This window comes from Chaetodon auriga, chromosome 21 (assembly GCF_051107435.1).
Source record: "Chaetodon auriga isolate fChaAug3 chromosome 21, fChaAug3.hap1, whole genome shotgun sequence".
Classification (NCBI taxonomy): Eukaryota; Metazoa; Chordata; class Actinopteri; order Chaetodontiformes; family Chaetodontidae; genus Chaetodon; species Chaetodon auriga.
Genome location: NC_135094.1, coordinates 10,424,879 through 10,485,826, shown reverse-complemented (window position 1 = coordinate 10,485,826; position 60,948 = coordinate 10,424,879). Strand labels below are relative to the sequence as shown.

The following is a 60,948-nucleotide window of genomic DNA, read 5'->3' as shown; positions in this document are numbered from 1 at the left end:
TTTTCTCCTCTCACAAATGAGCGCAGAAGAAAGAGGAGGGAGGTCTGTTTGAATTTGTGTAATGCTGACTGTTTTGTCTCTTTTCACGAATGATCTCATCTTCAGGGCAGAATTGCTTGAGCTTAATTAAGAAAAGTCCAAAACAGAGATGAGCTTTCTACTTTGATGTTAATATGATACTAATAAGAATAAGGTGTTTTCCAACATGTATAGGCAACAATGGGGAAGCTTATTAAGATACTGGCTAAATATTGCACCAAGGTGTTATGGGCCCTTGTAATATTGATACCACAGTCAACTGCTAATGTGTTAACCGCTAAGTCCACTTAAGTAGCCTTTTGGGGAAATGCACTGGGTTGAATGGTTTGCCGGTTGAAAAACATTAATAGATTGTGTTCATTTTGAGTTCAGTTTACTGACTGAGAGCAAAGTTACAGTAAGACTCAACATTAAAATCTAACATCTAACAAGTTACGGGGCTCTCTTTTGATGTTTATTTTCCAACCTTCATTCATTTTGCTCATGCTTGACTCATTTGTTATTTACTTGGGTTTTACATGTCCGCATTGTGTGTCATGCTGTGAACACACCAATGGGTGACAAATGTGCAGTAATATAGGGCTAACTATACAGTGGGTGTGTGTAGACATACATTGTCTGCATGTCAAGGTAAAACAGGTGGAGTAGGCGATATCACTCAACCTTGCTACCTTGTTCAGCTTGTTGTTTGCCTGCTGAAGTATTGTAGGTCCGCGGTCACGTTGAGGATGTTGGCCAACAGCGTTTCTGGCTCTAAGCATGGGAGATGGCATTGCACTGACATCCAATCCCCTGTCCCCTCTGCTAACTGGACTGTATATGTGTGTAAGTGTGTGTGTGTGTGTGTGTGTGTGTGTGTGTGTGTGTGCATGGTAACCTTGGATATTTACATTGACCAATTCATCAAGTCACTGGACGTGAAGCAATCCAGTGTACACAATTGATATATTCCATCACCATCACCGTCCAGTGGTGATATGATATCATTTTTTCATCTCACTCGTGTCCTTCAAGGTTACGCATATCGCACTTTAAAGATAATGCTAACTGCCGGAGATGTCAAGGCTTTTGATGGACTCTGGTGCATGCTTTCTGGAAGTGCCCCCTAATTTAAACCAGTCTATTTAAGAGGTCACCTGTGCTGATCTTGATTTCTGTCCTTGACAGTAGTGTCCCACAGTGATTGGCCACCACCAGTATCACGATACAGGAAGATGGAACATTTGGGACTGGGGACCAAGCCTGGATTACCAAGCAACAGATGTGCTGTATATCAACTGGTTTGTGCTCATTTAAGTGACAATTTGTTTGGGAAAGTGCACCACTGAAGCACAGTATCAACTAACATGATAAGTGGCTTAATGTGTCTTTTTTCCATGATCTTGAGGTCCTGTCTTGAAAAGAGCATCTTGAATCAAAATCTAGTTTTAAGTTTTAATACTGGTACATGTGTTGTGAGGCTGATGTGTTCATTTGTTTTTTTGTTAGGTCTGTCTTTTGGTCTGCTTGAGTGGTGCATGTCATGAGTTTTACACACGGTTATTTATAGCCCACCACTTCAATACACTTAGCCATCAGTAGAAGTCAATAGTGCTTTCCTGCCTCTGTAAATCTGTGACAGCAACTTAAGTGTTTTCTTTCTTACTTTTTTCCCCCCCTTTGGCTAACTACCTGCCCTTCTCCAGACTCTATTTTATATGGACTGCAGACTTGAGCTGGATCAAATATACAGTGTCTGGCACGAAAGGGTGCAGCTTTTGTCTTGCTTGGATTTGTGTATTGTGGCTTGTGGTGAGGGGCCTGTGTTTGTATATTTGTTTTATTTCCATTGTGGGATTGCTCCCAGAGTGTTATTTGTGATAGGTCTATGTTTATGTTGTGGTTGGATGATGTTGATGTATTGTGCTGTTCAGTGATGGTGAGTTAACATGCTTGTGCAAAGTGCATTTCAACATATGGCATTGGTTGATTATTCATAAAAATGTCTTTATAATCTCTACATAATGTATGTATAGATAACTGATTTTTTATCCCGTACCCTTTTTATCTTTGATCCTTCTATGCCACTGTTTTTGCCTATTGTTAAAACTTGCTGGCTGCAGCAACTTTTTTTCCCCTGGCATGGGATCAATAAAGTTTTTTCTTATCTTATCAAAGAATGCTTGCTTTGTCGTAAGTGACTGTGTCTGAATAATTCCACATGGAACATGAAAATAAAATAAACATTCATTTAGTCATTCATTCACCTAAGCCCACCTGGAGACAAAGACAAAATGCTGTTTGGACAAACCTTCAACTCTGGACACAATCAAGGTAAGCCCCATGTTTTCACGAGCCATAGCCCCTCTAGCCTCACGCTGAGCCGGGAAAAACCCTTGTAGACTGACTCCCAAAGTAGAAAAGGTCAACTGATCCACATTGTAAGGGGTCTAGTTACTTTAAAATATCTTAAGGTTAACATGATTCTCATTGCAAGTGTGTGGACTACAAACATCTGAGCCTTAATATGATTTCAGCAAACAGTGACCTGACTGATTTTTACTGCAATGAAAAATTTGACACGAGTCCTGCGCTTCCAAATCCCTGCTGGCAAGACAGGCTCAATGGATCCTGTCAGGAACCAAGACTTCCTTCCCTTCATCCATCATGCGGCATGCCAGGCGACCCTGTGCAGCCCAACACGCCCTCTACCCAGAACACAGGTCCAAGCCCTTGTCCAAAAGCGGAGTCATGATGAGAAGTATCAAAATGAGTTATTGCTGTCACCGTAAAGGAGAACCCCTGAGGACAGATGGTGGTCCTTGGATCATTGCACCCACATTAACCTTCCAGTAAAAGGATCAGGCATGAGCTTACTTTCACAAGGGAGTTGGGTCATTGTTCTAAGAATACCTTCTCTGGTTTTTGGAGGGCACAGACGGAGACCCACGTTCAGTAACCCCTGTGGCAGCGAAATCCTTCCGGACCTGGCAGATAGACAGAAAAGGAATGAAGCCCTCAAAAGAAATGACAGTCAGGCCTTTGGCAGCGATGGTAATGTTATCCCTCTGGTATTCTGTAACTCACACCTGGGGGAAAGGTTAGCACACAGCTCAACTCTATCCATTTGATTACCGTGACAGAGGCAGAGGTAATTAAGTTAATACAGTTTAATTATGTTGAGTAGGATTCGATGAATGTTTCATTGTGATCCCTTGTTACTGGCACCACAGAGCAGAATGATAGCCGTATCACCAACAAGTGTTGCCTGTTGGCGATTTGGACGTGGCTCCGGATATGAACACTTCCACAGCTGCCGTACTTAGTCATTTAACATGTGCAACCAAAAGTCACTTGGGGAGCATCACCCCTTCTCCGTCCATGTTAAGTCAAACACTCATTATGCAACAGCTTGATCCTGAGCATACACTCAAACTGTAGTTTCTGAATCCATCTCAACTCTATTTCATTCAGCTTCAAGGTTAGCGGTGTGTTTACTGTCCGTTGTTGAAATCCTATTGAGTGCTGTCTCTTTTAATGACTGCATTCATCAGTGGGAGCATTCAGTCATTTGAAATACAGCTTGACTGCGTTCTATGCAAGGTGTTTAATTGTGTGCTCTCTAAGTGCCCTCTTGGTATTTTATTGAACTAATTTATTTGGAATGGAAACCCTAGAGGGTATAAAGCCATCTGTTTGACATTGCCAGCTGGACCCTGTCCGATAAGAGACATTTTTACAGCGAAGTTAAGCTTCATGGCTTAAAAATACACAATGCAGTGATGCTGGTAAGCATGGACCTTCAGATTTGGAGGAGGTGTACAAGTGATTCCAAATGAAGCCCGAATGCACACTGATTAGATCATAAATTATGATCTCAATCTTGGTGTCCTAAACTAATGACAGGTTGTTTGGACAAATCAATAATCCGCAGAGTGCAGCAAGAGTTGCTTTTAAACAGTTGAGATAACAGCTGAACACCTGATAGAAAATAGAGACGAATTTGTGCAATGCCAATGAATAAATTAGTGTCTTTTTTTTAACTGCAAGGTCAGCTGTGTTGCTAGGCTTCTCCAGGGAAACCTCCGCCAACACATATGAGCTCACACGCCAACACACACACACACACACACACACACACACACACACACACACATACACAAATGCAGTCCCACACACTGGTCAATTGCGGGCTCTCCACCAACATGCATCTGCATCTTCTGCGAGCATGCACGTGCACTTGTAGCACACACTGCACATGCAGGCCACGTGCACCTGTGGAGGATGAGATGTATTTGTGTATAAAAACATGCATGCAGACTCCTCCTTTCTCAGAGCCCAGTGTGTTATAATGAGTTATACAAAGGTCACCTTTACAGTGGGTCTCTTGACCGGTGCATGTGGGAAGCGGTTTGCTGTGGGAGAGGAGGAGGTTCAAGGGTGAACACGGCTCTTAGCAAATACACTGAAATTACTGCACAGAGGATACAGCCAATAGAGTTTCAGGTGCAGAAACAAAAGGATTTTCCAGTGATGGCATCTCACAATCTTGCTGGCACAACATTTTTACTCTAATATACAACTTCAGTGAAATCCCACAGATTTGAAGGTGACATGTGGGGTAAGATGGGGAGATAGTGCAAGCCTGTGCGCGCCTCTATGTGCCTTACTGTATATATGAGCTCACATAAATATCCCCAAAATAAATCGGAAGGATGGAGGATGATTAAACTTTTTAGGATTATTTATTGTGTGCTGAGCAGACATCCTGGGAGTTATTTATTTGCGGACCATCAAAAACATTTATGAGTCTGTTTCAGCAGTATGCTCGCTACAAGAAGCCATAAATCTAGCAGTGTATCCTCACCCCCCTCCTCATCCTCCCCATTGAGCTGTCGACACATCGCTATCTCTCTCCCCACCTCTTCTTCCTCTCGTTTCTCATTTTTCAGTGGCGCTCATCACCTGAGAAGTGCCTGCACTCATAAAGATTTACCATCAATTTCAAATTCATCAGCCTTGATTGGATTTTTTTTTTTTTTTTTTTTTTGGGAGGGGTGGGGGTGGGAGGAGGGGGATTCTGTTTGATTTTGTGTTTCGGAGTCCTTGATACAGCAATTCTTGGAAAAGAAGTAGGATAGACTGTGGCCCAGAGGTAAAAAGGATTAATAAGAGGTGCCACAGTTTTCAGGATGATACTGCACTCCATAAGCATTTTCGTACATTTGTCAGATAAGCGTTTCCTCTCCAATTAAAAATGAAACAGCACTGCCTGTCTAAGCAGTGTGATGTTCCTGGATGGTCTGTCTAAACTACTGAAAGAGTTTGTCTCACTCCCTCAGCATGTGTGTTCCAGTCCGAAATCTGTGTTGTCTCCACAAGGTGGTGTCATGCTCATTAGCTAAATATTGCAGCTCATTTTTACAGCCAGTCTGACTCTTGTACACTTACATGATAACTCCATCTTTCCCACATGTAAATTACTAGCTGGGAGAAATAAAGTAGTCTGGGGCAGACCTGTAATTAACTCTGATTTAACAAAAAAGTCAAGAAGATTTGAATCAGTGTGCTTTTCAGTTCAAACTGACTGCAGACACTTGTTGTCCTGTAGTTTGAAGTCCCAAATGTGACTATGAAACAGTTCACAGCTGAGAGCAGTTCAGTGAAGTGAGACAGTGCAGCCAACCACTCGTTACCACAGTTTGGAAGGTATTGGTCTGTGGAGCTGGCTGTCTTGACCCGTCCATTGACCTTCAAAATAATGGTTGCAGTGGAGTGGAGACAGTTCATTACCCAGAATGCCTGTCAGTACACTAGCTCACACAGTCTCAATCACTAAATAAGGTCAAGAAAACAGGGCATCCTGGAGTGGTTTGAATCTCATGTCTCTCTCCTCTCTGTCATTTGTTCTATCCTCTCTGATTTCCAACTTAATCTCTTTCTCCCTCTCTCCCTGTAGTTCTCCCTCATTATCTTCTACACCTGACTTTGTAGAATAATCAGAAATCAGTCACTTACATATTTCACCACCTGTAATTCCTGGTTGTGTGCAAAAACAATGAGTGCTTATGCAATACAATTATAAGCAAACCGCTTTGGTCTCTTGTGACACATTGCCCTGGTGGTCAGCTCTGGTTGTGGCTGAGTGTACCCAGGCATAACCTCCATCGTGTCAGGGTTAACAAGCTTTGTCTTGTCCAAGCAAGTGGAACTAACCATGACTCATGATGGGCTAACAGATCCACAACCAGTTTGTCGCAGGACTGAGCTACTGAGTATTGTATGCAACCATATAAACTTTGCCAAAACTTAAGATGCTGCAAAAAGATAAAAGGTATTCCTTTAGCTCTCTGTCATACGCTTTAGTAAATAAAGTGGCACTATGATTCCTCAGCAAGAACTGATGGAAAATATGATTGAGACTCATGGTTTAATAAGTGTGAGCTGGTGGTGATTTATTGAGACAAGCCAGGAGCCGGTTGCACCACCTCCTAGTTCTAGTTTACATGTCACTAAATTCAAACGGGCTGCATCACACAAACAGTTATAAGAGATGAACTGTGACTAAATATTTACATGTAGTAAATGCCAGTCTTGCTCAGTTAGACATGCAACAGTTGGCTTATCCAATTAAGCAAACTGTGATAAGCTTATAAATAAACAAGCATGACCAAGAGATCATATGAAATGTAGTCACTGTATCCTCCATGACATCAGATGAAAATCTTGTGTAATAATGATGTAAGCTGTGAAGATCTTAAATGGATAGTTAGCCCTGAACTGCATGAACGATACTAATACTGAATCTTACATATTTCTGCAATATATACAGTAAAGGATATTTATACTGGTAGTAGTAGCAGCAGTAGCCTACAATAAATAACAACAACAGCAGCAGCAGCATCAATAATGACAATAATAATACTCAATCATCATCATCATCATCATAATGGATGTCTAGAGCCCTTGTCATGTCCTTGGGACATTGTCTTACATCCTGCTCAGACGTCCCTCAGTAACATCGCTGTAAAATAAAGGGAACCCGGCACAATGCCATTTTACAGAGTTTGGAGAAGATGTTTTATTGTTGGGGACATTTTTTTTCTTCACTATGTACCAACACTTACATATAGGACCTCATGTCACAGTTTGGTGATGGTACATTGATGGTACAGTGACTCCCACATAGTTCTGACTGTACCATGCTACTAAATGATACTTTGCAACTGATTTATATATTACTTTTCATTAAGTATTCACTAGCTAGTGTCTTTAACTTGAAGAACCTGAGACACTCTCTTAGGAATTAGTTAACGCAACTCAATCTAGGGCACCGTATTTTCGACAGTTACACTAAATAGAGTTTGCTTGTAATGCTGGTTATCTCAGAATTGAGCCTTACTTTTCTGCTGCTGACACTGTAAGCTGCAATGGATGGCAGGACCCACCAGGCCGGTGGCTGAAGAGTAAATTTAGTGTTAATGACTGGCACAGAGCCTGGCACTGACAGATGGAAGAATATTGTTAAAAGAGGATTAAGGTGGGCTCAGGGGAAGTGGTCCTCCAGGTATTTGAGCGGATGGAGCGGAGAGAAGCACATGAAGTGCCAGGATTGCTTCCTGGAAGCAGCTGCGACACACATCCTTCTCGTCCTCTGCTGTGTTCTTGCTGAGTTTTTGCTGATTTGCATGACTCGAGAATTGTTCTGGTGTCTTCAATTAAAAACAAATTTTTGACTTCGCTCATCATAAAGGATAATTTCAAAAAATTTAAGGAAGAAAAGAAAATTATGCTGTATATGAATATATTGCAAACATAGCTGCAATACATGAGACCAATGTGCAGCTGCAAACTGAACTATTAAAGCACAAAAAGTGCATAAAAATGCCCACAGTTTAAAGAAATTTGAGAAATTAAACTGGAATGATGCAAGCACGATGCTCCAGTAAGTGTATGAGGGCATGGCCTAACAAACTGAGCAGATGGTGTAGCTGGGATGGGATAGAAATGATACTGTCTCTGACCTGACAAGCAGCAGCAGCAGCATGATTGTTTTTCCAATTTGACCTGTGCGAATCCACACAGATAATCACAGGCATCGGGATCAAGGATTTATACCTCAGGGGGTTCCAGCAGTCATAACGCTCATGGTCATAGTCTCCAGACAATGCAGTTGAGCTCACCTCAGCTTAGCTCAGACCAGCTGGGGCTTGGATAGAAAAGAAAGAATAAAAAGGAAAGAGAGAGAGACAGAGTGATCCAAACAGTTTTAAGTCTCCAGGAGGAAGGGACCACCATTTAACAGCTCTTACATTCAATACAGCTCTGACTTCCCCGCCTGTTACGCACAAATTGTTTTAACATTATTGTGTTAAGCTGTCAGAAATAACATTTTGCACCACAAGGGAAACATTTCAAAGGATTAGGTTCAGAAATACCCTCTAAAGCAGCAACAGATAAGACCAGTACAATTCCCACCCTTGAAACACTGTCAATTAGTCACATTTGCCCATGTTAATTGGTTTGGGACAACTCATGGTTTGCTTGTAGGAGGCAAAAAGCTAAATTTAAGAGCAAACAATTATTTTCTTTTTACCTAACAGCTGTTTTCTGTCAAAAGAACAACTGTTGAATCTTTCATGTTTTTTTCATGTTATTTTTCCTGTTCATGGAGGATAATTACCGGGGAAACCAACATTCTAAAACAAGGACATCTATTTTCTCCAAAACACAGTTACGCGTGGGGCCATTTCTCTCATTTACATTGTCATCCCTAGGCCCCCATACCCATATGATTAATGTGTAAAGAGGTCTTATAAACATTTCATAAGTTTGCAGCAAGCAAAACAATAACAAGCCCAATAAAAAGTGCTGCTTCACACTGGACTTGACAGAATAAAAATCTGAATGGGGGAAGTCAAAGACTGACACGCTTGCAAATTCTGCACTGAAAATGACGTTAAGGCGGAGCAAAAAATGATTGTTATGAATAAGTTATTCATTACGGTGTTGACTTAGGCGATAGATACAGCTAAATCGTAACATGAACACTGTGCAAAGGATGTTTCCAGGTGTGCGATACCATCCCTGCTGGGTGCTGCCTTTCTTGAGCAGGCACATTAACATCACAAACATTTAGAATTCATTCTGTGTCGTGCTGAACAGTCTGAAGAATGATAATTTCACCTTTGTACTATTATTATTAACAGCAGCCTTTCAGAGCATTTTGACTGCCCTTTGGGTATACGCAGAGAAATACAAGCATCATACATGTGATCTTTTCAAATGAGCAAAGCAGTCAAGTGTGTTTCTTTGGAATAACGCCATATCTCTGTAAAGCCTTAAAATCATGCCTTTGAGCTCTTGATTATATACTAAGAAAGAATATAATCCCCAGTATGACTGAACAGATTGCCTATGAAAACATTATGTTATATTATAAATTTGCTTCCTCCTTTGCATCCCAGTAATTTGCAGCGTCTGACAGGCTCGTCATTGTCAGGCAGGAAAATCACTAAAAACGAGCTTAATGGTTATAGAAAGTTATGTGTGGGTATGTCGGTTTAATGGACGGGAAAGTGACTTTTTGTTTGATTAGAATTCAAAGATGATAAATGTGAAAAGTCAAACATGCTGAGTGCGTTTTCAGCGGGGGACAAATAGAGTGTCAAAAAGCAGTCTGGCAGCCGGACCTGCAGCACAGTCCCCAAGGACAGGGCCACTCTTAAGAGGTAACCTCATTTATAAGTGATGGAACACCAACGCAGTGCCACATGTTACCACGAGCCCCCACCCACATGCACACACACAAAAACACCACTTAGGCCATAGAGAACTTCAGATTGACAGCTCTGCCGGTTAGGCAGTCTGCATATTGCTGGTCTCAGCCACTTCTGTGTACAGTGACGCATTAACCTGTCCTTTTTACACTTGTAAACCGATAAGAGCCTTTTCTACTGCTTAGATAGCTCTTATGAATGATATGCGTCATAAGTTTTCCTCAATGTTGCATGAGGATGTTGCCAAAAAAACACTCAATATGTAAATCAGGGCAAACGTGTAAAACTGGAAATAAAGTTTTTATGTGCATTATTAATAGTGGCATCAAACGCATAGGTGAGCATATGGGAAAGCATGTAAGAACTGACATTTTTTATGCAGTGGGGATTTTCACAGTGTGCAGTATGCCCTCTGCATAACGGCATGAATGTATAATTTAGTCCCCAGTAGCCCTTCCAGGACCAGAGCTCAGTAACGACTCGTCAGCAGTTGAGTCATCGTTCGACAGGTGCAGTGAGGCGTCCTGCTTCGCTGTTAAACACACATACCCTCCGTTTGAACGACCGAATGTTCAACTCACATTGTCATTACTTAGCCATTACGCACATGAACACTCATAAAGGCAACCTCTGCAGCAAATTTAGTCAAAACACACAAACGCGTACATCACTTGGTCTTCCTCACCCTCTCTTCCATCTCCGCCTCTGTGCATTAAATTACTACTTACTGCAAATTAAGACAAACACAGCCATACTGTTCTGCAGGCACTACATATTTATCTAACACAACGTGATCCGGGCAATTCATCACGCTCAGCTAGAGAGATAATACTGTCTTTGTGCCACTGCCTTCTGCTGCATGTGTGGCTTTTCCGCAAATATTGCTTGGACAACAGCACATCTCAAAGATAGCCTAGGAGAACAATAACCGGGTAAATATTAGTTTTGAGCTTTTAGATCTATGCTAGGTCTGGACTCTGGATCTGAACAAAGTATACATGGTGACATTTAGTATGACGCATAGTTTTGTATTGTATTTTTTTTTTTTTTGGCAAATCGAACTTAAAGATCTTTAATAAAGTTAGAAAATTATTATGTTGTTTGCTGAGCTGTTGGCTCGTTAATTCTATTTTTCATAATTATTATAATTATAACACAGTTGCTCGCTTCTAAATCAGACTTGTGTCAGTAGGTGCAATTCATTTTTAGTCTTTCAGTTCAGAGGTTTAATCAGATAGACTGTGTTGTCACTTATCAGCCAAAAAAGAGTACAGCCATGCTAACATGCTAGCAGCTCTGTGAGGCTGTACCCATGTGCACAGCAGTGTTTTGAGCTAAATGCTAACACCAGCGTGTTAACAATGACAATGCTAACATACTGATGTTTAGTAGGAACATTGTCAACCATGTTCACACTCTTTAATTTTTTGTTGACCATTTTAGCATGTTAACATGCTAGCATTTGCTAATCAGCAGTTAAATCAAAGCACAGCTGAGGCTGATGAATGTTAGTTTTGCACATATAGATGAAAAAGGCAGGGGACCATCAAAGTGATTACAGGGAACACAAATATCTGTATAAAATTTCATAGCAATCCAGCTGTCGAGACATTTGACTAAAATCCAGAAATGTCAGCCTCAAGGTTGTGCTAGAAAGTTAGGAGATTGCCAAAATCATTTCAATCAATCAATCATCAAGGATGTATCCTCAGGCGCCCATTAACCTCTATTCAAATATTCATTGCATCCAGTAGTTGTTTTAGCCACCGTCATGACCAAATAAATGTTAAAAGTGAACTTCTCAGACTGAGTGGCTCATCCATTTGAAGTAATATTCTAAGCACAGTATTAACTTGCTTTTAAAATATCGTTTATTTATTCATGCCTCCATGGCAGCTGGAATAAATGTTTTCTGTATTCAAAGACCAGGATACAACCTACTTAGTGTATTCCCTTGATGATAATGCCGGTAGGAATAGCAGTATAATCCTTAGTTAATGATATACCTTCTCTGATAATCCTGCCCGATAAAGATTCCCTGAGGAATATTCCTTAAACCCCCCCCATCAACACGGAGGTCTTAGAGGTCGCCTTCATCGTCTCTTGTCGAGAGTGACTCGCTTAAAGAGAAAAAGCAGCAGGACAGGCCTCGTCCGCAAACATGTGCAGGAAAAGATATAGTTTTCTTCTACAGAGTAACGCTTTGATAAATGGTAGTTTATGCTGCTGGGGCAGGGACAAGTTTCTGCTTTGGTTTGTAGAAAATGTCAGAGAGCCTTACCTTTACAATAATACACAAAATAATAAGGTCAGCCCCTCAAACTTGAAATGATGACAAATGCTGTTTTGGACAAGAACACATGTTCTGGTTGCTCTGGTGAAATGAAAGTGTCTAGTTTGTAAACAGCCACAAAATGAAAGATGCTTTTTAATCAAATCACACTTTACATAGCGGTTAAATTCTTTTATCTTAGCATCCTTTCACATTAACATTATTGTGAGGGAGACAGCAGTATCATGTGTGCTGCTTAATGCATTCATGCCAGCCAAATTTCCTATCGCATTACAACATGGGCTTGCCTTCTTCTCTGTGAAAACAGAGTCATTTGGTCACAAGGGGCAGCGTCTTGCCTGCATTAGGAAACAGACTGGGTAATAGCTCGTCTGTCCACACTATTTAAAAGCCCTATTGCAGTGGTGAGGAGAACATCCTGAGCTCAACACTGGCATCACACCGACGCAGTAAGTACATGACGCCTTCAACCTCTTCTGAATGTTTGAACTTTATTTATCAGAGAGGGTAAATATTAGGGATATCTTGGATTCTAACAAATGGTTTCATTGTAGAAAGTATTTCTCAGTTTAAAGTTTTAGCCGGTGTTTCACTTGAAACGTCGACTTCTCTAAATATCTTTGATGCAGCTAGATTAGAAGCAGTTCTTGTGCAGAGTTACATCCAACAAGTGTCCACATTGGCACAGCAATAAATTTTTCTCATTAAATATGCTCTTTATAGCGGTGGAAGAAGTGTTCAGATCCTTTACTTACTCTTTTAGTACCAATCTAAGACTAATCCATTACAAGGAAAACTACTAATTTCCTCCCTGTGACTGATATGTATGATAACTGATAATACTGATGGTGTACTGTGTGTACTGTAAGTAGCGTAGTAATGATATTAATTACGATGAGAATAGATATAATTATAGATTGTAGCTTCTCGAGGTGGGACTAGTTTTAGCCCAGGGGACAGGCGCCTCCAGAGGGTCATGAAATCATAAATTCATCCCTTTTTGGATGGAATTTTATCTTTGTTTTGGGGAAATGATAGATAAAGTTATTTAAATAACAGCATGAGAGGGGAGTTTTCTCTTTGGCAGAACTCACAACTCAGACTTCTGAAATGTGACCTGCTTTTTTTTTTTTTTTTTTTGGAGTGGTCACAAGTGAAGTAACAGAAAATAGAAACACACTCCTTCCATCCTTCCACTATTTTATTTTTCATTTATTTATCAAAACTTACATGAAGTTTTATGATTTTGTTTTAAAGTTTCATGATCATAATCTAATAGTCTAGTGTGCCACTTTTTTTTTTTTTTTTTTTTTTTTTTTTTTTGACTGTGGTTGTTTTGCCGCAAAAGAAATCTATTTCTAAACGACTGGTCATTGTAGGCAATTTAAGATAAGTGAGATTTTTTATCAGTTTTTTAATTAAATTCAGTCAGCAAACATCTATGCCTTGTGTGTCTGTACTATCACTGTACACTGAATATAAACAATGGAAGACCAAACTTTCAAAGCAAGGACGTCATTGTTAAATGCTATTCTATCTACCACCTGTTTTTCAGCTGTGTGGGAAATGTGTTTACCAGTGGCCATTAGTGCGCTTCCTGTATACTGTGTTCAGATGAGTGGCAGACTCAATTATAACAGCAGTGGCAATTATTTACCGCTGCTGCTCGGAAGTGATTGGGAGGGTGATATGCAAAGGGTCATTATCAATTCTGCCAAATTAGGAGAAATTGAGGCTGCGTTATTTGTTTTTTTTTGTTTCTTTTTTTTTTTTTTTAATCTAGACTGCAGAGGAGTCACCATGTTAAATTGCACTGTGGTCCAGACTTAAGTGCGAGCCTGATCAAAGTATACCCAGTCCTGAAATATTGACGGCTCATAAAGGAAACATTTTCTCTGGTGGAAATGTTTTGTACACCGTACTGTATTTCTGGGTCATCTGTAACCTGTGTAACAATAGTGTATAAGCGTAAGTACTTCAAACTGTAATTGGTGCCAACAAGGTAAATCCTTGTGAAGTCCCCTGAAGCAAAGACCACATGTTCCAGCGAGAGCAACACTTCTTCTTTACGATTCTATTCCTTTATTTACCGATCAGAAGAATCCATTGCTGATCTGCAGTGCTGCCTGAAGGGAAGTGAATTAAATTGATTGGCTATAGCTCACAGAGGTCAGAGTTGATTATTGATCTCGCACGTGGAGATCGTCATTCTGCTCACCTTAAAGGAGCCGGCCCTCTTAGAACCTCCATCCAGGCGATCCAACTCAATATTGCTTAAATGTTCGAAATTCACTGTAAAACGAGTGACCAGTAGAAACTATAATTTCCACAAAATGTCTTCCGCGCAGGGTGAAACTGCTGTGTTGACACGGGAAACAGCTTTGATCAGTCACAGTTGACGCCAAAGGAGCGAGGCGGAGGAGATTCCCACTGAGACTTCTCCATAATTTGCTCACCACAAATGTCATTTGCTGTTTGGCCTTTTGATGTGACTGAGGGCTTCATACAATACAATTACAAGGTCTTTCTCAATCTCGCACACTCAGGATCACCCAAGGACACGTGGGACTGACTCAAACAAGCTGCCCCCCAACTGTGAAGGAGATAATTGCTTTCTTCAACAGAAGGGTTCAACCTCCAAACACTCGGCGGAGCTGAATGCCCTTCCGGGTAAAGACAAAGTCATCTGTGCCCGTATCCCCTCATGGCAGGAGGAGCCTATGGCTTAAGGCATTATCTGCCCTCTCAGTCACATAACACTATGTTCTCCTGGCTTGTAAAGCACGCTTTATATACTCAGTTATATGACTTGATTAAAACTATTGTTCTCTATTTCAGTATTTTGTTGTTGCCTGTATACAGATGTGCTCCCCTGTGTGTCTGTGCTTATTGCCTAGACACGTGCCGTCACCCTTCATGCGGGCACCCAAGGTTTGTCTCCAGTGAGTTGAGTGATGAACTTCGGCAGGGAGGTGGCCCGACAGACCAGTTGTTATACATATGTGATAGAGGATGAGGATCCAGCCCTGGCGAGCCTTAGCATATTTGAGGTGAGGCTGTCACCAAACTGTGTGAAAAATGAGCAAATGTGCGTAAAAATCAACAAATATGAAACCACAAATGTCTAAAAAAAAAAAAAAAAAACAGTTTAAGATGTGGTTTCTCTCTTTTACATGTATTTACAATATGAGGAGTGTTTATGTAACATCCCATCAGTAATCCCAACTCTGTGTAATCTTAAAGAAAAACACTGTGAAGAGCTGAGTACAGGGCAGATGACAGCTCTAGTATTGTATAATAATGTTACGTGAGTTGCAGTATTTGAACTTAGATTAGTGGTCTTTAAACTGAACAATAGACATTATATCATACATACATGTCCTCGTACTTAAACAACTGATGAGGTCGACCGCTAATGATTGCCAAAATAGCTGTTACCAAACTGACATATATGACTGTTGGAGAGTACCAGCGATAGGTATACTGGACTGATTGTCATGTGGTTGAGAAATGGTCTCAGGTTGAGACACCAGAGCTATTTGGTTAGGTTTAGGTTTGCATACATATTATTGCAACAGAAACACTGCTAGCTGTTCATGCCTATAAAAATTCCCACTGTGAAAACACCGACATGGCTAACAGATTCTTCTCTTATCTTCACTCTCCGTACATAATATCACATTCTTTATTACCACCTAGTTGGCTGAGAAGGGTGACCTGGCTCTCCTGGACAACCTGGTCAAGAAGAGCCCAGAGGTCCTGAGTGAGAAAGATGAATGTGGAGCCAGTCCCCTTCATCACGCTGCCGCAGGGGGCTACATCACCCTTATCCAATTCATCACCAGTGTCATAGACTCACAGGGTAGGCACGCCTCAGTCATTGATCATAAGTTGCACTCCAGAATAGGTAAAAATATGCATATTGTGCATCACCATAATTCAGATTGAAGCTACTGTAGAAAGGAATAAGTCACATTATGGAGTGCTGTGTCTGGCACTGATAAGAGTTTCCTGGATCTACATGCATATTTATGTAATTGCATTTGCGTCTGTGTGTATTTGCATGTGCTCTCGTATCACCTCCCAGAGCTGAACAGCTGTGATGACCAGGGTAATGTGCCCCTCCACTGGGCTGTGGAGAGGAACAAGGCAGAGAGCTGCAAGGCTCTTCTGGACCTGGGGGCCGACCCCAACATCCTCAACACGGCCCTCCTGTCCCCTCTGCATCTGGCCGTGAGCCTCGGACACAACAGCCTGGTGGAGGTGAGGAAGTCAACGGCGCCCAGCTGAAATAACAGTCTATGTGAAGTGCTCCCTTGTTTTTGCGTTATCTCATTGATGACCAGATGATTGCAGAGGCACTGTATTTATTTAGGAAAAAACAGCACGTCCCATACTAAGTAGAAGTGCCTAGTACACTTACACAAAAAAGTCCAGTCTACAGAATGAGTTCTGTTATTCTTGACATTTAGAGCATGTTACAGTTTACACACATGCAAGCCATTCATCACAGCTGTTGACTGTGCCCAGCATGGTGCCTGTAATAATAATTTTATCATTTTATGTTGCAACAAATATACTATTTTGAGGTATTGTTTTTTTCTAAGTCAGTTGTTTTAATAAAATATTCAAACCAATAATATACTTTTCAAACCAAGATTTAGTTGCTCTGATACACCCATTATGCCAACAGGAAGTCCAGTGTAAGACCGCATCTCTACATAACAAAAAGACTGCAGGTTCACAAACTTTTTAAAGGGAAGAAAACTGTATAGTAGACAATCATATCATCACATCACACACTTCACAGCACATGAACTCATCACTTAGAGCAGCCACTGCACCCTAAAGTCAACTGAAAACTATCTGACAAAACCTGACTCGACTGTCTACTTGGAAAGACCTTGTCCTGTCCTCCCTGTAGCGTTTGGCTGTTGTCCACAAACTGACACAGTTGCCGTATGCTGGAGGAGAAAGGACGCGAGTGCATAAGTAGAGAGTCGAGGACAGGAACGGGATGGAGCTCATGTTAGGTTCTTATCTCTGCCCCCTGCAGCTGCTGCTGTCCTACTGTGCTACAGACAGCAATCTACAGGGAGATCTTGGGAACACCCCCCTGATACTGGCCTGTTCAACGAATAACTGTGAGGCTCTCAGCATGTTGGTATGTACAAGAGAAAACGATGCATTCAAGCTCATGTCTACCTGCACCAGCCTGTAAAGGATAACTGTCCAGCTGTACAGAACAGATTATGTAGCAGTTCTTTATACTGACTGTCAGCCCACTGCGGCTTTGTCTCTGACAAAGAATTCTCTGTTTGTCTCTCTCTCCATCCATTCGCCTCTCTGTCAAAGATAAAGAATAGAGCGATGCTTTGCCAACAGAACAAGCTGGGCCATTTCCCCATCCATGCAGCTGCCTTCGCAGGTGCAAAGACGGCCATGGAGGTGATCCTGAAGTCCGGTACGACAAAAGGAACAGCCCATCATCAAAAACAGAGTGCTGACAATAAGAAAAAGTTTTTCCAGGGCCAAACAGCGCATTAAATCGATAGATAACACGAGGGTTCAACTCAGCCCCCAGGGATGTTTAGCAGAAAAATGCTTGTGCTACTTTGTACAGAGGCCAGATGCTGCAGACTGACAGTGTGTTTATCCACTGTGGGAGGTCTGTTTGGTAAATTGTGAGTTGTTGGAGGAAGGTTTAGTCAGATCACAAAATATTTTTAAATATTTATGATATATCTGTGATTGCTCGGCAAGGGAATTAATGTGTGTTCACATTTTGCAATGTTTGGGAAATCACACAGATAGCCCACCGTGAACGGACACAATTACCCGTTATTTCCCCTTCCCTTAAAAAACAAACAGCCGAAATAAGGAAGGTACAAGATAGAGGTCCTGTGATTGAAATTCCCTTGAAAGCTTATCAGCAATGAAAACAAACAAGCTTACACCAACAAGCCTCGAGTAAGAATCCTTCATCATGAGCCTTGTATGTACTCAGTGTGTAATTCACAATTATGAAACAGTTTAATTTCCTGCTGGCAGGAGAGGAGATGGGCTACCCCATTCAATCACACATCAACTATTTAGACAAGTCCAATAGCAGTCCCCTCCATCTGGCTGTACGCGGCGGGAATATGGACGCCATCCGTCTCTGCCTCACATATGGCGCCAAAGTTGAACAGCAACAGGTACTGACACTGAGTGCTTTCCTACCTCTCTCCACTGCACTGTGATAAACACTTAAACATCTGGGGGCGGCTAATTGCAGATATTGATGTTCACGTTCCATCTGTCTCTTGCATGCTTTATCAGGTTTGCAGTATTTTTGAAACTAGATCTTATTTGCGTACACCTGTGAAGCTGGCAAAGGGGCTCAGTCTCTACTGTTCAAGCATGTCAGTCTTATAATGCCCATCTGGGAGTGATCATTATGTGTAGCCCTGGGGTAGTGGCCGGAGCTGCAGCAGGAATAGTGACTACAGTAATAGCCTCGGTTGGCTAAATTGATACAAATTACCTCCACTTACTCGGCGAAGCTGAGTGGAGCTATCACTGGCCTCCTCTTGCCAGTTCTGGTTATCTCATTAAAGGCTTGTGTTACAGACGCCTGGGTTCAGCCAGTAAGTCTGAGAGATGCTTTGCTGATGTTACACTGCAGAAGTGGACATTGTATGTGTGTAAGCGAGCACATGTGAGAGCCTGGGACCATGCTAATTCCTGTGTGCGTGTGTGTGTTGTGCTCTCTCTAGCTCAGTATGTCACGGCTTCTCTGAATGGCGCAGACATAAATCGAGCTTGAAGAGCTCGTGAATATTCATTGTATTTATTCATTATTCATCGCTCATAATGTTATTGTGTTTTGTTGCTGTCCAGAATGACAGGTCCACGCCGCTACATTTGGCCTGCACCCAGGGTGCTACTGAGGTAGTCAAGCTGATGCTGTCCTCTTTTGACCAAGTGGACGACATTATCAACCTAACTGATGGGGCAAATCAGACCCCTCTACACAGGTGGGCTTATTCTATCCCTCCACCCTGAACTGAGTAAAAACAAATTCTCTAATTTGAAAATACCCCCTTCCATTGATTGCATGTATTGATAATGCCAATGCGTGTGGCTATGGAGGTCTGTAGATACATTCATTGAGTTTCAATAAGATGCTAATTTTGCTCCATCATGGCCTCTTAGCAGCTATTTATCTGCCCGTTTGACTTGATATTATACACTGTGATGATGTTCTTTAGCTGCTCTTTACAGTTAAGCTTGGAGCATTTAAGGCACATGACACCACATTCCTCATCATATAGCAGTCTGTATGCTAAGCTAAGCTAAGCTAAGTAGCAGCTGGCTTTAGCATCATATTTCTATATATCCAGACTACATTTATGACACAAAAAATTAGCACTCAAGTTAGTTCTTGTCAATGGAGTTGTGAGAATTGCAGAGTCTATGTAAATGTGCACAATGCTTTTGTGTAGAGTTCAACCGTGGAGCATTTCAGGATGCGACTTTGCACTTTTAACCATCTTGACAGGGCTGACCTTTGAGGGAACGGAGAGATCCTGAGAGTCCATAATGGAGAGAGCTATCTTATTAGTTCTCTTCATCCAATTTAATCTGAGTCTCCACAAAAGGATGAACTTCTTCACAAAGGAGATGAGCCATGCTTCGCAGCTATTGAGAGTGGATGGTCAAATATGGTCCCTCAAATTCACTTACAGGCCAGTTAGAGACTAAGAGCAGGAAAAGTCACGTCACCAAGCTTCCAGCATAATCTTTTTCAGTTTTCGCACATGTTCAGAAATACTTTTAATTAATCATTTTTTGAATAGATATTGTTTTAATTAAACTATTCAGAGATAAAAACCCTTTCAAAGGCACATGAATGCATTTATGTTGATGTGTAGTATCTGCAGTTAATATCCCAACTGCTTGCTCATGCTCTGTAAAGATCAATCCATCTCTGTAATAAACACTGTGACAAACAAGAAGAACAAAGATATAAAATCCTTGGGCATGGCCAGCAGAATAATGAGCTTTTAATTGGGGACAATAATAAAGATATGAGTACATAATAAAGATATGCTCCCCACATTGATTTTATCTTAAAGCTATTTGTGTTGGCACAGGCAGCAGCAGAGTAAGACCAGATTCAAGGACAGAGGGAGGGGGGATGGATCTGTGTAACCCTTTTTATCCTCTTTTTAACATCAAAAAAGTCCTTAGCTGACATTTTTATTCTTACTCTGATATAACTGCTGTAGTGTGTTGTAAAATACCCACATTAAACTTATAGCTGATTTGGTTCAATAAATCTAACCCATGACCTCTAACACACAACAGCCGTGCTCCCGTCTCCCCCCAAGCCATAGCATCATCTGTGGATTTTAGACTTTGAGATTTTCAAGTCTGTGAAGAACGTCACTCAGTGGCGGAAATCATCTTACCTCTACTTAAGTCTCTCTCTTGATGCAGAATGTCACCGGAATACCAGGAATTAGTGCATCATCGAAGTGAGCCATTACAATCCTGGAGATAAAACATGTAACCACAAAGGAAAATCTGGTTGTTATATCATGCTTTGACAAAGAAGAATTAGAATCAGATTGTCCTTATTCGACATCTGACAATAATGGTCAGATCTTGACTCACAAATCACGTGTTGTATGGCTGGCTTTACAATAAGTGTGTTTGCTTTTCCAGGGCTACAATATTTGACCACGCAGAGCTGGCCGAGTACCTAATTTCTTTGGTAAATAAAAACACACATACACATACACACACACACACACACCACAGATGTTATGCACAGGACATTCCCACCTTTAACATCAGGGGGTGTGTTAGAAATTGCTTGCATTAAGTGCAAGAAACTGCATTAAAGAGAGGAAAACTGCATTTTTTTTCTGCAGTAAATACTTCAGTTGAGCAAATGAAATGGCAAATCAACAATGTATGTATCAATGCTGCTCATTCAGTGATTGGGTAACATGTGTGTTCATATTGCCATCACTAAACAATATTTGCAATTTTACACACACCTCTTGGTGTAGTAAATGCTAAAGGTGCAGCCCCGTTGCCTGCGGGCCATCTGTCACCATCTGTTGCACTTGCTTTAACGGAATTGTGTTGCTAAGAAAAAGCAGGGGGTCCAAGTTTATCTCCTGTCAACTCATTCTGTCAGCAAACACTGCAATAGGAGACAAACTCTGCATGCTGTGCATGTTTATCTCACAAAGAGTGACATTGCTTGGCACCACAGACCAGCTAATTGCAGTGAATACATCTGCTTTTCAGCTGCAATTTTGACTGGGCTTTTGGTTTTAATGCTAACAAATCAGGCCATGAGGTGGTTAGTGGCACTTCAAAAGGAGGAGTGTCGTGTTTTAATTGCTTTTGAAAAGATAGTGCTGCCCCTTCTCTCCTGTGTGGTCTTTTTATAGGTCTGATTTGTGTCGCTAACAGGATATAAGTGTCTATTTTTTGGCTCAAAGGATTGACATTTCGTCAAGCCCTTCTGTCCCCTCAGTCACTGTTGCTAGACCTTTCTGCTCTTGCATGCAACTTTTACAGTTTAAGAAAATGGTGGCAAATTTGACACGTTTATTTGTGTCCTTTAGTATTTAACTAAACATTATATAATGGCAAACGTTTCAAGGATGATGACTAAAGATGTCTTCACCAAACATAGTGGTATCTAAGGTGACATTAGCAGGGGGTTGCTAAAGTGTAGACGTCACAGTTGGGCCAGGGATTGGACCCAAATGCAGACAACTGAGGCAGAGTGATGCATTTCAATGATAACATAGAGGTACAAAGGCTTACAGGATGGTGAGGCCAGCAAGGGTCAAAACCAGAGAAGGAAGTCCAAATAGGCAATCAAGTCCAACAAGGAGCAGGCAAGAACTGAAAGTGTGATGAACAGGCAAGGTCCAAAGCAGACAGGTAATGGGTCTCAGGTACAACAGATTACCAGGATACAGGCTAGAGAGCAAGTCATGGAGCACATGGCCACATAGCAAAACGATTGGTTGATTAGGGAATGAGGTGCAGGTGGGGAAATGGGTGTGGGGCAGATGAGAAGTGGGAACAGGTGTGTGGATGGGTGGGGCAGTCAGGTGATGAGGAAAAGCAGGGACATTTGGTCGACAGCTTGAGGATGGCAGGCCTGGAGGGAGAGTGAAAAGGAGAGTGAAAGTATATGGCCTGGGAGAAGTGAGCAGACCTGAGAGCAATTTGTAGAAAAAGGGGAAGTGAGGAGCAGATTGTGACTGTAAACTTCCCCAAACCCAATATTTTTGAGCAGAATAGAGCTGCTAACATTAGCCTAAATGTCTATATTATCTAGCACTGGCTTCCACACAGTAGACTAGGTGATATGCTGTCTTGGAAGTAATGCTGTTGCTAGCTAGTAAGCTGTTCCATACATATTGGCTCTTGTATTTCTGTCATGCCTTGTGGCTGCTAAGCTTAAAATCCTTCAGACTTTAAATCTAGAATTAATTTATTTGCCCATTTCATTACTCATGTGCCACACTACATACCTCACATACACACATTTGATCTGAGAACCTCAAGCCTGACATTAGCATAGATGTTGCTAATGTTCCCATGGTCTCATTTGTTTGCCATGATTTCATCAATGTGTGTTAAAATTAATGAGGTGCACCGTGCATTCTCTCATCAGGGCGCAGACCTTAATGGCATCGATTGTAAAGGAAACTCTCCCTTGCTGCTGGCTACGAGCTGTGGAGCATGGAAAACTGTGGCTCTGCTGCTGTCAAAAGGTGAGCTACTGCACTGTATTTCACCACCAGCAATGCCCATATTGTTTTGTAAAATGCTTGATAATGCAGGTTGTGCCCGCTCATGCATGTGTTTATGTCTTTTAGGGGCAAATGTGAATGTGAGGGACAGATGCGGTTGTAACTTCCTTCACCTGGCCATTCTGCAGCCTAAAGGTCTGAAAAACCTCCCAGAAGAAGTCCTGCAGGTACTCCTCAATCAACGCTGCCTCTTTTTAACTCATCACATGTACTGTAATGCCGCTCAAACAAAGATGTCACTAAGATTGGAAATCATTCTGTCAATTTCCATTGAGCCTAGCTTCACGCATTCAAGGCCAGTTGATGAAGTTCATTATACTCTCACTAAGCCAGATGATCCTTGAAAACATTGTAAGCTTTACCTAAAGCTACAGTGACACCTTCAAAATGAGCCACAGAGGAAGGCTGATATTTACACTGGGAATGGGATCTCTCCATATCTGTGCTCAAATATTATTACACTTCACTATTATGCATCTAATCTCAGCATGTGTGTGCGTGGGTGCGTATGCATGTGTATAAATGTAGTCATGGTCGAAGTTATATAATATGTGCCCTTTATGCTACATGATTTGAAGTTGTTCTTTGTTTAAAGCACATTTTACTGTCTATTTTAAAGTATGAATACATAAATGTGTTTTTGACTTGTCTAACTGTAGCACAGCAGTGTGAAGGAATTGCTGAGCTGCGAGGATAATGAGGGCTGCACCCCGCTCCACTACGCTTGCAGACTGGGCATCCATGACTCGGTGAAGAACATGCTGGGCCTCTCGGGGCAGGTCGGCCTCGCATGCAAGTCCAAGGACAAGAAGTCTGCCCTGCACTTTGCTGCTCAGTGAGTTCAATTGGTCCCTGAGGAAATGACTTTCCGTAACATCAAACTAAGCAACACTGATTTGGCCTGAATTTCACTCAAAGTCGCTCAAATTTGATCAAAGTACTGCCAGCAATGTCACGGCTGTTGACATTAGCCAGTGTGGGATGCAGGGAATATATCCTTTTTATATTGTTTTTGTTGTTATTTTAAAGCTGCTGTACACTGAATTACTGTTAAAACTCTGGAGCAATTACTTTCTACACAGAATTTCCTTGTCTTAAAACGTCTGGCTTCACAGGCAGCTAAAGATCACATTCTGACATTGTTCCTCTAGTTACTCTCTAACAAGTGTTATGTATTGATCAATGATACCCCAAGAGTATAAAACATTAATCAAAAATGGCTCTTCGGAGGGTTTTGACTTATGATCCTCCAAAAGCCAAGACTTTTAGCTCTGTAATTCAACAGTGGTCAGATGAAAAATGAAAGAATGTGCCTACATTTAATACAGCTACCTCACTGCTGTTTTAATCCGGTGAGCAATTTCTGCACTCAGGTGTCTTTTGATGATTCATTGCTGTGACATACCTATTATACAGTGACCCAAAGGAATTATTACAAGAATAGAATTCAATTAGCGAGGCACATGTGAAGAAATGTCACAGTGCTAACAGTGTGAAATGAGCGGACATTCAACATTATTGTTATTGATTTTTCTATCATGTACCCTCTATTTCATCAGAGCTGGAGGCCAAATGAAGGCCATGCTATGATATCATACCTTAACCACTGTGGGCACCTCATTTCCTTTCACACCAGTCTCACTGCACTAACACAAAGTGCTGCTGACCTTCTTAAAAGGTTCGGAGACAAAGAAAGATCATAGCGCAAGTCAGTCTGTCACTTCTGTTTATGTCTTCTCGCGGTTTGCCGAACCATTAGTCATTAACGCTCCCCGGCACTTTTTAACTATGTTTTCCCTGCAGATTCAAGCCCTGCAACTGCAATCTTAAGTGTCTTTGAGCAAGATACTCACTTGCCAAGATGAACTGTGCTGTATGTGCCTGCGGCCTCTGGCCACAGCACAGCAAAGCGTGTCCACTTCAGAGATTGACAGATCATAATAATGAAAAAAGTTCTTCCACAACCTCATGCTTCTCCTCATTCCTTTCTCCTTTAAGGTATGGGCGCATCAATACATGTCACCGATTGCTGGAAACAATCACAGACTCTCGTATGCTGAATGAGGGTGATGAGCGAGGCCTGACACCACTCCATTTAGCTTCAAGAGAGGGCCACACCAAGGTGGTACAGCTGTTGTTACGCAAAGGAGCTCTCTTTCACTGGTAAACGGAAACACAGACAAAAAATCTTCTTGTACAAATATAAAAAGTATATGCAAAACACTATATCATCATCTATGGCCTTGTCCACACATGCATGGGTATTTTCACATATGTATGTTTTTCAATGTATTTTGGTCCTTCCTCTACTTACAAATGCATTTTTAGGTCACTGAAAATGGAGCTTTTGGAGAACTCCTTCCAGGGTGGAGATATATATATATACAGGGATTTTTTGGTTTGTGACTACATGAGGTGATTTTGTGCATTGGCAGACGTGGCCAAAGTAGTGTTGGTGCTACATGTCTATGCATAAATATACAGTTACTCTTAGATTTTTTTTTTTTTTTTGAGGCACAGCAGTGTCACAGTGAGGTCGCTGCTACGTAATCCAACACTCCTACGACACAGACCTAGCCAGCAACACGCTGTGTTTCATTAGCGGCTCCACTTTCACTCATTCTCTTGCCCTCAGCCCTCGGTATTACAAAACGGCATACGTTGCACAGAGCATACTTGGAGAGCAGAGGGGGAGTGGGTGGGGGATTTAAACGGAGCACACATGTCTTTGTATACTTTAAGTCCACACTGTCATGGATCAACTGCCGAATCATGAGAAATACCTGCAGACTCATTTCAATGAGGCAAAGGTGGCGAATAACTGCTGAACGTCAATGCTTCATAATTAGCTGCATCAGTGATGTAGAAGTTTCTATTTGCAATCTGTATCATGATTATCATAACTGTTATTTATGATATCTTACAAAACAGAACATTTTCCATGCGTTCGACAGATAATGTTGGGAATAAAGAAATCACAGCTGAGCAGTGCAACAGTTTAAGTAAACATTACCTCCCATTAGTTCTGGTTCTAGATGTGTCCCGGTACTAGCTTTTTTTCAGGCCTCTGATTGGCCAACGTGGCTTTAGGTCATATTACCACCTGTTGGCTTGGAATGCTCATTTGCATTTTCATATGGACAGCTGTTTTCCAAAATAGCCATGCAGGTGTGAACTAGGGCTATGTACTGTTGCAGTTTACAGTATACAGAACTGTATACAATTTTTATTCTTGTCACCAATTCCCGTTCATTGAGCATGTCTTGTTTACAGTGACTACAAGGGTTGGACTTGTCTGCACCACGCTGCGTCTGCAGGATACACACACACTATGGACATCCTCCTGTCAGCCAATCCCAAGTTACTGGATAAAACAGATGAGGATGGGGTATGAGCTAGTATTGTTTCAGAAAGTCCAACCAAAACTTATTTCTGCAGTTCATGAATTGTTGCATAAAAACACTGGCACCCTAATAACGACCAACACTGAATAATAGAGATGTCCCTGTTCTATAATTAATGCAGAGTACTGTCTCCTGTTATGTATTATATATACTGTATATGCCAGAACACTGCGCTCCACGTCGCAGCGAGAGAGGGACATGTGGCTGCAGTCAGGCTCATGCTGTCTCGGGGAGCAGGCCTCATCTTAAACAAGAATGACACGTCGTTCCTCCATGAAGCTCTGCAAAACGGGAGAAAAGATGTGGTCAACGCTATAATTGACAGTGACAGGTATATTACTCATACAACTGCAGAGAAAAAGCTCAGCTCAAAGCACCATTTGTAAACCATACATTTATCCAGTGTTTCAGTTTTGTCCTGAGAAAACCATGTACCTCCAAAACTTTTCTGTAGTTACAAGAAAGACAGGCCTGTTTTCAGCATTGTAACCAATAATCTGATTGGTATTAAAATCTATCTTGAGAAGATTTAAAAACCACTAAAGCTATGGCTTCAAAGCAGGTTTTATGTGACCGTGTTATCTTTTTGGAAAACTACCACTGGGTAGCGCCAAAGCCCAAAATGTTTACTCCACACTTTTTGCAGTGGCTCTGTGATTTATTTGTTTTTCTTCTTCCAGATGTGCTGATTCTTTGACGCTGTTCATACCCGGCTCCAGCCAGCGATGTCCCATACTAGACATGATTGAGTTTCTTCCTGAGACCTACAAGGTTGCCAGTAGCAAAGAAATATAACATGTGTATCATAAAGCTGGTCGTATTTTCAGCAGTTCGCTGTTTTATAAACTGCTCTAATTGAGCACTGCTTATATATCACATGTAAAGCCCTCAGATCTTCTATCACTGTTTTTCTGCTTTCTTCAATAGCACCTATTGGACAACTGTGTGAAGGAATCTGACCATGATCGCAACAGTTCTGACTACCATGTAACTCAGCTTCAAGTTGCACAGAACATCGTGATCTAATATTGTACTAAACAATCAGATTAAACTTTTCTTTATGTTTTGTAGATTGAATACAACTTCACATGGCTCCAAGCTCCCCTTGCAACAGTGAAGTCAGCTGACGAGAACCTGAGGGTTAGGCCACTGGCTGCACTCAATGTAAGCAACTTTTGATTTTAATTGACAAAAATGAACAAATCTGCAAATAATCTACTTTACAGTCACACATGCCCTCTACTGAGGCTCTGCAGGCTCAACTATTCTCCTTCATGTATCTGTGGGCTCAAATTTTGCACATACAGGCTCATTCGATCACCCCGCCGCTATGTTACACCTAGCTGAGAGATGACGCCTTGCTTTGTTGCTTTTTCAAAACAAAATTCTTACCTCAGTGTGTCCCCCAATTTTTATTCCTCTTGCTTTTATGCCATCTGCCCTCTATCTTCGCCTCCAGGGAGGGAGACCCAGGAGGTGCAGGTTTCTGCCTGGCCTCCTGGACCCCCATGAGGGGCTGGTTGGGGAAAAAGCTGTGAGGTCAGGCTGCTGCTTTCCTCCTGTTAACACTACCATGTGTTGGTTCTAGATGCTTATGAACAAGCTGATAAATGTGCCGTGAGTGCCACCTATTTCTCCTGTTGCTGTTTGCCGCCTTAGAGGTCAGCACCTCTTAAAGTGCATTGTGTTGACTGCAATTGCATGTGCCATTTTGATTTTTTTCCGGTTGGAAAACTAGCAGAGGAAGAGGCAAAGGTGTAAGCCATGATCCTGCCAAAAGCTCCACAGAGCTCATCTGCCTGTGAATATATTCTCATTTTGCAATTAAGTTCAAAATGGGTTCAATCTGCATGCAGATGTTCATAAATATGCTTTGGTGAGTGGCCAAGTCTGCAGGGCTCTATTAAACGGCTCTGTCAGGGCATTGAACCAGAGGTATACTGTGTAATCTTTGTTAAATAGCCATTTACACAGCAACGACTATTCTTTTACTACACAGTGACATTTCATTTATTACAAAAACACAATCTCATCTACCATCAAACGTTAGAGACACTCATAGCGTGGTTCTGCCTGCTGAAGTCATCTTGCATACCTGTGGATGTCAATAAGGTACATACACTTTGAAATCTTTTTGGCTGCAGCTGTCAGGCTGTTCTTTATTGCTAGCAGATAACGTGCCATTAACAGCGAGCTATTTTTCTGTTGCTCTTTGCGCAGGCCATGGTGCATTACAACCGCATTGAACTCCTCAACCACCCCGTCTGCAAAAAGTACCTTGCAATGAAGTGGTGCGTATTTGTGATTTAACCCCCAAGAGTGACATTTCTCACTCTGATGTGTTGCGACTGCTGATCAGATTGCGAGAAGATTTATTGTGCTGAATGCACCAAATACCACTGCACCATTTACTTTGAATGTCATTCTTCTCATGTTGAAATTACTCTGTTTCCTTTGTTCTAATCCACAGGACTGCTTATGGGAGCAAGGCTCATTTGCTCAACATATTTTTTTACCTGTTAGGCCTGCTGCCCCTGACTCACCTGATAGTGACTCTGAGGCCCTCTATGAACACCACGAGCACGGGCGAGCACAAGATCACCATGGTGCCAGTATCTTTCTCAGAGGTACTAATGACAGTAATGATCCATATGTGTTTAATATCGAAATAAGTTCAATGCGTAACAGAGTGGCTGCTAACACCTGGTTTCCGCTGTGTTCTCAGTACAGCATCTGAGAGTTGTCTTGTTTTGCCATGTTTACACTGTGCAACAGTGGAGGCTTTAAAGGAACGTATTTTTGGTGTTGACCATGGGAGATTCTGCTTTGATTCACCTCTTTGTGAATATACTTTTTCACTCTCCAGATACACACATAGTACACAAGCAGAGTACATGTGATGAAGGATGACAGTAATCAACATTTGTCATTGTGATGCAGGCATTAAAATGCCAATGCTCTTCACTTCACAGCAAAGCGTCTTCTTGTCCTTCTGCATGGTGATGGTCTTGGTCATGAACATCTACGCCATAGGGAAGGAAGTGGTGCAGATATCACAACAGGTACTGTTATGCACGTGTTGTCGCCTTGCACGAAGCATGTGCTCATAAATCTGTTCGGCACCAGGTCTCGCCAGCAATCGGGTGTGATGGATGAGCACACTCTGATTTAGATGTGCGGGATCACAGAACGACCACAGTCAGAATGTTCCCTCTGTACTTTATCTGAGGATTCAGGAATATACATTTACAGTGTTGTCGTGCATTTAATGAAATACTGTACCTGAATGTTGCTTATATCTGCAAGGTTGTTGATTTTTGCTGATTTTTCTTTTCTTCTCTTGAAAGCGCTGGAATTACTTCAGGGATTATTCCAACCAGTCTGACTGGATATCAGCCATCGTCTGTCTCCTGTTCATCATTCCCGTAATGCTAAATGCAGAAGGTTCTTTACACTGGCAAGCAGGGGCCATAGCAGTTTTAAACTGCTGGATTGGATTCCTCTTGTATCTCCAGAGGTACTTCTCACTCTGACTTAACTGTACTGTGTCTACATTATGTCTTCTTGTATGGTGTAGAGGCCATTAACTGGTAATCTGCTTCTCCAGGTTTGAAGGTGTTGGCATCTATGTTGTGATGTTTTGGGAGATCATGAGAACACTGGTCCGCATCGTAATGCTGTTCTTTTACCTGATGTTAGCATTCAGCTTGGCGTTCTATGCTCTGATGCTCAACCAGGTAAGAGAAAAAAAGAAATAGTCAAAACTATGTAAAACTAAATGTTTTAAGCCTTTTGAGTGGGTCCAATAGGCTCCGGTGTTTCCTACAACTCACAAAGTAACAGAATGAATAACATACTAATGATTATTCTGTTGTCAGTGGTGGAGCTAAGATGGAGTTTGGGTAATACCAAAGGCGTTTTATTTATGAATGCAATGCAAAAGTCATGGTAAACCTTTAATTTTCAAGATGGTGTCACTGGTAGTCTTTGAGTTAAGCTAAGCTAACTGGTGCTGGATGGTCGCTTCATACAGATAAGAGTGGTACTCACCTTGTCATGTAACTCTCTGCAAGACACTGAATGAGCCTATGTCCCTAAACAGACAACAGGCAAGAAGGTCACAAAATCATCATCTGTGGAGGACGAATATCAATACCAAATGTTACAGTAATTGGGCCAGTGGTCAAGTTATCTTGGCCGGGACCACCTTTAGGCCTCGCTGTGACAGGTTAAAAACATTTGGCATGTTTTGTCCCCACTGAGAGCACGTCACTTTGTCGTTCTATTAATGGATTGTTTTGAAGAAGTGCTCCAGTATTTAACTCTGATAGATGAAATTTGCCTTCTTTTTTGTTAACCCTCAGAAAGAGTTTGACAGCGTGCCGCTCTCAGTGATACAAACCTTCGTGATGATGGTTGGGGAGTTGAACTACCAAAACAACTTCCTGGATGCTTACCTGAAGCAGGAGCTACCTTTTGGTATCCTGACTTATTTAATCTTTGTGAACTTTGTTCTGCTCATGCCAATACTGCTGGTGAACCTGATGGTAAGTATGCAGTGTCCCTTTTCATCGCCTCCTTATAGACATCTAGTTCTCACATAACAGCAGCTAGTTTATATTTTTAAACTACTGAATAGATGATGTGGTTCTAATTTGTTTTTGTTTGTTGTTTTAGATTGGTTTAGCAGTTGGAGACATTGCTGAAGTGCAAAGAAATGCTGCGCTAAAAAGAATAGCCATGCAGGTATGTGTGGAAATAGCTCGTCTGTTACTACATTTCTCTTACGTATACAGCATTTCCAAAGCACAGGAGTCATTACATCTTTTATCCTGCTTGCTCCGTGCACTCCCAGCCTCTCATGCCTGTCCTGGACAAATAAAGCAGACAAGTATAAAAAAACACACACACACACAGTAGATGATACTGTGGTGTTTTGTTCTTGAAGCCAAGTAGACTTGGAACATAGACATGTAAAATGTGATACTTGTCCAAAAATGTTGGATTATTGGCAGGAGACTATGTACTGTAGATGACTGTTTAGACTTTAATACAAATGAAGAAGTGATAGATGTAGTTTAGAATATTAGTAAAGATATTTGTCTATCTTAAGCATGTACAACCCCCTCTGACTGAAAGTCTGAATTTTATGACCTCAGATTGAGCTCCACACCGCTCTGGAAGACAAGCTGCCTTATTGGTTTATGAAGAGAGTCGACAAGAACTCCATCACTGTCTACCCCAATCACAAGTGCTCCAAGGTATGTGCAACACTTAAAAACCAGATACCGTCCAACATATCGATTTGTCTCCGTACCTGTGTCGGTTCCCTTTCTTAATTTGCACCACTTTTGTCAACAGCACTATATAAGGCAATTAATCACAGGTGATGATGACACAAATGAACTCTGGACTCGTCTGCGTGCCAATTCACAGAAGTGCCCACTGTTGGAGACCGAGCTGAAAAAGCAGAAGGGCAGGTAAAGCACACAAGGGTGCACATAATAATCACATCAGTCAGTTTTCAGTCAGGCTTCGAGTAGGCTTAGTACTGTGATGATGGAGAGTACATTGTTATCATTAATTCAAATATAATAAGCTGCCCTAAGGAATGCATAAACTGTGGTCTTTCAAGCAACTTAACAGCAGTTGTTGATGCATGAGCAGCCCCTAGTGGTGACAAATCAATAAAGCCTGGGACCAGGTGACCGAAAGATGCTTTCTTTCTATAATAAGCAAATTGGATCACTCAGCAGTATCGCCCACAAAAAGCCTGATTTTAAACCTGCTCAAGTTCAAATGAAGCCTCTCACTGAACCACATGAGCTGATGTTTTCCTCATCAGGATGAAGGAGATGTCGAGCACGCTGGAGAAACAGCACAACCTTCTGAAGCTCATCATCCAGAAGATGGAGATCACCTCAGAGGCTGACGAGTACGACGGCCCCATGAACGTTAGGACCAGGATGTGGCCAAGCCTGAGTCAGGCTAAACCAAGAGGACAGCGTGTGTCCCGGTGGGTCCCACTGATGAAGGCCATCGAGTCCAAGAGAAAATGAGAGGGCATCTTAACACGGCAACAACTACTGAATTATAGCTACATCATAAATCTCTGGGTATAACTTGCATAATTATATGACAAATGCACAGCGTAATTCATTGTATTACAGTTTTTCTCAGTCACTTTGGTACATTTCTCAAATCATCCTTAACATTTGCAAAACAGTGCATTTCTCAAAACAGTTCTTACAAACAGCTCCACATAATGGATCGTCTGCAAGAGCCCGTAACTTGCTCAGAATGCTTAGTTTATCTTTCTAAAGAGCTATTATATCAACAAGCATGCCATTACAATCAGAATGACAACTTCTCGTGTCATCAAGTAGTCAATCTAACAGTGTTTTCTGCACTCTCTCTGGATGGCATATATCAGTTTCAGCAGAACAAAGCAGCCATCACTACTCGTATTGTCATTTGTCGACAGGCAGTGTCATTGATACAGAAAAGAAAAAGACAGTGTTTTACAGCACAAAGCAAAAAAAAAAGAGACAAAATTAGGAATGTAAACACAGGAAATAAGGCTAAAGCAGAACTGTGCATGCAGAACTGTATGAGGAATTACAGTGCAGGCTATCTACGCCTCCTGTCTGTCAGGCAACAGATCTCCCTTTGTAATGCAGAAAGAATCTTCTGGAGTGTCTTGTTCAGCCTCTCATCAGGCTTTGTAACACTGTCTTGTGCTCTGTGTGTACACTGTATGCATGCCAATTTGACGGTTCATGAGATGCACCTGTGAGCTCTTTTGGAGAACCGACTGATCATTGGTGGATCTGACTCTTCACTCACATCCTTTCATTAATGAGTCATTAGAAAAACATTTACAAAAAGAAAATAAAGTCTGAGAGAAATTTACAGAAAACTGGTTCAGTCACTTTGCGTGTTGTGACTTACAATAAACTAATGTCCAAATGTTAAGACTGTTTAATCAGCGTGACGTAAAAAGAAATGCACCAAAGTGAATAAAAATGATAAGATTTAGCCCTTATATCCACTGTATCCATCCTGTATAGTGTAACAGTTAATTTAATTAAGTGCTCTTGAGTCGTCTTAACTGTTGTGTGGTTCAATATTGAATATTGCTGCATACTGAGCTTAAACCTATTGTATTAGTGATATCATTAACATTTTTCTCTGTAGGCTGAGACCGTAATGTTTCTTGTCCACTGTGGCACTGCTAAGTTACACTGGTGACCCACTGATAATGTTGAATGTTAAAGTCTTTGTGTGGCGTGTGCGCAGCATTGTCATACTTAACTACTACTGCTTCTGTAATGCTGTAATGTGTCTTTCTGGGAAATATGTACTCTCAAATATGATGTCTCAATCCATTATTAAACATGTCAACATGTAAAAGGAATTTTTTTTTTTGTCTTTTGTTTTTCACTATTTAAATATATCAGGTTTTATTGAATTGTAAGTTTGTTGGGTGAGACGCAGGCAGAATTTAAAGCTGCAGTAGGAGCCGAGAGGACACCTCCCTCGTGTGCATGAATTACTGTGGCATGTCAATTCAGGCAAGGATTTCCCTTGAACCTCACAGCAAAATTATGTATTTCCTCAGTGCATGTGAGATCCATACGAATGCATCAGTTACACAAAGATCTTTTTTTTGCAAGACAGATACTAAATACTTCATCCAACATACAGAAGCAAAATCTAAAACTATGAATTTTGTTGTGCACATGAAAATCTGATTATATTTATTCCTGGACTCTTTGTAGAATTGTTTGAAAATGTCCAGATCTGGTTCATATTAACGTGTGGAGTCTTGTAAGCCCTCGCAGGCTGGGCATGGTCTCTTCTATGACACAATGATAGAAAACCTTCCAAGTCCTCTCAGTGGTTGAGGGACTATTGCCTCTGATTTGTGCCCTTCAGCAGATTGGTGCACTTGAGCTGCCTCAGCGACGGTCCTGGGAGAGAAACAGAGAAAGGCCTCTGACATCATAAGCCTGCACCTGTCCCTCTGCTTCTCCAGCACAGGGCCCCGATAGAGGTCACAACCCCTGAAAGTCTTCGCTGATAGACAAATGCTAGCTCTCCCTTCAAGTCAACTTTTAAGTAATATTTATTACTGTTGGCCCTGAATTTAATTATTCCCAGGGCAAATGCAATAACCATGTAACCATCAATTACACTGATGTTTTGGACAATATTTTTTCATTTACTTGAGGAACTACATCTACAGAATGACTAATGAGCGACCTTGTTTTACCTCAACCTGCTTCTTGTTGACAGTGAATGAAGCAGCTGGTTGAAATATGTGTCCAATAGTCAATACCTTTTCGTGTTATGTAAAAAAAAAAAAAAAAAAAGATGACAGCTGATGAAATGGGGAGTAAATCCAACAGCAGAATCCCTTAGCTTGCTCCTTCAAGTGTGTCAGTCAGGCCGTCCACCTCGCTGACGGATGCAGTGACGGGATGAGATGGCAGCCTGCCTGAAGCTCAGACTGTCTTACCAGCACAAGTGGAACTTAATATCTCAACCTCATGACACATCCAAGGATAAGCTAAGATCCCTCCAAGGTTCCAGCTGATGTCAGGTCTTCTCGTGAAAACGTGCATGGAGGAGCGGGATTGTGGGAAGCATGTGAATGTGTCCTTGGATTAGGGAGCATTCTTGCCGTGTGAATGGGAAATCTGAGCGATGGAAAACCGCAGAACACTTGAAAATCATGATGACTTGCATTTTGATACAGAAAAATTGCATCAGAACAATATTACAAACAGCTAATGAACAAGAATAACAAGCTTTGAGAGAATGCGTGTTTTAAAAGTTTAATAAAGGGAGATTTGAGGCAGCATGTTGGAGTAGAGTACACCAAACAGCACAGTGCAGAGTACAGTAGTTCCCCTTTTGTGACCCTGGCATGGCCAGCCACCAAAATCAAGCGTGCATCTCAGCTGCAGTTAGGTAATTCTTGGCAGTCTTGCTATTGTCATAAAAAAATCTTAATTTCACACATATTATGTGGAGTAATAGCTGTCGGGGACCTGGGATTTTCTATCTTGAAAAAGTAAAGGGGGGTTTCTGTAAGTGCTGTATGGAAACATAACCTTCCAGTTATTCAAAGCTCCCACATCTCCAGGCTCCTCACAGCTTTCCCCAAAGTCGTCTTCTTTTTAACACAGTCTGCTCGCTTTACTCTCCGAAACTCTCCGATGCTTGCAAATCTCACAACAGATAATATTCTGTCTGAAGAGTAGAGTTTGGTACTTATTTCTCAAAACCTTTCCAGGCAGTGTGTTACCTCAGCAAACAATATTTCAGAGGCCTGCAGCAATTCTCTTTTCCCCCTTCTGTTAGCTCTTGATCTCAGTCCACATTAAAAATCTGCTACCCCGTCTGATCTCCATGGATTGAAAGTTTGGAGGATACAAAACCAATGCGAAAATGCTGAGAAATGTTTGTGCTACTATGGGAATGGAGATGGTGCCTCCTCGCCTCCTGCCACACCCTTGTCATGCCAACGCTCCAGATGTCATGGGAACCGATAGCAGCTGGGGCTGGTGCACGCAGGCTGCGTGTGAAAGGCTGCTCCATCTGCAGAAACCCAATCCCTCTGTGAAAACAGCAAAGGATTATGCACTTTTGATAAGGTCCTCAAGACATTTCTATTACCAAAACACATCTGTGGAACCGACAAACTTAGGAAATGTTTACCATATATGTGCATTTATAAACGTTGCAACAGGTTGCACATATTACTATCAGGGAAGTTATGGCCCCGTAATACAACGTATTAGAAGGATTATGTCTCTGCTTGGAAAAATCAATCCTTCCACAGTCATTTTGCAGTTTTATTCCACCTCCCACTAGATAGACCATTAATAAGCCATTCATTTACAAGGATTAATGTAATCATCAAGTTGCAGATGAACAACTTAAGCCTTTTACAGTTTACACAAGGAGATAGACTTGTGGTCTAACTGAGGTCATGGTGGTTTGGAGAGGAAGGGGGAGGAGAAATGCTCAGAAAAAACTGTACAGATGCCAAGTCCTGGACACTTAAATTAGAGGGGTAGCTAAGCAAGGAGGCATGTTTCAGTTTTAGAGAGAGCTGCAATTTTCAGCCTTGACCTCAAGCAGTGGGAACCGTAGCATTGTCAAGTGGTGACATTTCAGGGCGAAAGAAGTTGTAGGGTTACCAAATGGGAAGTTAAAAGTGGTGGGAGTCTGCTGACTTGCAAGCTGGTGTCGTTTCCGAAACAACTTATCGAGCTGAGAGTCTAGATATCCAGTCACTGCTGTCACCAAAGTGCCTCTCGTGTCCGCCTCCGAGGCACAGGTGGAGCAGCCATGTCCACTGGCTCTGCTGCAAGTGATGCTGAGGACTACGAGACGTGTCACAGAAGGACTGCCACCGTACGGAAGACTACCTGCTACAATCCCCGCCGCTATTCTGACGAGGAGTTGGAAGATGACGGTGTGGAGGAGAGGATCCAGCATGAGCGCAGACTCTCCAAGGCGCACCAGAAGGAAGCGCGCCAGTCACAGAGGAACGCGGCCAACGCCAGGGAGAGGGCGCGGATGAGAGTGCTGAGCAAAGCTTTCTCCAGGCTAAAAACCAGCCTGCCCTGGGTACCAGCGGACACCAAGCTGTCCAAACTGGACACGCTTCGACTCGCCTCGAGCTACATCTCTCACCTGAGACAGCTCCTGCAGGATGACCGCTTCGAGAACCGCTTTGCGCACCCAGTCAATCTGGTATGAAGTTCTAACTTTCCAAACAACCGAAAATAAGCTTTAAAGTGAAAGGTCTCAGAATGTACTTTTAATAAATTGCATCAACAAAATGCAAAACAACTTTGAAATTTTAGAGATTTGACTTATATATAGTGACCTTATAATGTAATTAGTCACTATAACATTCTCATAATATCACTGTTATTTCTGCAGACTCATTCTAAAAATGGGGGATCTCTTCATTAAAGACTAACAGTTAAAGTGTTGGATGTGGTCCTTGACTGTTAAACCTGTTGTGTTTTGCTTTAACAGACCTGGCCGTTTATGATGACAGGCCGATCAGAGGACAGCCAAGACATCTCATCCACTGTCAGACTATGTGGAGCAACAGCATAGGACTCCCTTCTTCATACACCACCTTTGGTTCTCGTGGAGCCTGCAGACAATATGAAACGATGACTCCTGCTGTCCGGTGCCTATCTTTGGAAAACTGTCTGCGTACCTGTGCTTCAGTCTCTCTGTGTGTGTCCTGAACTCAACCTTTAACACACCCTGGATTGTGTATTTCAGAGCATGTCAGTTAGAACAATAAAGACAGTAATCCACGTTTGTTTTCAGATATATTTTCTTGTGTGCATGTTTGCTGTAATTACTGTAGTATTATGGCATGTTTACACTGTGTGTAAGATCATTTATATTGGATTTAAAGTCTGGATTGTACAAACTTCAGCCCCATTTATGCCATTTTATCGACAATTGAGCAGTGTAACAAATATTACAGATGATCACAAACCTTACTGATGTTACAGTTTGGGGAGCTCTGCGAAGTTTACAGCAGCAGTCAGTTTAGTGTTATTATCTGTATAGATTCAGGTGCTTTTGACAGGTTTAAGAGTGCATTTCACAAAATCGACTCACAGCTCCAAACACTGTCTGTTTTGTTACTTTGACTTGACTGCATTGCAATCACCAAACTAAAATGTGTAGCAGGATTCTACTACAGTTTAGATCTACAGTATTTATTGTGTATGTGATTTGTGATGATTGTATTTGTCCTTTAATATTTTTGCATTTCAGATAAAATTTTACTAAGAACAGTTGTCTTCTCTCCTTGTGTTGCATCAAAAAAATGATAATATCTGACATATAACAGCATCTCATTGTGTGTTTATTTCATGTATTGAAACTCGGTGTTGAGACACGGAGCACAAGCTGTCATGTGACCTGCACAGTAAATGCAAATCCATGAATCCTGATGGTTTAAATGATATGTCTGTAGCAGATGAATCTATAGTGGTGGTCAGCAGCTGCGGCACTCTTAAGCTGTGAGAAGCAGATGTTTGCTACTTCTGCTATTTATGCATGTAACCAAACTCCAAGTGCATTTAAGATAGTCATGAAAACTGTTCACAGAACGATATTTTATTTGAAAAAATGGGTTTGGTTTGGTTGTATTCTGTCACAGTCAATCAACACATAGCACACTTGTCCAAACATTCGCAAAAACAATGAACATATGTTGTGTTTCTTTAGACTTTTAGACATCTTTTATTCATTTTCCTTGCTGGAAAAAGGAAATTTGATACAATGCAGATGCAACTGTACCCACCATAAAGCTTGTTCACTGGACAGTGCTCTTCCCACCACACATCATGTATTCAGAACACAACTCGTATCTGCCAGCAGGACTCCAGAGATCTTGAGCCAGGTCATCAGGCAGAATGCAGTTGTTCATACTGCAGTCAAAACAAAAAGAAAAAACCTTCACAAAGCATTGGTCAAAAGTTCAGGGAGAAGCAGACGTTCACATGCTCATGCACATCCACACTTAGTCGACAGAGATAGAATGGATGACGCTGATCTCTTAATCTACGGGGCCTTCAATATGCAGTTAAAACCCAAAATGATGTGAGTACAGATGGATGGAGATCCAGGGCCCGGGCATTCTGGTGGGACAGAATGACACAAGATGAAGAGAGAAATAGAGAGAGAGGAGAAAGAGGAAGAGTTTTCATCAGGTTCATGCAGAATCGCAGCTGTTGGCGTGTTGGTGAGTTTCCCAGAATTCTGAACTGCTCCCCTGGGAGAAACCAGCCACTCTTGCTGGACCCGCACAGCTAATGAGCTGCCTTCTCACACTCAGTCTGCCTCTGTTCTTGCACCATCAACTTCAAATGTGGCACCAAGGGAAAGCCACTTGTAAATGTCCGACGTGCATCTTGACTGCACTGAAAATGAGGCGCCATTAATCAAAGCATGGCATGTCAACAAAATGAGGATGTTTGCACCCGACCATCCTGCGGCGAGCTGATCTCAGCTCTGTGGGAGTGAGGCTCTTATGTTTCACAAATAAAACTACTAAATGTTTGTCTTGATTTATGGCAATGCTGGCTGGACTGACAACGGCACCGCTGCTGAGATGAAAATGTGTTGCTGTGGCAAGTTTCGTTGCAGCTCGTGCAGTTTGTGATGTTACATGAGTGGCATCTAGTGGTCACATTCAGCTGAGCAGAACAAGAAACCTGAAGTCATGATCATGTACTCACTTTGCAGAGTATGGCCCTTAATGGAGAGATTGATAATGAAAAATCACTTCCTTTATTTCTGAGTTACACCTACAGTCCTATCTGTGCAGTACTTAGTGTATATCTGCAAATCAGCATTATTGTTTATGAAACTTAGCCAGTAGTGGAAGAAGTCTTGACATCATGGACTTCAGTTAAAGTACTAATACCACACTGTGAATAGACCAGTATAGGTAAAGGTCCTGCATTCAAAACCATTCAAAAAGTAGGAATTGAAGTAAAAAATGTAATCTGCAAAGTAAGTAAAGCTGTCAGACAAGTGCAGTGGAGGAAAAAGTACAAGATTTGCATCTAGGAGTAAAAGTATAAAGCTGCATAAAATGGAAAATGTACCTCAAATTTGTGCTTAAGTACAGTACTTGAGTAAATGTGCTTAGTTACATTCCACCACTGGAATAGTGGACTTAGCAGACGGTTAAGCCCATAAACAGAAAGCAGCTGTCCAAAAAAATCGTTGTAATTATCACTTAAATAATAATTTTGCCTTAAACAAGTAACAAAAGTCCACAAACTGACTGAAATGACACTTTTTTCACTAAAACTCGAATCGTTTTACGATTTCTCTTTGAAAGCTACGTTAGCAATCAGTGGAGTAATCTTACACTGCTGGCAGAATATTGACTTATTTAAAAAAAAAAAAAGTACAAGTTTAGATATTAGACAGCGTAAATAGTAACATGAGCTACTAAACAGAGGCATCAGAGGACATTTTGTCACAGTAGGAAAAGCACAGGTGAAAATAACTATAAATCAGACAAAATGAACGATGCCTGAATTCCATTTAGCTGCTTCAGTTCCAGTTGGTGTTGTTTATGCCAGCTCACTGTCACACTGTCACGTCTCGATGTGACACCTGAACAGAACAGAGTCATCGTTAATGTTATTAGTAACACATGTGCTTTATTACAAGTCAGAATGCCGGCTGTTAAAACCGCACTGAGTAAAAAACTGTTGAGGTTTATAACAGGATGAACACAATGGAAAGATTTTGTTTAAAGGTAAAGTAAATTTGAGACACGTGAACAGATGTGCACAAAGATTTCCTGATTCTGAACCGTCCTCGTGCAATAAAATGTCTCTCTTTGCTGGCTCAAGCAAGTTTAAAGGACTCCAAAGGTTTAAAGACAAATGTAGTGCTGGAGGAGAAAGGACAGTATCTTCACTTTGAAAAACCATGAGTCTTTATGTCCAGCAGAGGTCAGCATATGTTCATGATGGTCGAGACAAACTGTGACATTTCTTTGCATTGAACAGTATATTTGGATTTGGGAAGCCTCAGCATTAAGTTCCTTTTTCTTGATGTTATCCTCCATATCTGACCATCAAACATCACTTTAGACAGAAACTTTTATATAAAACAAATACAAACAATAACAGCGCACTCGCCCTTCTGCTCCTTGTGCGCTTTCCATACAGAAATGCTGTCTGACTTAATTATCATTCTTCTTTTTCTATCTTTTTTTTGAACCAGATATTAATTCAGTTCAGGCGGAGCGCATTGCTTTGATAAAACTGCATCGTCAGCCATCAAGACTCGCCATAGTCGAACTTTTTGGTGCGACTGAAACATTTTTTAGGAAAATTTCCATGAACAGGAAGGAACTATAGGTCCAAAGCCAACATCGGGGGTTCAGCGAGGCTGCCTTTGTAGCTGCCCCAAAAGCACTAAGTTTAGGCCTTGCAGCCTGCAGGAATCCAGCCTGGACGCTTTGAGCTTTCCAAACCCACTTTCAGCATGTTTGTTATTTAATATCCAGTCACTCAATACCACTAATGACAAAAGGGATATGTAAATCCCAAACTATTTCAATCACGTTTGCCTAATGTACACACTTTCCCATGGGGGGATCAGTTCCTCCGCTGTGTCCAGGCTTTGTTTAGAAAATACATTCTTTCCAGGTATGAAAATGTTGACCCCCGAACCTACAGCCATCATCCTAGAACAGATATTTAAGATAACAGTTGGGCTATTGCTTTTCTAAAAATTGCTGTAATTATGATTATTGAAGTGGGCTTGTGGTACAACATGGATGCGGATGTTGTTTTATGATAACCAGCTCTATCCAGACTGGATGGAACATCTCCGGGAATGTGCCCATGAACTGAGGAACCAGACGTTTAAAGAGACTTGCAACAGATCCAGATCCAGAGCTGGACTTGGACTGAAGGAAGTGGTGGTTTGTCTTCTGAAGGTCACCGAATGATACTGAGACATTTCTGTGCGTGTGCATCTGTGTAAGCATTTAAACACATTTTGTTTTTTCATTTCATCTTCTCAAGCAGATACAAAGCTCTGCGAAATCTCTGAATCACTGCAGTATAAATATTTGAACATTTTGCTGTTATACAACAAAACACACTCTTTTATTCAGATTCAGGAAAAAACTTTATTTGTCCCCACAGTGAAATTGCTTTGTTGCAGTACTAGCTGTTCACACACAGTTAAAAAGACGGATAAATGTACTTAAAAAGGTAAAAAACTACTAAGTAGTACAAAGGGTAATGCAAATGTGCAAATGTTAAATAAGATAATAATGCATTTTAAGAGTAATGATTAAAAAAAATGTATAATACAGTAAAAATAATGCTGATAATAGTAATACAAGCAAAGCTGGAGCAACTGCAACAGGCTGCAGGCACAGTTGCGCATGCACACTTATCCATTATATTAATGAAATTAGTATTCTGACTGATACAGTTTACTAAATGATGTGATTTAAAAGATAAGGCCAATCCCATTAAAAGACCAAAACCCACTGTCAATACCTCCAACTCCCCAAGCCTGTCTGTGACACTTAAACCATAAGTCCATTCATTCCTGCTAATGATTTAAGTCTTTTTAAAAAAAGAAAAAAAAAAACAAAAAAAAACAACCTCTTGTTATTTCCTAAAACTGTCATTTTGAGCAAACTTCAAGCGAACAGGAGTAAATTGTGCATTTGTGGGCGACTATTTCCAGCCACAGATTTGTTGTACTAGTGAGTATTTCTGACAGCAGCATGGTGTATGTGCCAATGTTCATTTATTGATGGAATATGACTCTGTGTGCAACAATGTGGTCTTTTCATTGGATTTTTTGACAATGAATATCAGCCAGCCTTATCTTTAAAGAGCACGTGCATGTCAATGTAAAAAAAAAAGTCCCCCAAATCAAATGTCATGCAGTTTTCTGCAGGATATTGATAATTTGCTGCTAAGAGCATCCATGCATGTACAGTGTGTACAATATGCGTATGCCCTCTGGTGAGTAAGTGTGACTGAGAGGGAGACGGAGATCTGTCTTGTGTGCAAGACTTCCTGTTCCTCTGTGGAGACGACACACTCTTCTGTTAGACAGGTGATTAGGTTACAGTGGGGGACTGGCAGCCTCCTCTCAGGAGAGACTGGAGGCTCTTTGTGGCAGGATGAGCTGGACACTCTGAAAGGGAAGGTCGAGCCAAACAGGGGAAAAAAAAAGGGAAGAAGAAGGCGAGTGGGAGGATGCAGAAAGCGGTGAGGAAGGGGTAAGGAGGGCGCGAGGAGGAGAAGGTTGACAAAACGACATCCACACAAGCCCCGCCGGCCTCTCTCAGCCTCGTCCTCCGCTGCCTCCCTAACTGAGGCAGACACTGAGCTGCTGGAGTGGTGTCCTGGTTCCAGCGCGGCTGCCAATGGGAGCCCAGAAGAAACAGATATTTGTGTTTGCTCTCAGGGCATGTGGAGCTATCCCAGCCCAGTTTACAAGGACTGGGCGGTGCCCCCTGGCCTATTATCTTGTCCTCGCCTTTCTGTCTCTCACACAAAGAGATTTACACCACCAGCTTCTTTCAATGAGCTTGTTTTACCTCGACACTGACCGCATATTTCACCCATTGTGTCCGAGTTTCTGGATATGTTTGGTGCACTCTTAGATGTGCTCGTGCAGGCATGTAAACAGGTTTAAGGTGTGCACAAGCAAAGGTTAAAGTCATGTCATATGTTCTACATGGGAGAAAATGAAAGAAATGAAATGAAATGGCCTTTTTGGTTCCAGTAATTTCAGTCTAATAACTTATTAAGGGGAAATTGTATCATTAAAATTTGAAATATCAAAAAATGTAAGAATTTAATATCAATAAATAAATGAAAATACCAGCACAAACGTTCTTGTTAATGCTGGATTCCTTTGGGTATTTTTGGGACAAGGTTTAATAGGGTGAAAAGTGTTCACACAGTCTGAGCTGGTTATATTGCTGCTCCAGTCCCCCTCCGGTGCCATATTCTCCCCGAGTTCATCTTCTGACAGTACAAAGACGGCCACAGCCTGACAATGGAGATAATATTTTCCCTTCACAATGGTCTCCCAGTCTCTGCTCTGGGCGAAGGCTCAGACGCAGTAAGTAGCCTGGGTTTTCCCATCCCTGTCAGACAGCGGCCCAACCCAGTGGAGAAATGAGTCCCCAGGTTGCTTAAAGGCCCAACCTGTCAGCGGTCCAGAGGGATTAGCCATTCACAGCCTACGTATTGTTCTTCAGGCCACAATAGGCTGCATGGGGCTCGGCCCTTTGTCATCAACTCTGTTGTGAACTTCTGCTGGGGCAACAAAAGTGTAACACACCTGCAACTATGGATTAGATCCTTTTTTTACCCTCTTTTTCTTCTCTCTTGTCTTTTTCTCTTTCTTTACTGACACATTGCCCATGGCAGTGTTGGCCACATCAAAAGTGATCTTCAAGACAAAAAGAAACAGGCTTTCCTGGTCAACACCTGCAGCAATGGTGGACAAGATATGCAGCTTATTTTTCTTTTTTTTTTTTTATTAGTCGTCTTGTTATGTGTAGATGCTTACTTGTGATGTAAAAAAAAGGACTTTTATTTTGGTAGTTCTTTATTAATATGTTGAAATGATTTATGTTTTACAGGAGTTCATCCTTTGAATCAATCCACAGCATGTAGCAAATGTTCCTACAAGTCCAAATAAATGTCAGGAAGGATTCATTTTCCAGGCATCAGTCTTATTTTGACATCCCTGCGTCACCTTTAACCTTGCGGAGAAAATATTCTGTCAAGGGTCTCTGATGGCCACATCCAAGCAACTAAATCCCAAATCCAACCTTTTTTCTAAGAGGCTTGAACTTTCCATGACCACATCAGAAATCAAAGCGATTTCATGGTCATCGTGTAGAACGTGATGTCCTTAAAAATCTCAGGGGAAGAGAGAATTTTATTGAGGTGTGGTCTCTGTTCTTGTTTATTGCCTCGTAGTCTGCACAGGTGCAACGAAAGACGTGGCTCTTTTAAATTCTGAAAAGAGAAAAGTAGTTGAAGTTCGTGTCTGGTATTTGCTTAGTTGCTTTACAAAGACTTCCTCGTCATTACAACATTTCCCGTCCTCCCCCCTCAAACTTCTTGGATGACAGTAAGAACTAACTCACTCCCGCTCTTCATCTTAAAGCCCGACTTTTGTGCTGAGTGACGGTGGAGTTTTGTAACACAGGTGAAGCCTCATGTCTAATTTAGACAGCAGCATGAATAACTTAACACCACCATTGAAATGATGCTTTGATGGGGAAAACACAAAGACGTCTCTCACACAGCGTCCACATATTTCACCATTTAGATCTACTGAAAGCATGAAGAGGACATTTTTCCAAATGTTTGCTTATTCATTAAAACACACTGATGGTGATTTTGATATATTTATGTTACTTCTTTGATAGTTAAGATAAAGAAAGACTATGTATCATATGAAAATACCTATTCTTACTACAGTACACCTGATGTGAATATACATATTCAAAAACAGTGGCTCCAAATAATTATGTAATTGTTTAGACATTTTGTGTGCTTGTGAGAAAGAAGTTCATTACATTAACAATGTCATCAGCAATGCTGGTTGTGTCCCTAAACAACTAGCAAAGCGAAGCAATGCACACCTTCAAACCACACAAAAGGACATTAAACAAGGCATCCATGAGTTGGATGATTCTGAGTCAGTGGTAAAAAATTCCCCCATTCAAACTATCCCTTTAGGGTAATTGTTAGAGACCTTCAATCAGACTTCACATCTTTAGGACTAGTTTTATGGTGCATCCAATTCCAAATTGCTGAAGAGGGGATTGTCATTATGGCACATGATGGTCTCTTTGGGCTAACCTCGGGGTCACCATCATACACCATGACACAGCTGACAGCAACACTCAGCCAGTTAACACTGTTTGATGGATCGCCTGTGCGTGTAAGCGTGCAAGTGTGCATGCAGGTTTGATGTGTGTGTGTGCGTGAGAGATGTGTGGGTGTGTGTGTCCCCCTGGAGAGCCTCTATGGCCGGATGGTGTATCAGATGGCACGTTAATTACTCAGCCTTCAAAAGGGGGCTGTCCTGGGTAGAAGTGAGCGGAGGGCTGATGGCTGTGTGGTGGTCAGAGAGGTTGCCTGTGGGGAAAAGGCATGGGGATGAGGGATACATGTGGAGATCTACACAGTGATCACACACACATGCAACCTCTCACACAGGTGAGCCATCAGATGAGACTCATCATGAAGTGACACAAGGCTCCTGTGCAAAATGTGGTGTATCAGTGGCACTGTCCACCAACGAAGATAATCTATGATCAGAGTATTTTTAATTCATCTGCTAAACACATAACTTCACCAAACCAGCAAATTAAGCTAAAATCATCCAGAGCAAGATGTAGAGCATGATGCCACAACATATTGCATATTTTATTTTAATCACAGGTTTTGGACCACTTAGAGGCTGCAGAAACAAGCTTTAAACACAAAATTAATATGGGAAACATATGAGTTAACAGTCTATTTCCATTTAGCCATGTTTTGGTCTCAGCCTCTGAGGGACATTATTATTATCCTTTTATAGCCGCTTTAAACTGTCTGTTGTAGCAGCTTTAATGTCTTTATGTCTGCTCGCACAAGTAGAGTTAGCCGTTCTTCCGTAGCCACAAAACAGGACAGTCGAGATGGACACCGGCCTTTGACCCCACCCGACCCTGACCATCCCCCTGCCTTTCTGTCTGCTACCCCATCACACACACACACATGCATACGCAGAGCTTAGAGTTCCCAAAGCCCTCTCAGACCCCCTTCTTCTGTCCGTCAGATCAAAGCTCACCGGGGGTTGAGAGGGACCTGACCCGTGGGAGAGGCGGAGGACCCTGCTGTTTGGCTAGTCGGTGGTGTGGAAAGAGACAAACAGGCAGCTCCAAGGACGGCCAGAGAGCCGCCCCACCCCGCCCCCCCTTCCCCGGGGCTGATGGAGCCCTAAATCCATGGAGGATTCTCAAGGCCATGCTTGACAGAGGAGGTCGTTTGTTCTGTCATCATAGCAAGACATACTCACACACACACACACACTTGAAAAGACACACACACACTGTTTCTCTCACTGTCTCTTCCTTCCTCTCAGCATCAGTAAGCCACACACTCTCCTCCTCCTCCTCCTCCTCCTCCTCTATCACGACATCACAGATGCTTACACTCGCTCTCTGTCGTTATTTGCATCACATGGTTACCATGCAGACATTTCCATCCATCATCTTTCTCCCACTGTCTGGGCCTGTGACACTGATTAATTTGCCCCATATAATGGAGACAAAACTAATATCAGGGTAAGTGTTCTGCAGTCATTTATACATTGTGAGTGGAAGTGGAAGAACATTATGAAGACATTATGTTCTCTGATCTGTTTGAAAACTCAGAAAACTAGATGCTGTTCCAAAACATTAATATGCAGTTTCCCTGGTTAACTCCTACCTACCTATTAATCATAACTGATACAATAATCAGGCATTGGGGAGAATATCAGTTGTAATAAAATACAGTGCATTTGCATTCCCTCACTGAATAAAAGCACATATTTTGCCAAACATCAGTAACTGCTTCACCTGCTTCCAGAGAGTTGATTCAAGCTGATTTTTTTTGGCAATCTATGCTAATTCAGTACGGAATTTAATACGTCCAAACTACCCAGATAATTTGGCAGAAGTTTTACTTTTCAGTACCTGAAAATAAGAAGCATGGTCTTGACTGTAGACTGTGCTGTGGCAAAAAACAAATACGGCAATCACACCTGATCACTGTTTATTTAACTGGTATTTTTTCAGCTTTTTTGCTTTATAGTAGACAATAGTTAATAATAATGGTCAAAAATGTCTATTTTATAGCAATAACAATGGCATGCGTTCTTGTTTTTGACCTAGTTATGCATCTTTCTTGCAGTGTAAATATTCCAGCAGCCTGCTGCCTGAGCCTGTGGCGTTGATTAATCTGCGTGATAATGAAGACACGCCACAAACCCTGGTGGGTGTGTAATCACCATAATCATTTAATAATTATGTTGTATTCATAACGAGCGGATGTTTCATGATCTGTTTACTCACTTTATCTCCACTTGATTAGATCTAATCACTCCTCGGTAATACAAAGTTGTTTTTTTTTATAATAATTATTTGTAGCTGTGGTGAATTTGTAATTTGCCCTTTATACTGAAGTGCAGAACGATGGCTCATTTGCATCTATATTGCAAAAAGGAAAAAAAAAAAAAAAAAGAAATAATATCTAATGTCAACAATCATTGGCTTGTATTTCACAATCTCTCTTAGCTGAGAACCATAAAATACAGGTTTGCAGCATGAAATTTCCTTTGAAATCCCAGAGACACCTGATGCTTGTTTGAGCTACTTCATGCGTCTCATACTAGCCTCCTCCGCGTTTTTATTAAGCACCGTGCAATTTCAGACCCTATGTTCCCCTCGCTGCTCCCTCTGCCTCTGGTGTGCAACAAAAAGACATACTGCAGTACCACTCACTGACTTCCCCACACTTCTCTGTCTATCCTCTTTCGTTTACAAGGTGACAAAGCTCGCCTCAGTGTCTCAGTGCAGCTGGCACCCCCAGTAAACGGGGGGCTCCCATGTGATCTATCTGCATGGTGCTCATGTTATCTCCAGTGAGGGCATTTAAAGCTCTATGTCTTTTCCACATGGCCCAGACTAGTTTAATTACCTTGCCCTGCCTCAGCTGTGACTGTGAACGCCCACAATCTGGTTCACTATGTGGGAACCAGGACGGAGGAGGACAGGGGCCGGAGCCCTGCTGCATATGGACTAAAACTGATATGAGCTAATACACATTAATGCAGAAGGAACAACAAAGTTTGAATGACAGATTTATGATCCAAGTGCATATGCTCATGTCTCCATTCATATACGCAATATACACTACAGTCTACAACCTTTTTATTGGATGCTTTTTATGATTTATATCGAACTGATTTTGGCATAAACATTCACCAAAATTCTGTAATTCTCTTGCAAGTAAAAGAATATGAGACATGTGTACTTATGTATACCCATGCAAGCACATACATTCCTGGATACACACATATTTAGTTCTATGTGATCACTGATAGCATTGATACAATTTAAAAGATCACCTCATTTGGCCATATGATGATCAGCCATGTCTCTCATTCTGAAATAGATCATTTCATGTGAGGGAACTTTGAATAATCGATTCATAAAAAGATGGTTCCCCTGAATTCTTCCAGCCTCTGAACACCCCTGCCTCCCAACTATTATGTTATATTGTGGACCAACTAATATATACAGTCTAGGATTTTAATCAGAATTATAACATGAATAATCTTAAGTACCTTTATGGACCTTCTACTCCCTGACTTTGTTAAAGCTTCCAATAGCTAACACCAAAATTTCCTCCCAGCTGAACTGAAACTCAACCATGAATTTTTGATTTTCAGAAAATCACAGATGCTTAAATGTGAGGAAATTTTGTGATTTTGACGCACTATTGAGAAGTTGAGCTTGTATCTTTAATTTTGTTTGGAATGTATCATATACTCCACTTTATTAATCTTCAATGATATGATCAATACGATAAGCCAAATCTGTTTGGCTTGTGAGCCTTTAAAACAATAAAGAGCCAAGTCATGACCCCTTAGAAAAGGTTGAACATTTCTCTGAGCTTTGAGCCCCTCATGCAAGCAAAAGAGTGATTTGATCAAGTCTGATTTGATTAACTTCTGGAGGCCTGAAGAGGTAAAACTATACTGGAATTTACAAGAAAAAAAAACAAAGATACCCTAAAAACACCGTAAAAAGCAAACATAATTTCATGTAGGGGAAAAAAATGTTTTGTTCTTCTTTCCTAACATGTGAATCATCTCATGACCCTTCAGATTTATCTTGTTACCCCACTGGGGAGTCCTGGCGGTCATGCTGGGAACCACTGATATAATCAATTTTATTCTGATGTGAGCACACGTAGTGACACAAAAAAATAAATAAACAAAAACTTTAGCTTTATTTGCTAAAAAGCGGGATTTCTGCAAGATCCTGAAACACACAAAACCCCATGCGTACGCTATATCTCCTAAAGCTGAAGAACAAATTTCAGAAAAGAGGAAAAAACTCGCTGTTTGCCCTAACAAGAACCACCCAGTGTTGTGTTCATACGATACTGCAGGCTTGGCTCTGCCTGTGTCAGGTCTTCTCTGGCTCTGAGCAGTATGAGAAGGTGAGACACTCTAATAGGATCAGCCAGTATGACCTTTTCACTCCTCGCCTCTCTCTCCTCCACTGCCCTCCCCTCACCCCCGCATTCTCTCCTGGCACCGTTGGCGCTGGGTGGCACCCAAGAGCCACTCGGGCCCTGGCCGGGTAGGGTTACAGCAGCCAGGGCCTCGGCTCACATGTTTTAACAATTTCCTCCGTCCTCTGTGAAATTATGCAAATATTTTAGTCCAGTTTCCTTGAGTCTGGAACGCCAATTAAGATTGTCTGTTTGGTTTTCATGACAGCTGGTGAGGAGGCTTGCAGATGGTCAGGCCTCGTGCTGGAGGTGAAGCGCTCCCACCGAGCAGGCCTGGACCCAGATGTAGCATGTGCAGATGCACAGGAGGCTGCGGTGCATATAGGGAAGCGCCGCTGATGAGGTGAGATTCAGCCATAAAAAGGGATTTGCTACCAGGATAAAGAGGTTGAAAAATGAAGTCTGTGAGATGGAGAAGTGATGCTGACAAGGGAAGGAGAAAAGAAAACACTGTGATGACAACAAGGACAAAAAGAGATGGAGATAGTCAAAATGAGAGTAGCAAAAGAACCGGGGGAATTGGGGGAGTGGAAGAGGAATAAATGTTGTCCAAAGCTAACATAGATTATAGAAGAATAACAGAGCCTTGACTTTGTGTTTATTTCATGGAAACCCCCTGTGGGTGGCTTTCAACGCGATGACAGAATGAAGGCTTATGATTCAGCCTTGATGATGTTCCAACGCTGCTCTTCCAACAGCAGGTAAGGTCATATGTGCTATTACTGCCATGTAAAAGTACAGACAATAGCAGGAGGTCAAAAATTGAACCTGGTCTACTGCTGGGAGTACGAGCTTCTTCTGGGTTTCCAATCAGTCCCCCACCAATGCTCTGTCTGACTTATTTTTATTCTCTCTCTGCCTTTCACCTTCCTCCGTCTCTGTAAAGGCTAACTACTGCTCACGGCCAGCACAGGAAAGCTTGATCTAAGGTCCAAAAGGCTATCAAGTCTTCGCTCCCTCACTGGAAGTCCATCTTTGCTTTAAAGACCGACTGGCTCCAGAAATTCTCCATCATGCTGAAGAATTTGATCCAGGGATTGAGCTGTCTGGATAAATGTTCACCGTGCTCTATAAGGGGAATGGACTGAGGTCACGGCACTAAAGCATCTCCCTAAGTTCAAAGGTGGGCATGAATGTGAGCCCTGAAGAGAGATTCATCTTGGTCAGGAGAAAGCCTCTTGAAAGGAGGGCATGTAATTGCAGTATGGAGCGTGACAGACCATATCGTTATTAAACGGTATTGTTAAAGGAAATAGGAGAGAGAGGTCAAATTTGATGTAAGCCGCCTTATTGTGACATTTGAGACGAGTCCTTCACTGATCCTGGTGATAGACAGAGGGCTGGCTTTGATGAGCTTATCCATCACTATAAATAATAGTTTGGAGGTAGATGTCATTTGGGGAAAAAAGCTGTATTTTCTATTATTTGTGATGACATTACTTTCCAACATTATATCCTTCTTAAATTGTTAAAACTAAAACTCTACAGATTTATTTCATCATAATTCATTATAATAGGATCCTCTAACTATATATCAACGCAATGCATTATCTAAAATTTTGTGACTTATGTGTTAAAACTTAGATGAGTAGATCGATGCCACTCTCATGTCTTCTGAATATGAAGCCATACAGCCAGCTGCTGCTTAGCTTAGCTTAGCACAAAGACTGGATAGAGGGATGAACAGCTCGGCTGACTACAAAAATAAACACATTTTTGTAATTCATACAAAAACTGAAGTGTATGAACAACAATTATGGCTTCTCCCAGAAAAGAAATAGTCATGCACATAAACACTAATTCTGACATTTAAAATTTTAGTTCACTAAACAAACAAGATATGACATGCAGTGAGTTGCAGAGGTGCTAGTCTGTTGATTTTCTTAATTTTGGATCAGCCAGGCTAGCTGTTTCCATGTTGCCATGTTTTTTCTGCTAAGCTAAGCTAACTGACTGCTAGCTGCAGTTTCTTATTTGTGAAAAAGCATGGGGGTGGTATGGATCTGCTCATTTAACTCTCAGCATTGAGGCAAATGAGGGCATTTATCAAAATATCTTCCTTAATACTTCGCAGTTTTCAGCTAAGGTGTTATTAAGATGGCCTGCAGCTTTATCTCAGCCCAACTCTCAGGACCTTAACTCCTATCCTGTTTGTGTCTTCATCCTGCTCTTCACTCTGTCTATACCTCACCCCCTTCATAATTTCCTCCCTCTCATCCCCCCCATCTCCAAACTCTGCTTTCTGTGGCATCTCCCAGAGATCTTAGCGTGGCCGAGCTTTTCTGCTCCAGGTGGTCTGCAGCCAGCCACCTGTGTTGTCTTTGTGGGGCTGTCATCTGTCTCCGGGCAGGCTTTGTGGGGTTGCCAGTGTGAGGACAGGCCCGGTGAGCACCGATGATGGAGATAGTGCTTTCTGCTGCAGCTTCTCCCAGACTCTCACAGGACTCTAGTGTTGCGACACACAAGCAGCAATGTTTACACCCCCAGACAGTCCCACAGAGCAATCCTGGGAAACCTGGTCTTCACTCAGACTTGGTGTTTGTATTATTGAGTTCAAAGTGTGATGTTCTGTTGCAAGATGCTTTCACAAGGGTCTGTGAACTCACACATTAGTTTAGATCAGTCCAAACACATCAGACTAATCTCAGATATATTTCTGCTGTACTTTTATGTGAGTGTATGTCTGTGTGTTAAGAAAGTTTGAACCATTTTGCTGACTGGTACTGCACAGAATAGCACAGAGGAGAATGAGACAGATTTGAGGGTGATATGAAGAAGAGTAACATAGATCAACCAGTTAACTCATCTACACATTTGTCCTGAGAGAAACCTTGACCAAGGGTGTAATGAATGTGCAGCATCACCATCATACTGTCATACTTTTATACTATCATGCCATTGCAGCAGCTGTGTAGGTTTTGGCTTTCTCTACAAAATAACAATAAATAAACTAAATAAAATATAAAACCTGAATGATAAGCTCTCTGAATTCTTGTTTGTTCAGAACGATCTGTTGTATACATCCACTACATTTGTACTGTAAATAGTTAGAGACACACAAAGTGTCACAGAGCCCCAAACCAATGCATTTTTCCTAATCTCCACTTGAGGGAAACATTTTGCAGCTATGGCACCAATTTGTTTCTCTACCACAGTCTGTGGTGAAGACACATCTGATGAGGAGAAGATGCCACTCAGGGCTTCATTGATTCATCTGTTGATTATCTTTTTGGTTAATCAATTAATGGATTTGTTCAGAAATGTCAGAGGAGAGTGAAAATATACCAAGGTGACATTTTCAATTTAGAAGCTTGATCTGCTTAGTGTTTAATATTCTTGCTGAAATGTCTTAAATGCTCAATTCATGGTGATGAGGGCTGGTAATTAATTTTGTGCCAATTAACTAAGCGATTAATCAAATGATCATTTCAGCCCCATACATATTTCAGTTTTTAGGGAGGACCTGTTGGTCAAATTATCACATATATAACGGTGCATTGGTGTAATATTATGTTAGAGATGGAAAAATACATTCAAATGAGCTCCACAGAGGTCGTTGTGTTAAATGCTGAATAAACTCTAATCTTGGTTGTTTTAATGTGCCGTAGATTATGCAAATTTACTGTACAGTCTTCATAAACGTGTTATAATTCCACCATGATGTGAGATGTTTTAAAGGAAGCGCCGAAACAGTCAGTAAATAAACAAATTAAAGTGCTCACTGCTTGGAGATCATAGTTGAGTCATTTCTTTATTTACCATTACACCAGTGCATACGCTCAATATCCCGGGACACCAGCCCCTCCTCTCCCCTCCGTTACATATTCGGAGTTTTATTTACTCCTCATCTGAGGGGAGCGTGTTGATAGATGACGGCGCTGCGCCCTGGGACTCTCCTGTTTAAGGAGCGGCCAGGCGATTTATGAGCGCGCTCTCGCAGGCTTCACTGTGATTAATCGACGCCGTCCTGCGCGGCCACAGGCGGGGCAGGGGCAGCCGGCCGACCCTCCACTGTTTGGATAGGGAGATAACATCAAAGCAGCCTGCTGCTTGTGTTAAGAAAATACTGCATTCTGGGTCAGCGCAAATGAATCCAGGAGGGGCTTGAAACTGTTTTTAATGGCGTTCCCATAGATATATTATCACTCTGCAGAATTTGAGCGTGGAGGTCACAAATGACATTTGCAAATGTCTTTGTTCTGCAAGCCCAGAGCTTCCTTGAGGCTGTGGTGGACTTTGATGATGTAGCTGTTTATGTTGGGCTGCATTCATGAATGGAGGGGGGATCACTGGGTGGGTGTGCTGTCAGTCAGAGGTAACATTAAAAACTGCTGCAGCAGTAAAAATATTAATTATCTTTAATGGCTTACTAGAAATAAGGGTTTTCCAGACTTAAACTCTGTATGGCTCAAAGTTTGGACCTCAAAGTTGACACAAATTTGTACCTAATGAGTAGCTCAAGGTGTTAGCCTCTGAGATATTTACCTGGCCAGGTTTTCTCCTCCACACCTGCTCCACTGATCACAGGTCACACTGATGAGCTGTTTGCTTCAGGGCTGACACTGCTGCTCTTTAGATCTGTCTTCAGAATGACCTGCTCACCACCAGGCCAAAAACATCAGACTAAAAAAAACACAAAACAATAAACTCTTGATTGATGGTTTTGTTCAGGAAGCAAATTCTCAAACCCCATTTTGATTCATTGATTTTATTTGAATCCACTGAATTCATGTTTAATATAGTCAGTTTTTTTTTTTTTCTGTGAAAGCAACAAGGTAAAGCAGTCCAGGCCAAAGCTCCTTTTTTTTTCTTATCTCATTTACACATCAAAATAGTTTCTCTCCTTTCCCATTGTGAGAGCACCATACTCCTCAAGCCAACTGGGAATAGCTGGGCGAATTTCCGCTCTTTATTTTCGAGCTCCAACTGCTTCCCGTGGTTCCTAAAAGGATACCAATTTAGCTGAATTCAGGCTGAGTTGAAAGGCGCACTGTTACCTGTCCGCTGGGGTAGAACCTCTGCGGTGGCTGCCCTTTCCCATGCTTCCACCACGGGACCTCGACCACAGGCAGACAGAGGGGACACCTGTTCCCTCAGAGAGGTTGGCCAGCATCTGAAATCTTAGCGTCGGCCCTGCCTATTGAGAGTGGGCAGCACTATAAGGCCCCCGCGCTGTGATGGGGCGGAGGAAACCCGAGGAGAGAGCAGGAAAGGGGATGCCTATAGCCTGATGAATCTGATGCAATTTGCCAAAACACAGTGCCTCCCTCCACAAGACGATTACACACACTTGCAATAGAAAAGCCATTGTCTGGTACGAGTCTCCACTTATCTGTGTATTCTTCATCGTAATGCAGAGACACAATGGTGTGCCTGTGCTGAGGGAAAGGACAAAGTTTAGCACTGAAGGGAGGAGGTGAAATTAAATGTTTCTGTAGCCAGTGGTGTAAATCAGCACAATTATAGTCTGGTAGGAAAAACATTGGCCGCTCCTGGAAATATCTTTGACTCAAAATCATAAATTGCTGGCGCAAAAACCCCATCAAACTTTACACTCTTTGAAGTACTTGTGTGTTTTTAGCTCCGCTCTGCCACCATTCATCTCCTAAAGAAACAGAAGAGCAGAGAAGTTTATTTGGGACTCAAGAAGGAGTGCACACCCCATTGAATGTGACAACTTTTTAAAAATGTGGTTAAAACAGTGGAAGATGAACGTGTTTTCTACCCCTCACGCTCACAGTATGAACCGAGGCCAATGCCACTGCCTGAATACGGCTTCTGAACATCGTCTGAAAGTAATAATATTTCCCCGCTCCTGACCAAATGCTGTCAGGAACAAGGGTCACAAGGGCAAACACGGTGCAGTGAGAGTTTGTCCAAGATGTTTCCACATGAGCCCCTCACTGAGCCTCATACTGTCTCCCTCCTCACGCCATATATCAGTCTTCCCTGCTGTGGGTGAGTCACCTTCCCCATACCACCTTTGATGTCCTGAAAAACCCAAAGCACAATTTGCGATCACCGCTGGACAAAGCTGTGCAGGCCCCGCTTGACTGTGATCTATAAGATTGTTTTAATCCTTCCAACTTTTTTATGGTTCTCTCTCCCTCACTGTCTCGCTAGTGCACCCTCGCCGATGCGGTTGAGTCGCATAAGTTACGGCATAAAAACGTCAAGGGCCTCAGCACTCAGTGATGGTGAAGATGGACATCGCAAGACAGGATGGCCACCAAGGGGCCGTTACTGAGGCCTAGGTCAATGTCTTTGTGCTGCCTTCAGAAGCCATGGGGAAATAACTAGCAGCTCTGGTGCGGGGAGAGAACAGGCCAGATGCACACTCCTGAAATCTTCAAAGATTCCCTCCTTTGACTTTCACTATCAAACATATGTGCAGTAAGAATGCTTTATATGACGGTCAGATCTGTGAAGGAGGAAAACCTGGAGGCCGTGTGATTTACACAACAGCAGGGTTACATTTGAAACAACAGGATGCCATGTGGAATATGCTGTACCAGCGGTGATTTTTTTTTTTAAAGGGGGTGGTTTTGTTGTTTCCTGTGGTGCAGGCTTTCCAGTGGCTGTGGTTGATGTGAGCATAGATGTTAGAACAATATACAATTGGGCAATGACAAAAAGCCCATTAAAGTAAAACATTTTCTGAGGCTTCTCTCTCAAATAATCTTAAAAATACAGCTCTGCTATAATTTTTTGAATGCTTTTTATTTCCGAATATGGCTTCAAGCTGGTCCAACTACTCAGTGTGGTTTCTGAAAAGCACCATCACAGTTGAAAAGCTGGTGTTGTGTTGTTCAGAGTCCTGGTTGACAGCTTAATGTGGCTTCCTAATTTATTCCCCCACCCATCCATTGACTCAGGACCAAAGAGAAAAACAATCTCTTTTGGAAGTAATAGCATGTTATTGGGGACAGTCCGTTAAGCTGTCCTCACCTTTCCACCTGACCTGTGCTTGCTGGAGATGTTTTCTAGCTGAGGCATCCTTCCTGCCGGGAGAAGCAGAGGGGTGATTTATGACCCAACATGTTGAGAGGGAAATGTAAGGGCACCCGCCGAGAACAATCGATCCTGGGAATCAGCAGCGAGGAAGAAGAGGTGGAGGGGCCGAGGAAGAGAGGTAAGTGAGAGACAGAGACAGCCAATGAGACAGGAGACTGATACAGAAGGAGAGGAGAGGGCTGGACCGGCATAATAATCAAGACCAGGAATCTAATGTCAGCCCAGGCCGAACTCCACATCACTGCTTTCTTTAAATGTTACTATTCATGGCAGCGACACATCTTTTCGTTTTATCACTAAATAAAAAACTGCTTCATAAAGAAACAATTCAAAAGAGCCCTCAGCTCAAGACTTAGTCAACTGCACTTAAATAATTAAGGTTACAGGAATAACATTTTTGTGCACTTTTAGACCGTTTGTTCGGCACCTGCCATTTCCTCGGAGCTCTTACTGGACTCAAGTTGAGGAGGTATTCAAATCCTTTTTAATTTTAGATTTTACAATACATTACAATTAAAAGTGCAAAAACTGCAACATTGCCCTGTAATGCTATTATACTGTATATTATATGGGTCTTTTATTCCTGATGCATTTATGTGTAAGTATTTCAATCTATAACGATCCATTATATTTTATGAGCTCCATCTTAATATGTAAAGTAACTAAAGCTGTTAAACAGCTGCAGTGGAGTGAAAAGTGCATTATTTCCCTCTGAGTTTTAGTTGAGTAGCAGAACATGGAAATAAAGACCTCAGATTTGTATTTAAGTATAGTACTTTCAGTCCAGGCCTGGATCTACTGTGCGCAGCAGAGGCCATTAGCCTCTTCCCCTTTCAGGAGAGACCAAGCACTGATGGGTGCTCTCCAGCAGACAGCGGGGGAGTGGAGCAGAGGAGGGGCTCTAATACGATAACTCCCCCATTAACCCAGGGGAGCTGCCTTTCAGAGATGCTATCAACCCGAGCACACGTCTCCATCATGCCTGCCGCACTGTCGCCATGCAGCTGCACTACGCAAACCCCAGGAAAGGCAGCATCTGTCTCTCATCCAGCGAGACAATATGTAAGTCAAAACTGCTGGAGAGAACACGTATGATGGAATAAAATCAGCTTTTTTGTTAATCTTGAGCATTATAAATTAAGAGGCAGAGGTGGGAACAGACTGCAGACCCTCTGGGTTTACATCATTCTAATATTCCTCACATGTTTACACTACAAACATCTGCACAGAACCGCTGAGCACTTTAGGAACTGTGCCTCTAACAGGCAAAACGTACACTTGTTTTCTTAAAGTAAACATCATCTCCATGGTGAGTGTATTTAAAAGGTAACTGACAGTGCCTATAAAACTTCATGTGATGCCATTCTAGCCCCCGATTCAAAATATGATGTAATCAGTGTCTAATTTAGTGTGTTTACTCTTCGCTTGCATACAGTATAGCTCCTTTTTGCCAGATGTTTAACTGCTAAAAGGGGGGATATTTTGATTGCAGAGAAAAGAGACTCCAATTGTCAAATGCAACTTACTGTAATAGTATAACATTACCTTTTTAAATGCCAGATTATGAGCAGAATAATACTTAAAGATATATATATATTTTTATTTTACTGAGGCAGACAGGTTCTTTGCTTCTTCAACGTAGTACCACTTTGATTGAATAAGCCCCTTACTCTATTGTTTATTGGAAATGTATTAAGAACGAGTGCCTCTGGACACCTTGAGTGGATAACCATATGCTGTCACAGTAGACCAGACGCGCCTCATATTGAGAGCTCTGTTGACCTGGGAATTGTGTGGGAGGTGGAGAGCGGGGGTGGAGGGGCATGGGGGACTTGTGAGAGTTTCGAGAGGTACAAATCAAGGATTTAACTACTCCAGCCCTCTCTCCTACTCACTAGGCATGGGCCAGTGTTTACATATATAGCGCAGAAGAGAAGAGAGTAATCACAAAGTACTGTGTCGTGCGGTGGCGGTGATGATGCCTTTTGAATCGTGTGTGAGCGAAAGAGTGAGAAATAGTGTGAGAGACAGACAAATCCAACAATAGACAGAGAGAAAGACAGATATTGCACCAGTGCCATGGCTCTTTATTGGGCCACGCATTAAATCAAAGGCAGATGTTCCCATTCCCTTTGACCAAACCACATCAGCTGTCGCTACCCTTGTTTCCTTCAGCCTCCCCAATTATTTCTCAAAAGGGACAAACCAAAACCAACTATCAGTAAACATGCAGACTCCTCAAATTCCATAAACGTCAAGCTGCAGAGACAACAAGCAGCCCGCCTCTGTTTGTATAACTGGGAAACCCCTCTCTGGTTTTGATACAGAGCTACAGCTAGCACGCTAGTTTGGGGGAAGTGTTATTATGGTTTAACATGCCAGCAGTTCTCCCTCATCATGAAACAAACCCACCGGCCTGTCAAACAACTGCTGCCTTCTTGGGGAAGCACATTGTCATTTGCTCTGCCGAAGTCTTGCTTGTGGTTGAACGTTATGTACCGCAGTTTGTGAATTAGCAATGCGACCGAGCAAAATACAAACGCTCCTTTGTGATTCAAAGTGAACTTGGAGCACGCAGCAGATGCACATGTGCCCTCGGCGTGATCAAACATTCGTAACTTGGAGATATGTCACTCTAAATAAGGCAAGTGTGAGGCGGTAGTGCTCTTGTGTATTTAGCAGGAGACTGAAGCTGATAGGTCAGAGGTGAACCTAAAAATCATACAGAAAAACCTTCACAAATCCATTTCTACTTAAGTTTTCATGGGAGATAGACCTTGTTCCCTTCCATTACTTTGATTGCGTCTCTGGCTGTATGAAAATGTAACATTTTGAGTGCGCTGCATATTTAGCTCTTGCTTGCCCTAATGGTGCCCAATCAGTTCCACCAGGTCCGTTCCAATGGGGTAGGCGGCCTCTACCCTGATTACACTGAATTGTGGGTATTTCCTGCCTTTAAGCCTCGCATATGGATTGAGTAAGGCAGTGGCTGAGGGACTACCGTTTCTCTCCACTACATCTTCATTTCTTTCTAACCTCGCTTTTTTTTTTTTTTTTTTCAACGGAAAAGCAAAACACTTTTGTTTTTTCTGGCTCTGCTGTCAAAATACTGAGCTGGGCTTTGGCTCAGTGTCTGCTTGCATGTAGCCAAGGAAAATCCCATGAGACAAGTGTGGCTAAATGCAGTTTAATCCACATGATCACTATCCGTCTGCGGACTCAACCACACCTATTGCTGACCTATTGCTATGAGGCAAACACATTTTCTTTCAATGTGTGTTTCCCCCTTCATGAATAGAGATGTTTTCAATACTGGTGAAGGTATATGTGTTATGATTAAGTCAGTTCCACCATATGGACTATGGCCTGTTGTATGGCAGAGGTTACTTTGTCTTCATTAAAAAACAGCAGGGTGGATGCTTTACAAATCCAATAAGTCTTCTCTCCCCTGAAAAGAAAATTATTACATCATTGTGAAATACAACCTCCTGGTAGAAAATGCCACGATAATGCAGCACATGTACGTAAGTGACAGTGCGCAAATAAATGCTTTTAAAGCAAGTACCGAGCTCACCAGCACCATTTTTTATATGTATAATGTTTTTAAAAGTGCATCTACCAGTTATTGTATTATTATATAAAACCACATATATGTAAGGCAAACCTGGCAGAAAATAAAGAAGA

The 60,948-nt window shown here is 41.8% G+C and overlaps 2 protein-coding genes across 2 annotated transcripts; both read left to right on the top strand.

The window, feature by feature from the left end:
• The first annotated feature begins 15,044 nt into the window (after positions 1-15,044).
• trpa1b (transient receptor potential cation channel, subfamily A, member 1b) lies at positions 15,045-32,796 on the top strand. The gene is made up of 27 exons (XM_076761643.1): positions 15,045-15,140; positions 15,790-15,952; positions 16,178-16,353; positions 17,147-17,254; positions 17,446-17,554; positions 18,142-18,287; positions 18,973-19,109; positions 20,803-20,851; positions 22,787-22,886; positions 22,992-23,092; positions 23,585-23,760; positions 24,924-25,088; positions 26,199-26,313; positions 26,494-26,660; positions 27,010-27,100; positions 27,257-27,316; positions 27,401-27,493; positions 28,550-28,620; positions 28,800-28,956; positions 29,302-29,391; positions 29,677-29,846; positions 29,937-30,066; positions 30,694-30,876; positions 31,007-31,075; positions 31,489-31,590; positions 31,691-31,809; positions 32,175-32,796. Exons 1-27 carry the CDS (start codon positions 15,045-15,047, stop codon positions 32,386-32,388), a joined length of 3,357 nt encoding a protein of 1,118 aa, XP_076617758.1. The 3' UTR covers positions 32,389-32,796.
• A 3,895-nt stretch (positions 32,797-36,691) lies between these two features.
• msc (musculin (activated B-cell factor-1)) lies at positions 36,692-37,105 on the top strand. Its single transcript, XM_076761829.1, has one exon. It carries the CDS (start codon positions 36,692-36,694, stop codon positions 37,103-37,105), a length of 414 nt encoding a protein of 137 aa, XP_076617944.1.
• The last annotated feature ends 23,843 nt before the right edge of the window (positions 37,106-60,948 follow it).

Bases quoted from the DNA above. Each gene is read 5' to 3' on its own strand.
- trpa1b (XM_076761643.1), top strand. From the start codon at position 15,045: ATGAACTTCGGCAGGGAGGTGGCCCGACAGACCAGTTGTTATACATAT. The intron at 26,661-27,009 runs GTATATTACTCA...TTCTTCTTCCAG, and splicing joins GCTATAATTGACAGTGACAG to ATGTGCTGATTCTTTGACGC. The intron at 27,101-27,256 runs GTTGCCAGTAGC...TTTCTTCAATAG, and splicing joins TTCTTCCTGAGACCTACAAG to CACCTATTGGACAACTGTGT.
- msc (XM_076761829.1), top strand. From the start codon at position 36,692: ATGTCCACTGGCTCTGCTGCAAGTGATGCTGAGGACTACGAGACGTGT.